Genomic DNA, 72,089 nt, shown 5'->3' with positions numbered 1-72,089 from the left:
TAGGCATCCATGCAGGAGTACTCTGCTACAAAAACTTTCCACATGGAGAAACCTGAGCAAACAAACCAGATTCCTCCTGTCTGGTAGAAAGAAACTTTGATGTTTGGAGCATCTCACAAGCCCCAGGGTGGGAAATCCTCCATGGCTTCTTGACACCACCCGTCCATTTGTCGGTCATCATAGACACAAACTCCAGCCTGAGCAAATATCTGACATCTGCCCATATTCAGGAGCTGATATTGGAATCAGCTGCTGCACACTGGAACTGCCTTTCGATTGGCACTGAATATAACCCTAGCTTCGGATTACAAATCCATCCTCAACTTACTGGTCTGCAAGCCCTCTTGATAGGGAATTCTGGAGCCACAACACAGCATTTTGCCTCCCCCCCATAGAAAGAAGGGTCTGGTGAGTCTGCCCAGAAACTGCATATGAGGATCAATCCAATCTGCCCAGAAACTGCACATAAGGATCAATCCACTCGGCCCAAGAGGAAACCCTGATTTATAGATTTCCCTGGCCACTAGTGCTGTGGCTGACAGAGCCTGAGCCCCGACCTCGTGTCAGTCACCCAGAGGGCAGAGCCCATACCTAGCATGTGAGACCGGCGATGGCCCATGTCTATCAACTCTACGCATCCATGGTATTCAGGCATCTAGCCCCTAGACCTTTGCTGGAATCCTTAGCAATGGGGGAACCTAAAGCACAGTAGAGAACTCCTCCTTCCCCATGTCAGGAATCCTGGCTTTGGAATGGGAGTCCAACCCTTAGAATGGGATCCGGCTGCATGGGCAATGAGACCACACCCACTCCTGAGGTCTGCCGGGGCACAAGCAGGCATTGTGACCCTCAACTTGAGCATGTTTTCAAACAAATGCTCTCAGTTGCACCTCCAGGTCTGCCTTGCAGGCCTTGTATACTCCTTGTATACTCCTATACCCTTGGTGGTATTTTCCATGTGCCCAGACCCAAAGCCTGTCTCTGTAATCCGTGTCCTGGGGAATCTGTAAGATGGAAAACTACACTCTTTCTTTCCCTGAGAAAGCCACCAAACTATTGGGACCCGCCAGGGTCCTTGAGAGGAAAAATCTACCATGGACCCATGAGACCACACCTGCATTCCAAGGCCTTCCTGGAAATTCAATCCAGATCCAATAGCCTGTGCTACCACCTTTGAGTCACCTGATTTACAGTTCCTGACTTGCTGCCCTCCAGGTCTATGCATTGCGCCTGAGATCACCACGCCACTAACCCTAACCCAAGTTTGTATTTGCAGACTTCTCTCCCAAATCCAAGACTCACATGCCCTCCAGGATGGGGTCTCTGGAGCCACAACACAGGACTGTGCCTGCCATCCCCATGGAAACTGTGCCTGTCACAATTGCCAAAACCATTCAGATAAGGAAAAAAACTGCAAGGACCATGAGCCCACCACAATATTAGATGCTGCACTGGAAGCAAATGTGCAGTTTGAAATACCCTGATCACCTCAGTCCAGGCAGACATCAGAGTCAGTGGTCCAGAGTAAGAAGATTGAACCTGACATGCCCCTAGGACTTCATTGGAACCCTACATTAGGTTTTCAGGTTTCTGTCCTCAGATACCTGTTGTGAAATACCAACTTATGATACAGCATATGGTCCCTGAGCCACACAACAGAACATCTCCTGTCCCCAGACGGAATCCGGGCTCTTGGACCTGTTTCAAATCCTCAGGCTAGATGAATCCTGCATGGCCCCTTAGCTACCAGCACATTCTTAGATATCCCTGGTAACAAACCAGCATTGTGACCTATCTTCATGAGATTCCATGTCCAATCCTGTCCTTGGTACTTCACCTCAGAGCCACCAGAATGAACCTGCCATGTTCCTCAGCAGCACTGGTCAAAGGAGGTGTGCTTTCCAGGCATCCATGCAGGAGAGCTATGCTACCCGTTCTTTCCACATGTGGGACCCTGGAGCAAACAAACCAGACTGCCCCTGTCCGGTAGAAGGAAACCTTGCTGTTTGGAGTATCTCACAAACCCCAGCCTGGGAAATCCTCCATGGCCTCTTGACGCCGACCCTCATTTGTGGGTCATGATAGACACAAACTCCAGCATGAGCAAATATCTGACATCCACCCTTTTCAGGTGCTGGATATTCGATTCAACTGCTGCACACCTGAATTGCCTTTCTCTTGATACATAATGTGACCATAGCTTGGGTTTACAATTCCATCCTCAGCCTCCTGGTCCGCAAGCCCTCTTGATAGGGAATTCTGGAGCCACAACGTGGCATTCTGCTTTCCCCATAGAAACAAGAACGGCCTGGTGAGACTGCCCAGAAACCCTATATGAACATCAATCTGCTCGGGACTCGAGGGAACCCCAATTTATAGGCTGCCCTGGGCACTACTGCTGTTTCTGATAGATCCTGAGCCAAGACCTAGTGTCAGCCACCCAGAGACCAGGGCCCATATCCACGATTTGAGACTGGCCATGGCCCATGTCCGTCATCTCTACCCATCCTTGGTATTCAGGCATCTGTTCCCAGACCTTTGCTGGAATCCCTGCTAATGGGGGAACCTGAAGCACTATAGAGAACTCCTCTTTTCCCATGGCAGGATTCTGGCTGTTGGGATGGGTGTCCAACCCTCAAAGCGGGAGCCAGCTGCATGGCCAAGTAGACCACGCCCACACCTGAGGGCCACCCTGGGCACAAGCAGGTATTGTGACCCTCAGCCTGAGCATGATTTCAAACAATCCCTCTCAGTTGCATCTCCAGGATCCCGCATGCAGGCCTGGTAAGCCACTAGGCCCAAATCCTAAAACCTGGTGGGATTTTCCAGGGGAACAGTCCCAGAGCCCGTCTCTTGAATCCCTATTTTGGGGCACTCCTATAATGGAAAAGAGAACTCTTCCCTTCTCTGAGAAAGCCACCAACTTTTGGGAGCCGCCAGCATCCATAGAAAGGAAAAATCTCTCATGGACCCATGAGGCCACACCTGCATTCCGAGACCATCTTGGACACACAATCCAGAGAGAAAAGCCTGTGCTATTGCCTTTGAGTCACTTGATTTACAGTTCCTAATGAGCTGCCCTCCATGTCTATGCATTGGACCTGCGATCTCCTTGCCACTAACCCTAACCTGAATTTGTCTTTGCAGACTTCCCTCCCAAAACCATGGCTCACATGCCCTCCAGGTTGTGGTATCTGGAGCCACACCAGGGGAGTTTACCTGTCTTCCCCAAGGAAACTGTGCCTCTCACTATTGCAAAAACCCTCTAGATTAGGAGAAACCTGCGAGGCCCCTGAGCCCACCACAATATTGGAGGTCGCTCTGGACACAAATGCACAGTCTGTCACACCCTATCACCTATATCCAGGCTGACAGCCAAGTCAATGTTCCTGAGACAGAAGATTGAACCTGAAATGCCCCGGGGATTCATTGAAACACTAGATTATGTTTTCAGGTATCTGTACTCAGAGGGCTGTCCTGAATATCAAATTATGATACAACATGATCCCTGAACCACACAACAGAACATCTCCTGTCTCCAGAAGGAAGCTGTGCTCTTGGACCTGTGTCAAACAATCTGGGTAGATGAATCCTACAAGGCCCCCTGGCAACCAGCACATTCTATGATCTCCTGACAACAAACCAGCATTGTGACCCATCTTCATGAGACTCCATGACAATTCAAGGCCTTGGTACTTCGTCCCAGAGCCACCAGAATGAAACTGCCATGTTCTTCAGCCACCATGGTCAATGTAGGCGTACTTTGCAGGCATCCAGCGGGAATGCTCTGATACCAACTTTCCACATGGGGAACCCTGGAGAAAACAAACCAGACTCCCCTGTACAGTAAACAGAAACTTTGCTGTATGGAGTATCTCACAAGCCTGAGCATGGGTAATCCTCCATGGTCTCTTGAGGCCACCTATCCATTTCTTGGTCAGCAAAGACACAAACTCCAGCGTGAGCAATCAACTGACATCCACGTTTACTCTAGTGCTGGATATTTCAATCTGCTGCTACACACTGCAATTGCCTTTTGCTTGACAGTGAATTTAAAAGTATCTTGGGTTTACAATTCCATCCTCACCCTAGTGTTCAGTAAGTCCTCTTGATAGGGAGTTCTGAAGCCAGAATGCAGCATTCTGCCTTCCCCATAATAAGAAAAAGGGCCTGGTGAGACTGCCCAGAAACGCTTCATGAGGATAAATCTACTAGACACTCGAGGGAACCCCGATTTATAGGTTGCCCTGGCCACTACTACTGTGTCTGACAGAACCTCGTCTCCGAACTCATGTCAGGACCCAGAGGGCGGGCCCCATCTCCAGAATGTGAGACCGGCCATGGCCCAGGGCTGTCATCTCCACCCATTCTTGGTTCAGACATCTGTCCCCAGACCTTTGCTGGAATTCCTGCCAATGGGGGAACCTGAAGCACAATAGAGAAATCCTCCTTCCCCATGGCAGGAATCCTGGCTGTTGGGAAGGGTGTCCAATCCTGAGAGTGTTAGCCAGCTGAATGGCCAAGGAGACCCTGCCCACTCATGAGGTCCACCATGGACACAAGCAGGCATTGTGACCCCCAACCTGAGCATGCTTTCAAACAAACACTCTCAGTTGCATCTCCAGGATCCCACATTGCAGGACTGGTATGTCCCTAAACCCAAATCCTAACTCCTGGTGGGATTTTTCAGGCACCCAGAACCACAGCCTGTCTCTGGAATCCCTGTTTTGGGCATCCCTAAGATGGAAAATAGCACTCTTCCCTTCGCTGAGAAAGCCACCATAGTATAGGGAGCCACCAGACCTTCCAATTTTAGTATATGTGCTGCCGAAGCGAGCACCGCCAGAATCCTTGAGTGGAAAAATCTCCCATGGATCCATGAAACCACACCTGAATTCCAAGGCCATCCTGGACACATAAACCAGATACAACTGCCTGTGCTACCACCTTCGAGGCACCTAATTTGCAGTTCCTGACGAGCTGCCCTCCAGGTCTATGCATTGGGCCTGTGATCACCTCGCCGCTAACCTTAACCCGAGTTTGTGTTTGCAGACTTCTCTCCCAAAACCATGGCTCATATGTCCTCCAGGATGGGGTCTCTGGAGCCACACCACAGGACTGTGCCTGCCATCCCCAAGGAAAATGTGTCCATCACAGTTGCCCAAACCCTTGAGATAAGGAGAAACCTGCAAGGCCCCTGAGTCCACCCCAGTATTGGAGGCCACTCTGGACACAAATGTGCAGTCTGAAATACGCTGATCACGTGAATCCTGTCAGACATCCAAGTCAATGATCCTGAGTCAGAAAATTAAACCTGACATGCCCCTATGACCTCATTGTAACCCTAGATTCGGTTTTCAGACATCTGTAATCAGAGACCTGTTCTGGAGTACCAACTTATGATACAACATATGGTCCCTGAGCCCCACAACAGAACATCTCCTTTCCCCAGATGGAAGCCGTGCTCTTGGACCTGTGTCAAACCCTCTGGGTAGATGAATCCTGCTCGGCCCATAGCCACCAGCAGATTCTAAGATCTCACTGGTAAAAACCAGCATTGTGAGCCATCTTCACGAGATTCCATGTCAACTCAAGGCCTTGGTACTTCGCCCCAGAGCCTCCAGAAAGAACCTTCCATGTTCTTCAGCTGCAATGTTCAATGGAGGTGTGCTTTCCAGGCATCCATGTGGGAGTGCTCTGCTACCCAAACGTTCCACATGGGTGAATCTCGAGCAAACAAACCAGTCTGACCCTGTCCAGTAGAAGGAAACCTTGTTGTTTGGAGCATCTCACAAGCCCAAGTGTGGGAAATCCTCTATGGCCTCTTGTCACCTCCCCTCCATTTGTCGGTTATCATAGACACAAACTCCAGCATGAGCAAACATCTGACGTCTGCCCTTACACCTGTGCTGGATATTCAACTCAGCTGCTGCACAGTGGAAATCCCATTCGCTTGTCTCTGAATTTATCCATAGCTTGTGTTTACAGTTCCATCCTCACCCTACTGGTCCACAAGCCCTTATGACAGGGAATTCTGCAGCCACAATGCAGCATTCTGCCTTCCCATAGAAAGAAGAAGGGGCCTGGTTAGTCTGCCCAGAAACTCTACGAGGATCAATCTATTCGGCCCTCGAGGCAACCCCGAATTTTAGACAGCCCTGGTCCCTAGTGCTGTGTCTGACAAAGCCTGAGCCCCGACCTCGTGTCAGCCACCCAGAGGGCGGGGCCCATATCCAGCATGTGAGACAGGCCAAGGACCAGGGCCATCATCTCTACCCATCCTTGGTATTCAGGCATCTGTCCCCAGACCTTTCCTGGAATCCCTACCAATGCAGGAGGCTGAATCACAATACAGAAATCCTCCTTCTCCATGCCAGGATTCCTGGAAGTAGGGAAGGGTATCCAACACTCAGAGTATTAGCCTACTGCATGGTCATTGATACCACACCCACTCCTGAGGGCCGCCCTGGGCAAAAGCTGGCATAGTGTCCCTCAGCCTGAGCATGCTTTCAAACAAATGCTTTCAGTTGTACCTCCAGGATTTGCATTGGAGGCCTGGTAAGCCCCTAGGCCCAAATCATAACCCTTGGTGTGTATTTCCAGGTGCCCAGAGCCAGAGCACGTCTATGCAATCCCTGTTATGGGACACCCTTAATATGGAATACAGAACTCTTCCCTCTCTGAGAAAGCCACTGAACTATATGGAGCCGCCAGTATACTTGAGAGGAAAAATCACCCATGGACACCTGAGACCACACCTGCATTCCTAGTCCTTTGTGGATACACAATCCAGATACAAAAACCTGTACTACCACCTTTGAGGCACGCGATATTCAGTTCCCGACGAGCTGCCCTCCACGTCTATGCATTGGGCCTATGATCACCTCGCCACTAAACCTAACCCGTGTTATGTTTGTAGACTTCCCTCCCAAAACATGGCTCACATGCCCTCCAGGATGCGGTCTCTGGAGCCACACCACAGGACTGAGCCCACCATTGCCAAGGACTCTGCCCAACAAATTTGCCCAATCCTTCCATATTAGGAGAAACCTGCAAGGCCCCTGAGCCCACCCCAATACTGGTTGCCACTCTGTACACAAATTCACAGTCTGGAACACCCTGATCGCCTACATGTAGGCAGACATTGAAGTCAATGGTCCTGAGTCAAAGGATTGAATCTGACATTCCCCTAGGATTTCACTGGAACCCTAGATTAAATTTTCAGGCATCTATCCTCAGAGGCCTGTTCTGGAATACCAAATTATGATACAACATGTGGTCCATGAGCCCCAAAACAGAACATCTCTGTTCCCAGAAGGAAACCGTGCTCTTCGACCGGTGTCAAACCCTCAGGGTAGATGAATCCGACATGGTCCCTTAGCCATAGGCACATTGTAAGATCTCCCTGGTAACAAACCTGCATTGTGACCCATCTTCATGAGACTCCATGTCAACTCCAGATCTTGGTACTTTGCCCCAGAGCCACCAGAACGAACCGGCCATGTTCCTAAGCTGCAATAGTCAATGGAGGTGTGCTTTTCAGGCATCCATGCGGGAGTGCTCTGCTACCCAAACTTTCCACATGGCGACCCTGGAGCAAAAAAAAACAGACTCCCCCTGTCCAGTAGAAGGACACCTTGCAGTTTGGAGCATCTCACATGCCCCAGCGTGTGAAATCCTCCATGGCCTCTTGACACCACCTCTGCATTTGTCAGTCACCATAGACACAAACTCCAGTGTGAGGAAAAATCCGACATCAGCCCTTACTCAGGTTCTGGATATCTCAAATAAGACGCTGCACATAGGTACTGCCTTCTGCTTGGCACTGAGTTGAACTGTAGCTTGTGTTTACAATTCTGTCCTCACCCAACTGGTCCCCAAGCCCTCTTGATAAGAAAATCTGGGCCACAATGGAGCATTCTGCCTTGCCCTTCGAATGAAGAAGTGCCTGGTGAGTCTTCCCAGAAACCCCACATGAGGATTAATCTGCTCGGCCCTTGAGTCAACCCAGATTTATAGGCTGCCATGTTCACTAGTACTGTGTCTAAGAGAGCCTGAGCCCTGACTGAGTTTCAGCCACCAGAGAGCGGGAGACAATTCTAGCATATGGGATGGTCATGGTCCACATACGTCATCACTACCCATCCTTGTTATTCAGACTCCTGTCCCCAGACCTTGGCTGGAATCCCTGCCAATGGGGGAACCTAAGCACAGAGAACTACTCCTTCCCCATGACAATAAACCTGGCTGTTGTGATCCGTGACCAACCCTCAACGTGGATCCAGTAACAAGGCCAATGAGACCACTCCCATTCTTGGGGGCCACCCAAGGCACAAACAGGCATTGTGACCCTCAGCCCGAGCATGCTTTCAAAAAATCCATCTCAGTTGCACCGCCATGATCCCACATTGCAGGCCTCATACGCCTCTCGGCACAAATTCTAAAACTTGGTGGGATTTTCCAGGTGCCCAGACCCAGAGCCCGTCTCTGACATCCCTGTTTTGGGGCACCCTCACATGGAAAACAGCATTCTTCCCTTCCCCGAAAAAGCCACAAAACTATGGAGAGCCACCAGGATCCAGAGAGAAGAAAAGTCCCTCTTGGACTCAGGAGAACACACCTGCAATCCGAGGCCATCCTGGACACACAATCCAGAGAGGAAAGCGTGTGCTATCACCTTCTAATCACCCTAATTACAGTTCCAGACAAGTTGCTCTCTAGGTCTATGCGTTGGACCTGCAATCACCTCGCCACTAACCCCAGTCCGAATTTGTGTTTGCAGACATCTCTACCAAAATCATGGCACATAGGCCCTCCAGGATGGGGGTCTCTGGATCCACACCACAGGACTGTCCCTGCCATCACCAAGGAAATTGTGGCCATCACAGTTGCCCAAAAATTCTAGATTAGGAGAAACCTGCAAGACCCCTGAGCTTACCCAAATATTGGCGGCCGCTCTGAACGCAAATGCACAGTCTGAAACAACCTGATTACCTACATCCAGGAAGGCAGCCAAATCAATGGTCCTGAGTCAGAATAGTGAACCTAACATGCCCTAAGGACGACATTGGAACCCTAGATTCGGTTTTCAGACATCTGTCCTCAGAGGCGTTTCTGGAATGCAAACATGATACAACATGTGGTCCCTGGGCCACACAACAGAAATTTTCCTGTCCCCAGAAGGAAACCGTGCCCTTCCATCTGTGCCAAAGCAGAGGATAATAGAGTCCTTCATAGCACATTTGCCACCAGCACCACCCCAGGGGTAGTAGAATCCAGCACAACACCCTAGGCACCAGCACATTCTAAGATCTCCTTGGTAACAAACCAGCATTGTGGCACATCTGAAAGAGATTCCATGTCAACTCAAAGACTTGCTACTTCGCTCCAGAGACACCAGAACAAACCTGTCATTTTCCTCAGCTGCAATGCTCAATGGAGTTGAGCTTTGCAGGCATCCATGCGGTAGAGCTCTGTTACCACAACTTTCCACATGGGGGACCCTTGAGCAAATAAACCAGACTCCACCTGTCCAGTAAAATGAAACCTTGCTGTTTGGAGCAGCTCATAAGCCTCAACGTGAAAACCCCTGCATGTCCTCTTGATGCCACGCCTCTGTTTGTCAGTCATCATAGTCACAAACTCCAGTATGAGCAAATACCTGACATCCACCCTTACTCAGGTGCTGGATATCTCGGACAAGCTGCTGCACATAGGAACTGCCTTCCGCTTGGCACTGAATTGAACCGTAGCTTGTGTTTACAATTCCACCCTCACCCGACTGGTCCCCAAGCCCTCCTGGTAGGGAAATCTGGAGCCACAATGCAGCATTCTGCCTTCCCTATCAAATGAAGAAGTGCCTGGTGAGTCTGCCCAGAAACCACACATGAGGATCAATCTGCTCGGCCCTCGAGTCAACCCCGATTTATAGGCTGCCATGGCCACTAGTGCTGTGTTTGACAGAGCCTGAGCCCCGATCTAATGTCAGTCACCAGCGAGTGGGCCCCACCTCTAGCATTTGGGATTGCCATGGGCCAAGTACGTCATCTCTACCCATCCTTGGTTTTCAGGCACCTGTTCCCAGACCTTTGGGGAATCCGTGCCAATGGGGGAACCTGAAGCACAATAGAGAACTCCTCCTTCCTCACGGCAGGAAACTTGGCTGTTGGGATGGGTGCCCAACCCTCAAAGGAGGAGTCAGTTACAAGACCAATGAGACCACACCCACTCCTGAGGGCTGCCTTGGATGCAAAAAGGCTTTGAGAACCTCCACCTGATCATGTTTTTGAACAATTCCTCTCAGTTGCACCACCATGATCCCGCATTGCAGGCCTGGTATGCCTCTAGGCACAAATCCTAAAACTTGGTGGGATTTTCCAGGTGCCCAGACCCTGAGCCGTCTCTGGAATCCCTGTTTTGGGGCACCCCTCAGATGGAAAACAGCACTCTTCCCTTCCCCGAAAAAGCCACCAAACTATGGGGAGCCACCAGGATCCATAGAGAGGAAAAGTCTCCCATGGAACCATGAGAACAAACCTGCATTCCTAGGACATCCTGGACACACAAAGCAGAGAGAAAAGGCTGTGTTACCGTCTTCCAGTCACCCTAATTACAGTTCTAATGACCTGCCTTCCAGGTTTGTGTATTGGGCCTGCGATCTACTCGCCACTCACCCTAATCCGGATTTGTGATTGCAGACTTCTCTACCTAAACTATGGCACACATGCCCTCCAATATGGGGTCTCTGGATCCACACCACAGAACTGTCCCTGTCATCCCCAAGGAAACTGTGCCTGTCACAGTTGCCCAAAACTTCTAGATTAGGAGAAACCTGCAAGGCCCCTGAGCCTACCCCAAAACTGACAGCTGCTCTGAACACAAATGCACAGTCTGAAACAACCTTATCCCCTACATCCTGGCAGACAGCCAAATCAATGGTCCTGAGTCATAATAGTGAGCCTAACATGCCCCTAGGTCATCATTGGAAACCTAGATTCAGTTTTCAGACATCTATCCTCAGAGGCCTGTCCTGGAATGTGAGCTAATGATACAATATGTGGTCTCTCCGCCTCACAACAGAGCGTTTCCTCTCCCCCGAAGGAAACCGTGCCCTTCCATCTGTGCCAAAGCCCAGGGTAGTAGAATCTTGCACAGAACCTTAGCCACCAGCACAATCTAAGATCTCCCTGGTAACAAACCAGCATTGTGGCCCATCTTCAAGAGGTTCCATATCAACTCAAGGAGTTGGTACTTTGTTCCAGAGAAAGCTGAACGAACCTGCCATGCTCTTCAGCTGCAATGGTCAATGGAGTTGAGCTTTCAAGGCATCCATGCGGTAGACCTCTACTACCCAAACTTTCCACATGGGGGACCCTGGAGCAAATAAACCAGACTCCTCCTGTCCAGTAGAACAAAACCATCCTGTTTGGAGAAGCTCATAAGCCCCAACGTGAAAACCCCTCCATGGCCTCTTGACACCACGCCTCCATTTGTCAGTACTCATAGAAGCAAACTCCAGGGTGAGAAAATATCTGACATCTGCCCATACTCAAGTGCTGGATATTTGAGTAAGCCACTGCACATAGGAACTGCCTTCCCCTTGGCAATGAATTGAACTGTAGCTTGTGTTTACAATTCCATCCTCACCAGACTGGTCCTAAGGCCCTCTGGATAGGGAGTTCTGAAGCCACAACGCAGTATTCTGCCTTCCCTATAGATAGAAGTGCCTGGTGAGTCTGGCCAGAAACCGCACATGAGGATCAATCTGCTTGGCCCTCGAGGAAGCCCCAATTTATAGGTTGCCGTGGCCACTAGTGCTGTGTCTGACAGATCCTGAGCCCCGACCTAGTGTCAGTCATCAAAAAGTGGGCCCCGCATCTAGCATTTGGGATTCCCAAGGCCAAAGTACATCATCTCTACCCATCCTTGGTATTCAGGCACCTGTTCCCAAACCTTTGCTGGAATCCGTGCCAATGGTAGAACCTGAAGCACAATAGAGAACTCCTTCTTCTTCATGGCAGGAAACTTGGCTGTTGGGATGGGTGTCCAACCCTCAAAGGGGAAGCCAGTTACAGGACCAAGGAGACCACGCCCACTCCTGAGGGCCGCCCTGGGTGCAAACAGGCATTGTGAACCTCAACCTGAGCATGCTTTCAAACAACCCATCTCAGTTGCACCACCATGCTCCCACATAGCTGGCCTCGTATGCCCCTAGGCCCAAATCCAAACACTTGGTGGGATGTCCCAGACGTCAAGAACCAGAGCCCATCTCTGGAATCCCTGTTTTGGGGCACCCTTAAGAGGGAAACAGGACTCTTCCCTCCCTAAGAAAGCAACCAAACTATGGAGAGCCTCCAGGATCCATAGAAAAGTTTCCCATGGACCCATGAGACCACATCTGCATTCCGAGGCCATCCTGGACACACAATTCAGAGATAAAAGCCTGTGCTACTGCTTCTAGGCACCCTAATTAAAGTTCCTGACTAGCTTCCCTCCAGGTCTATGCATTGGGCCTGCGATCACATCGCCACAAATTCGCTAACCTGAATTTGTGTTTACAGACTCCTCTCCCAAAACCATGGCTCACATGCCCACAAGAATGGGATCTATGGAGCAACACCACAGAACTCTGGCTGCCATCCCCAAGAGCACTGTGCATATCAGATTTTCCCAAGCCATCCAATTTAGGAGAAACCTGTAAGGCCCATGTGCCCACCCCAATATTGCCGGCCACTCTGGACGCAAATGCACAGTCTGAAACACCCTGATCACCTACATCCAGGGAGAAAGCCAGGTCAATAATTGAGAGATATAAGATTGAACCTGAAAAGCCCCTAGGCCTTCGATGGAATGCAATTAGGTTTTCAGGCATCTGTCCTCAGGGGCCTGTTCTGGAATACCACTTTATGACACATCATGTGGTCCCTGAGCCACACGACAGAATATCTCCTGTCCCCAGAAGGATAACGTGCTCTTTTCTGTCCCAAACCCTCAGGGTAGGAGAATTCTGCATGGCTCCTTAGCAAGAAGCACATTCTAAGATCGCCGTTGTAACAAACCAGCATTTTGGCCCATCTGCAAGAGATTCCATGTCAACTCAAGGCCTTGGTACTTCGCCCCAGAGCCACCAGAATGAACCTGCCATGTTCCTCAACTGCAATGGTCAATGGAGGTGTGCTTTCCAGCCATCTATGCCAGAGAGTTCTGCTTCGCAAACTTTCCACATTGGGGAACCTAGAGCAAACAAACCAGACTTCACCTGTCCAGTAGAAGGAAAATTTATGTTTGGAGCAACTCACAGGCCTCAGCATGTGAACTCCTCCATGGCTTCTTGATGCCACCATTCCATTGGTCGGTCATCAGAGACACAAACTCCAGTGTGAGCAAACATGTGACATTCATCCTTATCCTGGTGCTGGATATATCGAATAAGCCGCTGCACATAGGAACTGCCTTCCGCTTGGCACTGAATTGAACCGTAGTTTGGGTTTACAATTCCATCCTCACCCGACTGGTCCCCAAACCCTCTTCATAGGCAAATCTGGAGCCACAATGCAGTATTCTGCCTTCCCTATCGAATGAAGAAGTGCCTGGTGAGTCTGCCCAGGAACCACACGTGAGGATCAATCTGCTCGGCCCTCGAGTCAACCCCGATTTATATGCTGCCATGGCCACTAGTGCTGTGTTTGACAGAGCCTGAGACCCGACTGAATTTCAACCACCAGAGGACGGACCCCATATCCAGCATATGGGATGGTCATGGCCCACGTACGTCATTTCTACCTGTCCTTGGTATTCAGGCACCTTTGTCCCGACCTTGGCTGGAAACACTGCCAATGGGGTAAACTGAAGCACAATAGAGAACTCCTCTTTCCCCATGGCAATAAGCTTGGCTGTTGGGATGGGTGTCCAACCCTCAAAGGGGGAGCCAGTTACAAGACCAATAAGACCACGGCCACTCCTGAGGGCCATCCTGGGCACAAACAAGCATTGTGACCCTCAACCTGAGCATGCTTCCAAACAAACTCTCTCAGTTGAACCATCATGATCCTGCATTGCAGGCCTGGTACTCCTCTAGGCACAAATCCTAAAACTTGGTGGGATTTTCCAGGTGCCCAGAACCAGAGCCCTTCTCTGGAATCCCTGTTTTGGGGCACCCCAAAGATGGAAAACAGCACTCTTCCTTTCCCTGAAAAAGCCACCAAACTATGGGGAGCCACCAGGATCCATAGTGAGGATAAGTCTCCCATGGACCCATGACAACACACCTGCATTCCAAGGCCATCCTGGACACTCAATCCATAGAGAAGAGCCTGTGCTACTGCCTTCCAGTCACCCTAATTACAGTGATGCCCTCCACGTCTATGCATAGGGCTTGAGATAACCTCGCCACTCAACCTAATCCAAATTTGTGTTTGCTGACTTCCCTACCAAAACCATCGCACAAATGCCCTCCACGATGGGGTCTCTGGATCCACACCACAGGACTATCACTGCCATCCCCATTAAAACTGTGCCTGTCACAGTTTCCCCAAAATTCTAGATTAGGAGAAACCTGCAAGTCCCCTGAGCCTACCCAAATATTGGTGGCTGCTCTCAATGCAAATGCACAGTCTGAAATATCCTGATCCCCTACATCCAGGCAGACAGCCAAATCAATGGCCCTGAGTAAGAATAGTGAAACTAACATGCCCCTAGGACGTCATTGGAACCCTAGATTCGGTTTTTAGGCATCTGTCCTCAGAGGCCTGTTCTGGAATGCGAGCTTATGACACAACATGGTGGTCCCTGGGTCAAACAACAGAACATTCTGTCCCCAGAAGGAATCCGTGCCCTTCCATCTCTGCCAAAGCCCAGGGAACTAGAAACTTGGACAGCACCTTAGCCACCAGCATATTCTAAGATCTTCCTGGTAACAAACCAGCATTGTGGCCCATCTGCAAGAGATTCCATGTCAACTCAAAGACTTGGTACTTCGCTCCAGAGACAGTAGAACGAACCTGCCATGTTCAGCTGCAGTGTTCAATGGAGCTTTGCAGGCATCCATGGGGTAGAGCTCTGCTCTCCAAACTTTCCACATGGGGGGCCCTGGAGCAAATAACCCAGACTGCACTTCTCCAGTAGAATGAAACCTTGCTGTTTGGAGCAGCTCATAAACCTCAACATGAAAATCCCTCCATTGCATCTTCATGCCACCCCTCCATCTGTCATTCATCATAGACACAAACTCCAGTGTGAGCAAATATCTGACATCCACCCTTACTCAGGTGCTGGATATCTCGAATAAACTGCTGCACATAGGAACTGCCTTCTGCTTGGTACTGAATTGAACCGTAGCTTGTGTTTACAATTCCATCCTCACCCAACTGGTCCCCAAGCCCTCTTGATAGGGAATTCTGGAGCCACAGCACACCATTCTGCCTTTCCTATCAAAATAAGTGCCTGGTGAGTTTGGCCAGAAACCTCACATGAGGATCAATCTGCTCGGCCCTCAAGGGAGCCCTGGTTTATAGGTTTCCCTGTCCACTACTGCTGTGTCTGATAGAGCCTGAGCCCCGACCTAGTGTCAGTCACCAAAAAGTGGGCCTCACATCTAGTATTTGTGATTCCCATGGCCCACGTACATCATCCCTACCCATCTTTGGTATTCAGGCATCTGTCTCCAGACCTTTGCTGGAATCCCTGCCAATGGGGGAACATGAAGCACAATAGAGAACCCCCCCTTCCTCATGACAGCAAACCTTGCTGTTGGTTTGGGTGTTCAACCTTCAAAGGGGGAGCCAGTTACAACATCAATGAGACCACGCACACTCCTGAGGGCCACCCTGGGCACAAACAAGCATTGTGACCCTCAGCCTGAGCATGTTTTCAAACAATCCCTCTCAGTTGCACCACCATGATCCCGCATTGCATGCCTGGTATGCCTCTAGGCACAAAACCTAAAACTTGGTGGGATTTTTCAGATGCCCTCTCCCAGAGCCCATCTCTGGAATCCCTGTTTTGGGGCACCCCAAAGATGGAAAACAGCACTCTTCTCTTCCCCAAAAAAGCCACCAAACTATGGGGAGCCACCAGGATCCATAGAGAGGAAAAGTCTCCCATGGACCCATGAGAACACTCCTGCATTCAGAGGCCATCTTGGACACAAAATCCAGAGAGAAAGGCCTGTGCTACCACGTTCTAGTCACCCTACTTACAGTTCCAGATGAGCTGCCCTCCAGGTCTATGCATTGGGCCTGCGATCATCTTGCCACTCACCCTAATCCGAATTTGAGTTTGCAGACTTCTCTACCAAAACCATGGCACACCTGCTTTCCAGGATGGGGTCTCTGGATCCACACCACAGGATTGTCCCTGCCATCACCAAGGAAACACTTGCACATCACAGTTGCCCAAACCTTCTAGATTAGGAGAAACCTGCATGGCTCCTGAGCCTACCCCAATATTGGCGGCTTCTCTGAACACAAATGCACAGTCTAAACACCCTGATCACCTACATCCAGGCAAACAGCCAAATCAATGGTCCTGAGTCAGAATAGTGAACCTAACATGCCCCTAGGATGTCATTGGAACACTTGATTTGGTTTTCAGACATCTGTCCTCAGAGCCTTGTTCTGGAATGTGAACTTATGATACAACATGCGGTCTCTGGGCCACACAACAGTACATCTCCTGCCCCTAGAAGGAAACCGTGCCCTTCCATCTGTGCCAAAGCCCAGCATAGTAGAATCCTGCACAGCACCTTAGCCACCAGCACCATCTAAGAACTCCATGGTAACAAACGAGCATTGTCGCCCATCTGCTGGAGATTCCATGTCAACTCAAGGCCTTGGTACTTCTCCCCAGAGCCTCCAGAACGAACCTGCCATGTTCCTCAGCTGCAAAGGTCAATGGAGTTGTGCTTTTCAGGCATCCATGCTGGAGAGCTCTGCTTCACAAACTTTCCACATGGGAAATGTAGAGCAAACAAACCAGACTTCACCTGCCCAGTAGAAGGAAACCTTACTGTTTGGAGCAGCTCACAGGCCTCAGCGTATGAACTCCTCAATGGCCTCTTGACTCCACCCCTCCATTGGTCGGTCATCATACAAACAAACTCAAGTGTGGGCAAATATCTGATATCCACCCTTATTCCCATGCTGGATGTCTAGAATAAACCGCTGCACATTGGAATTCCTTCCGCTTGACACTGAATTGAACCATAGAATGTGTTTACAATTCCATCCTCACCCGACTGGTCCCCAAGCCCTCTTGATAGGGAAATCTGGAGTCACAACACAGCATTCTGACTTCCCCATCGAATGAAGAAGTGCCTGGTGAGTCTGCCCTGAAATTGCACGTGAGGATCAATCTGCTCAGCTCTCGAGTCAACCTCGATATATAGGCTGCCATGACACTAGTGCTGTGTCTGACAGAGCCTGAGCCCCGACCGAGTTTCAGCCACCAGAGAGCGGGCCCCACATCTAGCATTTGGGATGTCATGGCCCAAGTACGTCATGTCTACCCATCCTTGGTATTCAGACACCTGTCCTTAGACCTTGGCAGGAATCCCTGCCAATGGGGGAACCTGAAGCACAATAGAGAACTCCTCTTTCCCCATGGAAATAAACCTGGCAGTTGGGATGGGTGTCCAATTCTCAAAGGGGGAGTCAGTTACAAGACCAATGAGACCACGCCCACTCCTGAGGGCCGCCCTGTGTGTAAACAGGCATTGTGACACTCAGCCTTAGCATGCTTTCAAACAATCCCTCTCAGTTGCACAACCATGATCGCACATTGCAGGCCTGGTAGACTCCAGGCCCAAATCCTAACACTTGGTGGGATGTCCCAGACACGCAGAACCAGAGCCCTTCTCTGGAATCCCTGTTTTGGGGCACCCCTCAGATGGAAAACAGCACTCTTCCCTTCCCTGAAAAAGCCACCAATCTATGGAGAGCCGCCAGGATCCATAGAGAGGAAAAGTCTTCCATGGAACCTTGAGAACACACCTGCATGCCGAGGCCATCCTGGACACACAATCCAGAAGGAAAAGCCTGTTCTACTGCCTTCCAGTCACCCTAATTAAAGTTCCTGGTGAGCTGCCCTCCAGGTCTACACATTGGGCCAGCGATCTTATCGCCACCAAGTCAATAACCTGAATTGGTGTTTGCAGACTTCTCTCCCAAAACCATGGCTCACATGCCCACAAGAATGGGATCTCTGGAGCAACACCACATAACTCTGGCTACCATCCCCAAGGACACTTTGCATATCATAGTTGTCCAAACCTTCCAGATTAGGAAAATCCTGCAAGGACCCTGAGCCCACCCCAATATTGTCGGCCACTCTGGACACAAATGCGCAGTCTGAAACACCATGATCACCCACATCCAGGGGGAGAGCAAAGTCAATGATGGTGAGTTAGAAGATTGAACCTGAAGTGCCCCGAGGCCCTCAATGGAACCCCATTCAGTTTTCAGGATTCTGTCCTCAGGAGTCTGTTCAGGAATACCAACTTATGACACATCATGTGGTCCCTGAGCCACAAGACAGAACGTCCCCTCTCCCCAGAAGGATATTGTGCCCTTCGACCTGTGCCAAACCCTCAGAGTAGGAGAATCCTGCATGGCACCTTAGGAACCAGCACGTTCTAAGACTGCCTTGGTAACAAACGAGCATTGTGGCCCATCTGCTGGAGATTTCATGTCAACTCAAGGCCTTGGTACTTCTCCGCATAGACACCAGAACGAACCTGCCATGTTCCTCAGCTTCAATGGTCAATGGAAGTGTGATTTCCAGGCACCCATGCCGGAGAGCTCTGCTTCACAAACTTTCCATATGGGGAAAACTAGAGCAAACAAACCAGACTTCACCTTCCCAGAAGAAGGAAATCTTACTGTTTGGAACATCTCACAGGCCTCAGCCTGTCAACTCCTCCATGGCCTCTTGATGCCACCCTTCCATTTGACAGTCATCATAGACACAAACTCTAGTGTGAGCAAATATTTGACATCCACCCTTATTCCGGTGCTGGATGTGTCGAATAAACTGCTGCACATTGGAACTGCCTTCCGCTTGGCACTGAATTGAACCGTAGAATGCGTTTACAATTCCATCTTCACCCAACTGGTCCCCAAGCCCTCTTGATAGGGAAATTTGGAGCCACAACACAGCATTCTGACTTCCCCATCAAATAAAGAAGTGCCTGGTGAGTCTACCCAGAAACCCCACATGAGGATCAATCTGCTCAGCTCTCGAGTCAACCCCGATATACAGGCTGCCATGACACTAGTGTTGTGTCTGACAGAGCCTGAGCCCTGACCGAGTTTCAGCCACCAGAGAGCAGGCCCCACATCTAGCATTTGGGATGTCATGGCCCAAGTACATCATGTCTACCCATCCTTGTATTCAGGCAACTCTCCCCAGACCTTGGCAGGAATCCCTGCCAATGGGGAAACCTGAAGCACAATAAAGAACTCCTCTTTCCCCATGGCAGTAAAACTGGCTGTTGGGATGGGTGTCTAACCCTCAAAGGGGGAGCCAGTTATAAGACCAATGAGACCACGCCCACTCCTGAGGGCCGCCCTGGGCACAAACAGGCATTGTGACACTCAGCCTGAGCATGTTTTCAAACAACCCCTCTCAGTTGCATCACCATGATCCCACATTGCAGGACTCGCACGCCCCTAGGCCCAAATCCTAACCCTTGGTGGGATGCCCCAGACACCCAGAATCAGAGCCCTTCTCTGGAATCCCTATTTTGGGGCACCACTAAGAAGGAAAACGACACTCTTCCATTCCCAGAAAAAGCCACCAAACTATAGAGATCCACAAGGATCCATAGAAAGGAAAAGTCTCCATGGACCCATGAGAACACACCTGCATTCCGAGGCCATCCTGGACTCACAATCCAGAGAGAATAGCCTGTGCTACAGCCTTCCAGTCACCCTAATTACAGTTCCAGACGAGCTGCCCTACATGTCTATGCATTGGGCCTGTGATCACCTTGCCACTCACCCTAATTCGAATTTGTGTTTCCAGACTTATCTACCTAAACCGTGGCACACATGCCCTCCAGGATGGGGTCTGGGATCCACACCACAGGACTGTACCTGCCATCCCCAAAGGAACTGTGCCCATCATAGTTGCCCAAACCTTCTAGATTAGGAGAAACCTGCAAGGCCCCTGAACCTACCCCAATATTGGCAGCATCTCTGAATGCAATTGCGCAGTCTGAAACACCCTCATCACCTACATCCAGGCAGACAGCCAAATCAATGGTCCAGAGTCAGAATAGTGAACCTAACATGCCCCTTGGATGTCATTGGAACCTTAGATTCAGTTTTAAGACATCTGCCCTCAGAGGCCTGTTCTGGAATGATGGCCTTGGAATGCAGGTGTGGTCTCTTGGGTCCATGGGAAATCTTTCCTCTCTAAGGATCCTGGCGGATGCCAAGAGTTTGGTTACTTATTCGGGGAACAGAAGAGTGCTGTTTTCCATCTTAGCGGTGCCCAACAACAGGGATACCAGAGATGGGCTCTGGGTGTGGGCACCAGAAATTCACACGAAGGGTTAGGATTTGGGCCTAGGGGCCTACAATGAAGGTCTGCAATGATGGATCCTGGTGGTGCAACTGAGAGGGCTTGTTTGAAAGCATGCTCCATCTGAGGGTCACAATGCCTGTTTGTTCCCAGGACACTCTTCAGGAGTGGGAATGGTCTCATTGCCCATGCAGCTGGCTCCCTCTCTAAAGGTTGGACACCCATCCCAACAGCTAGGTTTCCTTCCATGGGGAAGGAGCAGTTCTCTCTTAGGCTTCAGGTTCCCCTGTTGTCAGGGATTCCAGCAAATGTCTGGAGACAGATGCCCTAATACCAAGGATGGGTAGTGAGGACAGACTGGGCCATGGACAGTCTCACATGCTGGATATGGGTCCTGCTCTCTGGGTGGCTGACACGAGGTTGGGGCTCAGGCTCTGTCAGACACAGTATTAGTGGCCAGAGCAGCCTATAAATTGGGGATCCATGACGGCCAAGCAGATGATACTCATGTGGGTATTTTGGGCAGTCTTACGAGGTACTTCTTCATTCTATGGGGAAGGCAGAATGCTGCGTTGTGGTTCCAGAATCCCTATCAAGAGGACTTCGGTACCAGTAGGGTGAGGATGGAATTGTAAACACAAGCTAGGGTTAAATTCAGTTCAAAGCAGAAGGCAGTTCAAATGTGCAATGACTCATTGGATACATCCAGCACCTGAGTAAGGACTAATGAAAGATGTTTGCTCACACTCGAGGTTGTGCCTATGATGACCGACATATGGAGAGGTGGCGTCAAGAGACCATGGAGGATTTACCATGCTGAGGCTTGTGAGATGCTCCAAATAGCAAGGTTTCCTTCTACTGGACAGGTGGAGTCTGGTTTGTTTGCTCTGGGGTCCCTCATGTGGAAATTTTTGGTACCAGAGTCCTTCCACATGGATGCCTGGATTGCACAAGTGCAATGACCACTGCAGCTGACAAACATGACAGGTTCGTATTGGTGGCTCTTGGGACAAATGCCAAGGCCTTGACTTGACATGGAATCTCTTACAAATGGGTCCCAATACTGGTTTTTTAACCGGTAGGTCTTAGAATGTGATGGTGGCTAAGGGGCCATGAGGGATTCTCCTACCCTAAGGGTTTGGCACAGATTGAATGCACGGTTTCCTTCTGGGGACAAGAGATGTTCTGTTGTGTGGCTCAGGGTCCACATGTTGTATTCTAGCTTGGTATTCCAGAAGACGCCTCTGAGGTCAGATACCGGAAATGTAATCTAGGGTTCCGATGATGACCTAGGTGCACGTCAGGTTCAATTTTCTGACTCAGGACCATTGCCTGGATGTAGGTGATCAGGATGTTTCAGGCTGTGCATTTGCATCCAGAGCCACTTCCAATATTGGGGTGGGCTCAGGGGCCTTGGAGGTTTCTCCTAATCAGGAGGGTTTGGGGAAATGTGATGGGTATAGTTTCCTTGGGGATTGCAGGGACAGGCTGTGGTGTGACTCCAGAGACCCCATCCTGGAGGGCATGTGAGCCATGGTTTTGGGAGAGAAGTCTGCAAACAAAAATTAGGGTTAGTGTTAGTTGCAAGGTGGTCGCAGGCCCAATCCATAGACGTTTTGGGCAGCTAGTCAGGAACTGTAATTATGGTGATTGGAAGTCAATAGCACAGGCTTTTCTATCTGGATTGTGTGTCCAGGATGAACTGCAAATGCAGGTGTGGTTTCATGGGACCATGGGAGACTTTTCCTCTCTAAGGATCCTGGAGGCTCCCCATAGTTTGGTTACATTTTCGGGGAACTGAAGAGTGCTGTTTTCCATCTTAGGAGTATCCCAAAACAGTGTTTTGAGAGATGGAATCTGGGTTGGGCGCATGTAAAATCCCACCAAGGGTTAGGATTTGGGCCTGGGGCGTGCCAGGTCTTCAAAGCTAGATCATGGTGGTTCAACTAAGAGAGCTGGCTTGAAAGTATGCTCAGTCTGAGGGTCTACATGCCTATTTGTGCCCAGGGCAGCCACCACGAGTGGGCGTGTTCTCACTGGCCATGCAGCTGGCTCCTACTCTGAGGGTTGGAAAACCATCCCCAAAGCCACGTTTCCTGCCTTGGGCAAATAGGAGTTCTCTATTGTGCTCAAGTTTCCCCCATTGGCAGGGATTCCAGCACAGGTCTGGGTACAGATGCCTGAATACCAAGTATGGGTGGAGAGGACAGACGTTGGCCATGGCCAGTCTTACATGCTGGACATGGGTCCGACTCTCTTTGTGGCTGAAACGAGGTCGGGCCTCAGGCTCTGTCAGACACAACACTAGTGGCCAGTGAAACTATAATCGGGGTTCCCTCGAGGGCCGAGCAGACAGATCCTCATGTGTGATTTCCTGGCAGTCTCTCAGGCACTTCTTCTTTCTATGGGGAAGGCAGAATGCTGTCTTTTGGCTCCAGAATTCCCTGTTGAGAGGGCAGGGTGAAGAGTAGGGTGACAATGGAATTGTAAACTGAAGACATGGTTTAATTCAATGCCAGGGCTAAGACAGTTCTAATGTGCAGCGTCGTATTCGAGATATCCAGCACATGAGAAAGGGCTGATATCACATGTTTGTTCACACTGGAGTTTTTCTCTATGATGAGCAACAAATGGAAAGGTGGCATAAAGAGGCCCTGGAAATTTTCCCACACTGAGGCTTGTGAGATGCTCCAAACAGCAAGGTTTCCCTCTACTAGACAGGTGGAGTCAGATTTGATTGCTCCGGGTTCCCCCATTTGGAAAGATTGGGTAGCAGAGCTCTCCCACATGGATGCATGGAAAGCATACCTCCATGGACCATGCAGCTGAGAAGCATGGCAGCTTCATTCTGGTGGCTCTGTGACAAAGTAGCAAGGCCTTGAGTTGACATGGAATCTCTAACAAAGGGATCACCATGCTGGTTTGTTACAAAGGAGATCTTAGAATGTGTTGGTGGCTAAGGTGCGATGCAGGATTCTCCTACCCTGAGGGTTTGACACACGTCCAAGATCACGGTTTCCTTGTAGGTGCAGGAGTTTTTCTGTTGTGTGGCTCAGACCCATATGTTGTATTATAAGATGTTATTCCAGGACAGGCCTCTGAGGACAGATGCCTGAAAACCTAATTGGAGTTCTAATGTGGTACTAGGGGCGTGTCAGGTTCAATCTTCAGACTCAGAACCATTGACTTGGATGTCTGTCTGGATGTAGGGAATCAGGGTGTTTCAGACTGCACATTCGCATCCAAAGCAGCCTCCAATATTGGGGTGGGCTCAGGGGCTTTGCAGGTTTCTCCTAATCTGGAGGGTTTGGGCAACACTGATGGCCAAAGTTTCTTTGGGGATGGAGACACAGTCCTGTGGTGTGGCTCCAGATACCAGATCTTGGAAGGCATGTGAGCCAAGGTTTTGAGAGAGAAGTCTGCCAAAACAAACTTGGGTTAGGGTTAGTGGCGATGTGATCGCAAGCCCAGTGCATAGAACTGGACCACCGATTGTCAGGAATTGTAATTAGGGTGACTCAAGACAGTAGCACAGGCTTTTATATCTGGATTGTGTGTCCACAATGGCCTCAGAATACAGGTGTTGTCTCATGAATCCGTGAGAGATTTTTCCTCTCAAAGGATCCTGGGAGTTCCCAATAGTTTGGTGGCTTTATCGGGGAAGGGAAGAGTGCTTATTTCCATCTTAGGGGTGACCCGAAACAGGGATTCTAGAGACGGGCTCTGTGTCTGGGCACCTGGATAATTCAACCAAGGGTTAGGATTTGGGCCTAGTGGCGCCCCAGGCCTGAAATGCGGTATCCTGGTGGTGTAACTGAGAGGGCTTGTTTGAAAGAATGCTCAGGCTGAGTGTCAGAATGCCGGTTTGTGCCCAGGGCGGATCTCAGGAGTGGGCATGGTCTCATTGGCCATTCAGCTGTCTCCCACTTTGAGGGTTGGACACCCATACCAACAGCCAGGTTTCTTACCATGGAGAAGGAGGAGTTCGCCATTGTGCTTCATGTTCACCCATTGGCAGGGATTCCAGCAAAGTTCTGGTGACAGATGCCTGAGTACAAATGATGGGTAGAGATGATGACCTTGGGCCATGGACGGTCTTACATGCTGGATTCGGGCCGCACTCTCTGGAAGACTGACATTAGGTCAGGGCTCAGACTCTGTACACAGCTTTAGTGCCCAGGGCAGTCTATAAATCAGGGTTTCCTCAAGGCAGGAGTAGATTGATCCTCATGTAGAGTTCCTGAGCAGACTCACCAGGCACTTCTTTTTATGGGGAAGTCAGAATGCTGTGTTGTGGCTCCAGAATTCCCTATCAAGTGGGCTTGAGGACCAGTAGGGTGAGGATGGAATTGTAAACACAAGCAACGGTTCAATTCAGTTCCAGGCGGAAGACAGTTCCAATGGGCTGCTTCTTATGCGAGATATCCAGCATGTCAGATGTTTGCTCACACTGGAGTTTGTGTCTATGGTGAACGACAAATGGAGGATTGGCATCCCGAGGCCATGGAGGATTTCCCACGCTGAAGCTTGTGAGATGCTCCAAACAGCAAGGTTTATTTCTACTGGAGAGTTGGAGTTTGGCGTGTTAACTCCAGTGTCCCCCATATGGAAATTTTGGGCAACAGAGCTCTCCCGCATGGATGCCCGGGAAGCATATCTCAATGGACCCCGCAGCTGACGAACATGGCAGTTTCGTTCTGGTGCCTCTGAGGTGAAGCACCAAGGCCTTGAGTTGACATGGAATGACTTGCACAGAGGTTACAATGCTGGTTTGTTACCAGGAATATCTTAGACTTTCCTGGCGGTAATGTGCCATTCAGGAGTCTCCTACCTTGAGGGTTTGACACAGGTCCAAGAACACGTTTTCCTTCTGGGGACAGGAATTTTTCTGCTGTGTAGCTTAGGGACCACATGTTGTATCATAAGTTGTTATTCCAAAACAGGCCTCTGAGGACAGATGCATGAAAACCTAATTGGGGTTCCAATGAGGTCCTAAGGGCATGTGTGTTTCAATCTTCAGACTCTGGACCATTGACATGATTGTCTGCCTAGATGTAGGGACTAAGGGTGTTTCTGACTGTGCATTTGCATCTAGAGCAGCTTCCAATATTTGGGTGGGCTCAGGGGCCTTGCAGGTTTTTCTAATCTGGAGGGTTTGGGCAAGTGGGTTGGGCAAAGTTTCCTTGGGTATGGCAGGAAAAGTCCTGTGGTGGCTCCAGAGACACCATCCTGGAGGGAATGTGATCCATGGTTTGATAGAGAAGTCTGCAAACAAACATGGGTTAGGATTAGTGGCGAAGTGATCATAGGCCCAGTGTGTAGACCTGGAGGGCAGTTCATCAGGAACTGTAATTAGGGTTATGCGAGGCAGGAGCACAAGCTTTTATATCTGGACTTTTGTTCTGGATGGCCTCGTTGTCTCATGGGTACATGGGAGATTTTTCCTCTCTTAGGATCCTAGCGGCTCCCAATAGTTTTGTGTTTTTTGGGGGAAGGGAATGGTGCTGTTTACCATCTTAGGGATGACCCAAAACAGGGATTCCAGAGACAGGAGCTGGGTCTGGGCCCCTGGAATATCACAACAAGGGTTAGTATTTGGGACTAGGGCATACCAGGCCTTCAATGCGGAATCCTGGTGGTGTAACTGAGAGGACTTGTTTGAAAGCATGCTCATGCTGAGGGTCACAATGCCTCTTTGTGCCCGGGGCACCTCCCATGAGTGACCGTGGCCTCATGGGCCACTCAGCTGGCTCCCAATCTGAGGGTTGATCACCCATCCCAACAGCCAGGTTTCCTGCCATCAAGAAGCAGGAGTACTCCTGGGCTTCAGTTTCCCCCATAGGGAGGGATTTGAGCTATGGTCTGGGGAGAGATGCCTGAATATCAACGTTGAGTAGCTGTGATGGCTTTGGGCCATCAGGCTTTGGGCCAACAGGTCCCACCTGCAGAATATGGGGCCCGCTGTCTGCGTGGCTGAATGGAGGTCGTGGCTCAGGCTGTGTCAGACAGAGCCTGAGTGCCCATGGTGTCCTATGATATTAGTGTTCCGTTAAGGGTCATGCAGGTGGATCCTCATGTGGGTTTTCTTGGCAGACTCACCAGGCACTTCTTTCTGTGGGACAGGCAGAATGCTGCATCGTGGCTCCAGAACTCCCTATCAAGAGGCCTTGGGGACAAGGAGGGTGAGGATGGACTGGTAAACACAAACTACAGTTCAATCCAGTGCCAATCAGAAGGCTGATTGGAGCTATCCAGCACCTGAATAATGGCAGATGTCAGATGTTTGCTCACACTTTAGTTTGTGTCTATGATGACTGACAAATGGAGGAGTGGCACAAGAGGCCATGGAGGATTTCCCATGCTGTAACTTGTGAGATGCTTCAAACAGCAAGGTTTTCTTTTACTAGACAGGGGGATTTTGGGTTGTTTGCTCCAGGGTCCCCCATGTGGAAAGTTTGGTAGCAGAGCTCTCTCGCATTGATGCCTAGAAAGCACATCTCCATTGTCCATGGCAGCTGAGGAAAAGGCAGGTTCGATCTGGTGGCTTTGGGGCTAAGTTCCAAGCAGCCTGAGTTGACATGGAGTTTTATGCTGTTGGATCACAATGCTGGTTGGGATCCATAGAGAAGTTAGAATGTTGGTGTGGTCAGAGGGCCATGCAGGATTCTCCTACACTGTGACTTGGACACAGCTACCAAAAGCAAGGTATACTTCTGGGGACAGGAGGGGTTCTCTAGTGTGGCTCAGGGACCACAAGTTGGAATATAAGTTGGTATTGGGTAACAGGCCCCTGGGAATAGGAACCTGAAAATCTAAGCTCTGGTATCAATGAAGTCCTAGAAGCATGTCAGGTTCAATCTGCTGACTCAGGGCCTTTGACTTGGATGTCTGCCTGGAGGCAGGGTCTCATTGTGTGTCAGAATGCCCATTTGGGTCCAGAGCATTCTTGAAAATGGAGGTGTGCTCAGGGGCTTTGTACTTTGCTCCTAATCTTCAGGGTTTTGGCAACAGTGAGGATAGAGTTTCCTTCGGCAAGGTAGGCACAGTTGTCCGGTGTGGCTCCAGAGGCCCCGTCCTGAGGGCATGTGGGCCAGGGCTTTGGGGACAGATATCTGAAAAAGCAAACTAGGGTTAGGGCGAGAGCCGAGGTGATCACAGGCCCGATCTGCAGGCCCTGAGGTTAATTCATAGTGTACTGAAATTAAGGTGTCATAGAGGCGTCATAGAGGCGGTAACACAGGCTTTTCTATCTGGATTGTGTGTCCAAGACGGTCGCAAAATGTAGGTGGCTCGTTGTGGTTCATGGTGCCATGGGAGATTCCTCATCTCTGGGAATTCTGCCCAGCTCCCAAGAGTTTGATGTCTCTGGGGGAAGGGAAGACTGTTGTTTTCAGTCTCAGTGGACACCCACAAGACACATTCCAGAGAGAGATTCTTGTTCTGGGAACCTGGAAAACACGAATGAAGGTGAGGATTTGGACCTAAGAACCTGGCAGGCCCGCTCATCGGGCTCCAGGTCCAGCTACCGAGAGAGTTTGTTTGAAAGTAGGCTAACGCTGAGAGTCACAATGCCTCTTTGTGCCCAAGGCAGCTCCCATGAGTGGCTGCGCTCTCATAGACCATGTAGCTGGATTCCATTCTGAGGGTTGGACACCCATCTCAACAGCCAGTTTTCCTGCCATTGGGAATGAGGTGTACTCTTGTGCTTAAGCTTCCCCTATAGGCAGGGAATTTGAGCTATGGTCTCGGGAGAGATACCTGAATACCTAGGTTGAGTAGAGATGACGGCTTCGGGACATGGCATTTCCCACCTGCAGAATACAGGGACGGCTGTCTGCATGGTTGTCTGGAGGTTGTGGTTCAGGATGTGTCAGACTGAGCCTGAGTTCTCATTGCAGCCTATGATAATACTGTGCTGTCGAGGGCCATGCAGGTGGATTCTCATGTGTGCTTTCTGGGCAGAATCAGCAGGTAGGACTTCTTTCAGTGTGGTAGGCAGAATGCTTCATTATGGCTCCAGAATTTCCTATCAAGTGGGTTTGTGGAACAGGAGGTTCAGGATAGAATTGTAAACACAAACTATGGTTAAATTCAGTGCCAAGCCACAGGCAGCTCCTGTGTGAAGTGGCTGATTTGAGATATCCAGCACCTGACTAATGGAGGATATCAGATGCTTGCTCACACTGGAGTTTGTGTCTATGATGACTCAAAAATGGTGGGGTGGCATCCCGAGGTTATGGAGGTTTTCCCACTCTGGGGCTTGTGAGATGCTCCAAACAGCAAGGTTTCCTTCTATTGCACAGGGGGAGTCTGGTTTCTTTGCTCCAGGGTCCCCCATATGGAAAGTATGGGTAGCAGAGCAATCTTGCATTGATGCCAGGAAATCACAACTCCACTGACCTTTACAGCTGAGAAACATGGCAGGTTCGATCTTGTGCCTCTGGGGTGAAGTTCCAAGAGGCCTGAGTTGACATGGAGTTTCATTCTGGTGGATCACAGTGCTGGTTTACACCCAGGGAGACTTTAGAATGTTGGGATGGTCAGGGGCCCATGCAGGATTCTCCTACACTGAGTCTTGGACACAGCTACCAAAAGAAACTTATCCTTCTGGGGACAGGAGAGGTTCTGTTGCATTGCTCAGGGACCACATGTTGAAATATAAGTTGGTATTGGAGAACAGGTCTCTGGCGACAGGCACTTGAAAACCTAAGCTCGGGTATAGAAGAAGTCCCAGAGGCATGTCAGGTTAAATCTTCTGACTCTGGGCCTTTGACTTGGATGTCTACCTGGAGGCAGGTCCTCATTGTGTGTCAGAATGTGCATTTGGGTCCAGAAATTTCCTTTGAATTGAGGTGGGCTCAGGGGCTTTGTACTTTGCTCCTAATCTTCAGGGTTTTGGCAACAGTTAATGGCAGAGTTTCCTTCGGGAATGTACTCACACTTGTCCATGGCTCCAGAGACCCCATCCTGGAGGGCATATGGGCCTGGGCTTTGGGGACAGAAATCTGCAAACGCGAACTAGGGTTAGTGTGAGGGTTGAGGTGATCACAGGCCTGATCTGCAGGCCCTGTGGGAAGCTCATAGTGTACTGAAATTAGGAAGTCATGGAGGTGGTAGCACAGGCTTTACACTGGATAGTGTGTCCAGGCCGATCGCAAAATGTATAGGAGTCTTCATGGGGCCATGGGAGATTCTTTGTCTCTGGGGATTCTAGCCAGCTCCCAAGAGTTTGGTGTCTCTGTCGGAAGTGAAGATTGTTGTTTTCCGTCTCAGGTGACTGCCAAAAGAGGGATTCCAGAGACAGTTTCTGGGTCTGGGCGCATGGAAAACATGAACGAGTGTGAAGCTTTGGCCCTAGGTACCTGGCAGACCTGCTCTGCAGACTTCTGGCTCAGTTACCAAGGGTGTTTGTTTGATAGCAGGCTCACACTGAGGGTCACAATGCCTGTTTGTGCCCGGGGCGGCTTCCATGAGTGACCATGGTCCCATGGGCCATGCAGCTGGTTTTCACTCTGAGGGTTGGATACTCATCTCAACAGCCAGGATTCATGCCATCGGGAAGGAAGAGTACTCCTGTGCTACAATTTCCCCCATAGGCAGGGATTTGAGCTACGGTCTGGGGAGAGATGCCTGAATAACTAAGTTGAGTAAATGTGATGGCTTCGGGCCACAGCAGGTCCCACCTGCAGTATATGAGGTCCACTGTATGCGTGGCTGACTGAAGGTCGGAGCTCAGGCTGTGTCAGACAGAGCCTGAGTACCCATGGTGGCCTAAGATATTAGTGTCCCATTGAGGGCCATGCTGGTGATCCTAATGTGGGGTTTCTAGGAAGACTCACAAGGCACTTCTTCTTTCTGTGGGGCAGGCAGAATGCTGCATTGTGACTCAAGAATTCCCTATCAAGAGGAGGTGGGAAAAAGGAGGGTGAAGATGAAATTGTAAACACAAGCTAAGGTTAAATGCAGTGACAACCAGAAGGCAGTTCTAGTGTGCAGCAGCTTATACGAGATATCCCGCACCTGAGTAAAGGTGGATATCAGATGTTTGCTCACACTGGAGTTTGTGTCCATGATGACAGCCAAATGGAAGGGTGTCGTCACGAGGCCATGGAGGATTTCCCACGTTGTAACTTGTGAGATGCTCCAAACAGCAATGTTTCCTTCTACTGGACAGGTGGTGTCTGGTTTGTTTGCTACAGGGTCCACATTATGGAAAGTTTGTGTAACAGAACTCTCCCTCATGGATACCTGAAAGCACAACTCCATTGACATTGCAGCTGAGGAACATGGAAGGTTTGATCTGGTGCCTCTGAGGCGAATTTCCAAGAGGCCTGAGTTGACCTGGAGTTATATGCTGTTTGGTCACAATGCTGGTTGTTATCCATGGAGATGTTAGAATGTTGGGGTTGTCACGGGGCCATGCAGGATTCTCCTGCACTGAGTCTTGGACACAGCTACCAAGAGCAAGGTATCCTTCTGGGGGCAGGACGGGTTATCTGGTATGGCTGAGGGACCACATGTTGAAATATAAGTTGGTATTGGAGAACAGGCCTCTGGGTATAGGAGCCTGAAAACCTAAGCTAGGGTACTGATGAAGTCCTAGAGGCATATCAGGTTCAATCTTCTGACTCAGGGTCTTTTACTTGAATGTTTGTGTGGAGGCAGTTCCTCGTTGTGTATCAGAATATGAACTTGGATCCAGAGTGTTCTTTGAAATTGAGCTGGGCTCAGGTGCTTTGTACTTTGCTCCTAAGATTCATGGTTTTGGCAAACGTGAAGGGCAGAGTTTTCTTCGGGAGAGTAAGCACACTCGTCCTGTGTGGCACCAGAGGCCCCAACCTGGAGGGCATGTGGGACAGGGCTTTGGGGACAGAAATCTGCAAACGCAAACTATGGTAAGGGTGAGGGCCGGTGTGATCACAGGCCAAATCTGCAGTCTGTGAGTGCACCTCATAGTGGACTGAAATTAAGGTGTCATGGAGGCCATAGCACTGGCTTTTCTGTCTGGACTGTGTGTCTAAGACAGTCACAAAATGTAGGGGATTCTTCATGGGGCCATGGGAGATTCTTTGACTCTGGGGATTCTGCCCAGCTCCCTAGAGTTTGGTGTGACTGGGGAAAGGGAATACTGCTGTTTCCCATCTCACGGGTCCCCCAAAAGAAGGATTCCAGAGACAGGTTCTGGGACTGGGCGTCTGGAAAACATTGAGGGTTAGGATCTGGCCCTAGGGACTTGGCAGGCCTGCCCTGTGTGTTTCTGGTCCAGCTACGAAGGCGGTTTGTTTGAAAGAAAGCTCACGCTGAGGGTCGCAATGACTCTTTGTGCCCAGGGCGTCTCCCATGAGTGACCATGGTCTCAAGGCTCATGCAGCTGGTTCCCACTCTGAGGGTTGAACACCCATTTCACAGACCAGATTTCCTGCCATCGGGAAGGAGGAGAACACTTGTACCTCAAGTACCCCATAGGAAGAAATTTGAGCTAAGTTCTGGGGACAGATGTCTGAATAACCAGGTTGAGCAGAGATGACAGTTTCTGGCCAAGGCATTTCCCACCTGCAGTATATGGGGCCCTATGTCTAGGTGGCTGACTGGAGGTCGTGGGTAAGGCTATATCAGACAGAACTTTAGTGCCCATGGTGGTCTATGATATTAGGGCATTGTCGAGGGCCATGCAGGTGGATCCTCATGTGGGTGATCTGGACAAACTCACCAGACACTTTTATTCCTTTGGGGCAGGCAAAATGCTACATTGTGCCCCTAGAATTCCCTATTAAGAGGGCTTGGGGACCAGGAGGGTGAGGATGGAATTGTAAACACAAGCTATGGTTAAATTCAGTGCCAAGCAGAAGGCAGTTCCAGTGTGCAGCATCTGATTTGAGAGATCCAGCACCTGAGTAAGGGCGGTTGCCCAATGGTTGCTCACACTGGAGTTTGTGTCTATGATGACTGACAAATGGTGGTGTGGCTCCAAAGACGAGATCCCGGAGGGCATGTGAGCCATCGTTTGGGAGAGACGTCTGCAAAGGAAAACTTGGGTTAGAGTTAGTGTCGAGGCGATCACAGGCTCAATGCGTAGACCTGGAGAGCAGCTCGTCAGGAACTGTAAAGAGGGTGACATGAATGCAGTAGCACAGGCTATTATATCTGGATTGTGTGTCCCGGATAGCCTTGGAATACAGATGTTGTCTCATGAATACATGGGAGATTTTTCCTTTCTAAGGATTCTAGCTGCTCCCAATAGTTTGGTGGCCTTTTAGAAGAAGGGAATAGGGCTCTTTTTCATATATGGGTGCCTCAAAACAGGGATTCCAGAGATGGTCTCTGGGTCTGGGTGTCTGGAATATCCCACCAAGTGTTAGTATTTGGGACTAGGGGAGTACCAGTCCTGCAATGCAGTACCCTGGTGGTGCAACTGAGAGGGCTTGTTTAAATGCATGCTCTGGCTTAGGGGCACAATGCCTGTTTGTGCCCAGGGTGGCTCCCATGAGTGATCGTGGTCTTATGGGCCATGCAGCTGGTTCCCACTCTGAGGGTTGGACACCCATCTCAACAGCCAGTTTTCCTGCCCTTGGGAATGAGGAGTACTCTTGTGCTTCATGTTCCCCCATAGGCAGGGATTTGAGCTACGGTCAGGGTAAGATATCTGAATACCCATGTTGGGTAGAGATGATGGATTTGGGCTATGGCAGGTCCCACCTGCAGGATATGGGGCCCACTGTCTGCATGGCTGTCTGGAGGTCATGGCTCAGGCTGTGTCAGACAGAGCCTCAGTGCCCATTGCGGCCTATGATATTAAGGTGCTGTCAAGGGCCAGGCAGGTGGATCCTCATGTGGGGTTTCAGGCAGACTCAACAGGCACATCTTCTTTCTTTGTGGTAATGCAGAATGCTGCATTGTGGCTCCAAAGTTCCCTATCAAGAGGGTTTGGGGCGAGTTGGGTGAAGATGGAATTGTAAACACATTCTACGGTTCAATTCAGTGCCAAGCGGAAGGCAGTTCCAGTGTGCAGCGGCTGATGAGAGGTATCCAGGACCTGAGTAAGGGCGGATGTCAGATGCTTGCTCACACTGGAGTTTGTGTCTATGATGACTGCCAAATGGAGGGGTAGCGTCATGAGGCCATGGAGGATTTCCCACCCTGGGACTTGTGAGGTGGTCCGAATAGCAAAGTTTCATTCTACTGGACAGGGGGAGTCTGGTTTGTTTGCTCCAGTGTCCCCCATATGGAAATTTTGGGTGCAGAGCTCTCCCACATGGATGCCTGAAAAGCACAACTCCATTGACCACTGCAGCCAAGGAACATGGCAGGTTCGATCTGGTGGCTCTGAGACGAAGTTCCAAGCAGCCTGAGTTGACATGGAGATTCATGCTGTTGGGTCACAATGCTGATTTGTATCCAGGGAGTTGTTAGAATGTTGGGGTGGTCAGAGGCCATGCAGGATTCTCCTACACTGAGACTTGGACACAGCTACCAAGAGCAATTTATACTTCTGGGGACAGCAGGGGTTCTGTTATGTGGCTCAAGGACCACATGTTGGAATATAAGTTGGTATTAGAGAAAAGGCCTCTGGGGACTGGCGTCTAAACATCTAAACTAGGGTATCGATGAAGTCCTATAGTCATGGCAGGTTCAAACTTCTGACTCAGGGCCTTTGACTTGGATGTCTGCCTGAAAACAGGGTCTCATGTGTGACAGAATGCATATTTGGGTCCAGAGCCTTCTTTGAGATTGAAGTGGGCTCTGGGAATTTTTACTTTGCTCCTAATCTTCAGGGTTTGGGCAACCGTGAAGGGCAGAGTTTCATTTGGGAGCATAGGGACACTCATCTGGTGTGGCACCAGAGGTCCCATCCTGGAGGGCATGTGGGCCAGCGCTTTGGGGAGAGAAATCTTCTTAAGCAAACTAGGTTTAGAGTGAGGACCAAGGTGATCACAGGCCCGATGTGCAGGCCCTGAGAGCAGCTCACAGTGTACTGAAATTAAGGTTTCATGGAGGTGGTAGCTCAGGCTTTTCTGTCGGGTGTGTGTCCAGGATGGTCGCAAAATGTAGGGGTGGTGTCATGAGGCCATGGGAAATTCTTTGTCTCTGGGGATTCTGCTCAGCTCCCAAGTGTTTGGTGTCTCTGGGGGAAGGGAATACTGTTGTTTTCCATGTCAGAGGACACCTAAAGAGGGATTCCAGAGACAGGTTCCGGGTCTGGGTGCCTGGAAACATGAACGAAGGTTAGGAAATGGTCCTAGGGACCTGGCAGTTCCACTCTGTGTGCTCCTGATCCAGCTACCGAGGGGTTTTGTTTGAAAGCAAGCTCACGCTGAGGATCACAATGCCTGTTTGTATCCAGGGAGTCTTCCATGTGTCACCGTGGTCTCATGGGCCATGCAGCTGTTTCCCACTCAGAGGGTTGGGAAGGAGGAGTACTCTTGTGTGTCAGGTTCCCCCATAGGCATGGGTTTGAGCTATCATTTGGGACAGAGGCCTGAATATACAGGTTGAGTAGAGATGTTGGTTTTGGGCCAGAGGAAGTCACACCTGCAGGAAATGGGGCCTACTCTCAGGGTGGCTGACTGGAAGTCGTGACTCAGGCTATATCAGACAGAGCCTTGGTGCCCATGGAAACCTATGATATTATGTGTCATCGAGGGCCATACAGGTAAATCTTAATGTGGGTTTTCTGGGCAGAATCACCAGGCACTTCTTCTTTTGATGGAGCAGGCGGAATGATGCATTATGTCTCCAGAATTCCCTATTAAGAGGGCTTTTGGACCAGGAGGATGAGGATGGAATTGTAAACACAAGCTACTGTTAAATTCAGTTCCAATTGGAAGGCACTTCCATTGTGCAGCAGCTGATTCAAGTTAGCCAGCACCTGAATAAGGGCGGATGTCAGATGTCTGCTCACACTGGAATTTGTGTCTATGATGACGGACAAATGGTGGGGAGGCGTCTCGAGGCCATGGGGGATTTCCCACTCTGTGTCTTGTGAGATGGTCCAAAGAGCAAGATTTCCTTCTACTGGACAGTGGGAGTCTGTTTTGTTTGCTCCAGTGTCCCCCATATGGAAAGTTTGGGTAGCAGAGCTCTCCCTCATAGAAGCCTGGAAAGCACACCTCCATTGAACATTGCAGCTCAGGAACATGGTAGGTTCTATCTGGTGGCTCTGGGACAAAGTTTTAAAGAGGCTGAGTTGAAATGGAGTTTCACGCTATTGGAACATAATACTGGTTTGTATCCAAGGAGACATTAGAATGTTGGGGTGGTCAAGGCCCCATGCAGGATTCGCCTACATTGAGTCTTGGACACAGCTACCAAGAGCAACATATCCTTCTGGGGACAGCAGGGGTTCTGTTGTGTAGCTCAAGGACCACATGTTGGAATATGAGATGGTAATGGAGAACAGGCCTCTGGGGACAGGCGCTTAAAAATCTAAACTAGGGTATCGATGAAGTCTTATAGTCATGGCATGTTCAAACTTCTGATTCAGGGTCTTTGACTTGGATGTCTACCTGGAGACAGGTGCTCATAATGTGTCAGAATGTACACCTGGGTCCAAAGCATACTGGGAAATTGAGGTGAGCTCAGGGTGTTTGTACTTTGCTCTTAATCTTCAGGGTTTGGGCAACAGTGAAGGGCAGAGTTTCCTTTGGTACGGTAGGCACAGTATTCTATTGTGGCTTCAGAGGCCCCATCCTGGAGGGCATGATGGCCAGGGTTTTGGAGACAGAATCTGCAAATGCGAACTAGGGTTAGGGTGAGGGCCAAGGCCCGATCTGCATGCCCTGAGTGCAGCTCATAATGTATTGAAATTAAGGTGTCATGGAGGCGGTAGCTCATGCTATATTGTCTGGATTCTGTTTCCAGGATGGTCACAAAAGGTAGGTAGGGGTGGCTTCATGGGGCCATGGGAGATTCTTGGTCTCTGGGTATTCTGCCCAGCTCCCAAGTGTTTGGTGCCTCTGGAGGAAAGGAAGACTGCTGTTTTCAATCTCAGGTTAACCACAAAAGAAAGAATCTGGATACAGTTTCTCGGTCTGGGCACCTGGAAAATACCAACGAGGGAGACGATTTGGCAGTAGCAAGCTGGCTGGCTTGCTCTGCGGACTCCTGGTCCAACTACCGAGGGCATTTGTTTGAACGCAGGCTCATGCTGAGGGTCATAATGCCTGTTTGTACCCAGGGCTACTCCCATGTGTGACCGTGATCTCAAGGACTATGCAGCTGGTTCCCACTCTGAGGGTTCTGCCACCAGGAAGCAGGATAACTCCTGTGCTTTAAATACCCCCATAGTCAGGGATTTGAGCTACAGTCTGGAGACAGATGCCTGAATAACCAGGTAGAGCAGAGATATTGATTTCAGGCCAAGGCAGGTCCCATCTGGAGGATATGGGACCCACTGTCTGCGTGGCTGACTGGAGGTCGTGGTTCAGGCTGTGTCAGACAGAGCCTTAGTGCCCATGGTGGCCTATGATATTAGGGTGTCGCTGAGGGCAATGCAGGTGGATACTCATGTATGCATTCTGGGCAGACTCACCAGGCACTTGTTCTTTCTATGGGGCAGGCAGAATGCTTCATTTTGGCTCCAGAATTCCCTATCTAGAGGGCTAGGGGACCAGGAAGGTGAGGATGGAATTGTAAACACAAGATATGCTTAAATTCAGTGCCAAGCTGAAGGCTGTTCCAGTGTACAGTGGCTGATTTGACACATCAAGCACCTGAGTAAGGGGGGATGTCGGATGTTTGCTCACAGTGGAGTTTGTGTCTATGATGACAGACAATGGTGGAGTGGCGTCAAGAGGTCATGGATGATTTCCCACGCTGCAGCTTATGCGATGCTCCAAACAGCAAGGTTTCCTTCTACTGGACAGTGGGAGTCTGGTTTGTTTGCTCCAGTGTCCCCCATATGGAAAGTTTGTGTAGCAGTGCTCTCCCACATAGATGCCTGGAAAGCACACCTCCATTGACCATTGCATGTCAGGAACATGGCAAGTTCGATCTGGTGGCTCTGGGACGAAGTTTTAAGGGGGCTGAGTTGACATGGAGTTTCATGCTGTTGGATCACAATGCTGGTTTGTAACCAGGGAGATGTTAAAATGTTGGGACAGTCAGGGGCCCATGCAGGATTCTTCTACACTGAGACTTGGACACAGCTACCAAGAGCAATGTATCCTTCTGGGGACAGCAGGGGTTCTGTTGTGTGGCTCAAGGACCACATGTTGGAATATAAGTTGGTATTGGATAACAAGCCTCTGGGGACAGGTGCCTAAACATCTATACTACCTTATCAATGAAGTCTATCGTCATGGAAGGTTCAAACTTCTGACTCAGGGCCTTTGACTTGGATGTCTGCCTGGAGGCGTGTCTCATTGTGTGTCAGAATGCATATTTGGATCCAGAGCCTTCTTCGAAAATGAGGTGGCCTCAGAGTCTTTTTACTTTGCTCCTAATATTCAGGGTTTGGGCAACAGTGAAGGGCAGTTTCCTTCAGGAGTGTATGCACACTCGTGCAGTGTGGGACCAGAAATCCCATTCTGGAGGGTGTGTGAGCCAGGACTTTGGGAACAGAAATTACAAATGCAAACTAGTGTTAGGGTGAGTGCGGAGGTGTTCACAAGATCGATCAGCAGGCCCTGAGGGCAGCTCATAGTGTACTGAAATTAAGGTGTCATGGAGGCGGTAGTGCAGGCTTTTCTGTCAGGATTGTGTGTTCAGGACGGTCACAAAAGGTAGGAATGGCTTCATGAGGCCATGGGATATTCTTCGTCTCTGGGGATTCTGCCCAGCTCCCCGTGTTTGTTGTCTCTTGGAGAAGGGAAGACTGATGTTTTCTGTCTCAGGGGACCACCAAAAGAGGGATTCGAGAGACAGGTTTTGGGTCTTGGCACCTGGAAATCACAAACGAGGGTGAGAATTTGGCCCTAGGGCACTGGCAGGCCTACTCTGTTGACTACTGGTCTAGCTACCGAGGGTGTTTGTTTGAAAGGAGGCTCACGCTGAGAGTCATAATGCCTGTTTGTGCCCAGGGCGTCTTCCATGAGTGGCCCTGGTCTCATGGGCCATGCAGCTGTTTCCCACTTTGAGGGTAAGACACTCATCTCAACAGCCAGGTTTCCTGCCATCAGAAAGGAGGAATAATCCTGTGTTTCATGTTCATGTCTCATGTTGAATAGAAATGAAGGCTTCTGGCCATGGCAGGTACCACCTGCAGGATATGGGGCCCACTGTCTGTGTGGCTGCCTGGAGGTCATGTCTCCAGCTGTGTCAGACGGAGCCTGAGAGCACATGGAAGCCTAAGATATTAGGGTGCCATTGAGGGACATGCAGGTGGGTGCTAATGTGGGGTTTCTGGTCAGACTCACCAGGCACTTCTTCCTATGAAGAAGGCAGAATGCTGCGTTGTGGCTACAGAATTCCGTATCAGGAGAGCTTGGGGACCAGGAGAGTGAGGATGGAATTAAAAACACAAGCTACGGTTCAATTCAGGGACAAGCGGAAGGCACTTCCAGCGTGCAGTGGCTGATTCGAGACACCCAGCTCCTGAGTAAGGGCGGATGTCAGATATTTGCTCACACTGGTGTTTGTGTCTAGGATGATGGACAAACGGTGGGTTTGCATCAAAAGGCCATGGAGGATTTCCCACTCTGTGTCTTGTGAGATGCTCCAAACAGTAGGTTTCCTTCTACTGGACAGGGGGAGTCTGATTTGTTTGCTCCAGGGTACCCATATGGAAAGGTTGGTAGCAGAGCTCTCCCTCATGGATGCCTGGAAAACACGACTCCATTGAACATTGCAGCTCAGGAACATGGCAGGTATGATCTGGTGGCTCTGGGGCGAAGTTCCAAGAGGGCTGAGTTGACATGGAGTTTGATGCTGTTCGATCACAATGTTGGTTTTTACCCAGGATGTACACTGTAATGTTGGAATGGTCAGGGGCAATGCAGGATTCACCTACATTGAGTCTTAGACACAGCTACCAAGAGCAAGGTATCCTTCTGGGACAGGAGAGGTCTGTTGGGTCACTCAGGGACAACATGTTGGAATATAAGATGGTATGGGAGAAAAGTCCTCTCGGGACATGCACCTGAAAACCTAAGCTAGGGCATCGATGAAGTCCTAGGAGCATGTCAGGTTCCATCTTCTGACTCAGGGCCTTTGACATGGATGTTTGCCTGGAGGCAGGTTCTCACTGTGTGTCACAATGTACACTTGGGTCTAGACAGTTCTTGGAAATTGAGGTGGGCTCAGGGGCTTTGTACTTTGCTCCTAAGCTTCAGGGTTTGGGCAACAGTGAAGGGCAGAGTTTCCTTCGGGAGAGTAGGCACAGTCGTCCGGCGTGGCTCCAGAGGCCCCATCCTGGAGGGCATGTGCGACAGGGTTTTGGAGACAGAAATCTGCAAACGCGAACTAGTGTTAGGGTGAGGCCTGAGGTCATCACAGCCCCAATCTGCAGGCTCTGAGGGAAGGTCATTGTGTAGTGAAATTAAGTTCTCATGGAGGTAGTTGGGAAGACATTTCTTTCTAGATTGTGTGTCCAGAACGGTCGTAAAATGTAGGGGTGTCTTCATGGGGCCATAGAACATTCTTCATCTCTAGGGATTCTGCCCATCTCCCAAGAATTTGCTGTATCTGGGGGAAGGGAAGACTGCTGTTTTCCGTCTCAATGAGCCCCCACAAGAGGGATTCCAGGGACAGTTTCTGAGTCTAGGTGACTGAAAAACACGAACAAGGGTGAGGATTTTACCCTAGGGGTCTGGATGTCCCACTCTGTGGCCTCCTGGTCCAGCTACCATGGAGGTTCGTTTGGAAGCAGGTTCATGCTGATGGTCACAATGCTTGTTTGTGCCCAGGGCGGCTCCCATGTGTGGCCGTGGTCTCATGTCCATGCAGCTGGTTCCCACTCTGAGGGTTGGATACCAATCCCAACTGCCAGACTTCCTGCCATCACGAAGGAGGAGTGCCCTTGTGCTTCAGGTACCTCATAGGCAGGCATTTGAGCTACGGACTGGGCACAGAAGTTTGACTATCCAGGTTGAGTAGAGATGACGGCTTTGGGTGACAACAAGTCACACCTGCAGGAAAATGGGGCCCACTGTCTGGGTGACTGACTGAAGGTCGTGGCTCAGGCTCTGTCAGAGAGAGTTTTAGTTCCCATGGTGGCCCAAGATATTAGGGTGTTGTCAAGGGCCCTGCAGGTGGATCCTCATGTGGGGTTTCTGGGCAAACTCACCAGGCAATTCTTCTTTCTTGGGGCAGGCAGAATGCTGCATTGTTGCTCCAGAATTCCCTATCAAGAGGGCTTGTGGACCAGGACGGTGAAGATGGAATGGTAAACACACGCAACTGTTAAAGTCATTACCGAACGGAAGGCACTTCCAATGTGCAGAGGCTGATTGGATATATCCAACACCTGAGTAAGTGCGAATGTCAGTTGTCTGCTCACACGAGAGTTTGTGTCTATGAGGACCAACAAATGGAGGCTGGTGTCAAGAGGTAATGGACAATTTCCCACGCTGGGGCTTGTGAGATGCTCCAAAGAGTAAGGTTTCCTTCATCCGGAAAGGGGGCTTCTGGTTTGTTTGCTCCAGGGTCCCCCATGAGAAAAGTTTGTGTAGCAAAGCACTCCCATATGGATGCCTGGAAAGCACTCCTCCATTGACCATTGCAGCAGAGGAACATGGCAGGTTCTTTCTGGTGGCTCTAAGGTGAAGTCCCAAGGCCTTGAGTTGACATGGAGTCTCATGAAGATGGGTCAAAATGCTGGTTTGTTACCAGGGAGATCTTAGAATGTGCTGGTGGCTAAGGAGCTGTGCAGGATTCATCTACCCTGAGGGTTTGACACAGGTCCACGAGCACGGTTTCATTCTGGGGACAGGAAATGTTCTGTTGTGTGGATCAGGGACCACATGTTGAATCATAAGTTGGTATTCCAGAACAGGCCTCTGAAGACAGGTGCCTGAAAATCTAATCTAGGGTTCCAATGAAGTACTAGGGTCATGTCAGGTTCAAACATCTGACTCAGGTTAATTGACTTTGTTGTCTGCCTGGATGTAGGTGACCAGGGTGTTTTAGACTGTACATTTGAGTCCAGAGCGGCATCCAAAATTGGGGTGGGCTCAGGGGCCTTGCAGATTTCTCCCATCTGGTGGTTTTGGGAAACTTTGACATCACAGTTTCCATGGGGATGGCAGCCACAGTCCTGTGGTGTGGATCCAGAGACCCTATCCTGGAGGGCATGTAAGTCATGGTTTTGGGAGAGAAGTCTGCAAACACAAACTCGGGTTAGGGTTAGTGGTGAGGTTATCGCAGGCCCAATGTATAGAACTGGAGGGCAGCTCGTCAGGAACCATAAATCGGGTGACTTGAAGGTGGTATCACAGGCTTTTGTAACTGCATTGTGTACCCAGGATGGCCTCGGAATGCAGGTGTGGACTCAGGGGTCCATGGGAGATTTTTCCGCTCTAAAGATCCTGGTGCCTCCCATTTTTTGGTGGCTTTCTCGGGGAAGGGAAGAGTGTTGATTTCCATCTTATGCATGCCCCAAAACAGGGATTCAAGAGACGGGCTCTGGGTCAGGGTGCTTGTAAATTCCCACCAAGGCTTAGGATTTGGGCCAAGGGCATACCAGGCCTGCAATGTAAAATCATGATGGTGCAACTAAGAGGGCTTGTTTGAAAACATGCTCAGGCTGAGGGTCACAATGCCTGTTTGTACCCAGTGTGGCCCTCAGGTTTGGGCGTGGCTTCATTAGCCATGCAACTGGCTCCTACTTTGAGGGTTGGACACCCATCCCAACAGTCAGGTCTCCTGCCATGGGAAAGAGGAGTTCTCCATTGTGCTTCAGGTTCCCCCATTGTCAGGGATTCCAGCCAAAGTCTGGGGACAGGTGCCTGAACACCAAGGATGGGTAGAAATGACAGACTTTGTCCATAACCAGTCTCACATGCTGGATATGGGGCCCGTTCTCTGGGTTGCTGACACTAGGTAAGGGCTCAGGCTCCGTCAGAAACAACACTAGTGGCCAGGAAACCTATAAGTCGGGGTTCCCTCAAAGGCCGAGCAGATTGAATCTCATGTGGGGTTTCTGGGCAGACCTACCATGCACTTCTTTCTATGTGGAAGGAAGAATGTTGTGTGGTAGCTCCAGAATTCCCTATAAAGAGGGCTTGGGGACCAGTAGGTTGAGGATGGTACTGAAAACATAAGCTACCGATCAATTCAGTGCCAAGAAGAAGGCAGTACCTTTATGAAGCGGCTTATATGGGATATCTAGCACCTAAGGGTGGATGTCAGATGTTTGTTCACACTGGAGTTTGTATCTATGGTGACCAAAAAATGGAGGGTGGTGTCAAGAGTCCATGAAGGATTTCCCACACTGAGGCTTGTGAGATGCTCCAAATAGTAAGGTTTCCTTCGACTGGACAGGTGGAGTCTAGTTTGTTTGCTCCAGGGCCCCCATGTGGAAAGTTTGGGTAGCAGAGCTCTCCTGCATGGATGCCTAGAAAGCACAATTCCATTGATCATTGCAGCTGAGGAACATGCAGGTCTGTCTGGTGGCTCTTGGGCGAAGTATCAAGGACTTGAATTGACATGGAATCTTTTGCAGAGGGGTCACAATGGTGGTTTCTTATTAGGGAGATCTTAGAATGTGCTGTTGGTTAAGGTGCCATGCAGGATTCTCCTACTCTGAGGCTTTGGCAGAGGTCAAGGGGCACGGTTTCCTTCTGGGGACAGGATATCTTCTGTTGTGGGGCTCAGGGACCACATGTTGTATCATAAGTTGGTATTCCAGAAAGTTCACTGAGGACAGATGCCTGAATACCTAATATAGGTTTCCAATGAGATCCTAGGGGCATGCCAGTTTCAAACTTCTGACTCAGGAACATTGACTTGTGTGTCTTCCTGGATGTAGGTGATCAGGGTGTTTCAGACTGGGCATTGCGCGCAGAGGGGCCGTCAGTATTGAGGTGGGCTCTGGGGCCTTGCAGGTTTCTACAAATTTGAAATGTTTGGGTAACTGAGACGAGCACAGTTTCCTTGGGGATGGCAGGCACAGTCCTGTGCTCTGGCTCCAGAGACACCATCCTGGAGGGCAAGTGAGCCATGGTTTTGGGAAAGAAGTCTGCAAGCATAAATTTGGTTTAGGGTTAGTGGTGAGGTGATCGCAGGCCCAATGCATACACCTGGATGGTAGATCGTGAGCAACTGTAATTAGGGTGACTCGAAGGCGGTAGCACAGGCTGTTCTATCTGGATTGTGTTTGCAGGATGGCCTCGGAATGCAGGTGTAGTCTCATGGGTCCATGGTAATTTTTCTCCTCTTAGGATCCTGGCGGTTCCCCAAGTTTGGTGGCTTTTTCAGGGACAGAAAGTGTGCTGTTTTCCGTCATTGGGTTGCCCCAAAACAGGGATTCCAGAGAAGGGCTCTCAGACTGGGTGCCTGGAAAATCACTCCAAGGGTTATGATTTGGGTCTAGGGGCGTATCCAGGCCTGCAATTCGGGATGCTGGCCGTGCCACTGAGAGGGCCTGTTTGAAAGCATGCTCAGGCTGAGGGTCACAATGCCTGTTTGTGCCCAGGGAGGCCCTCAGGAGTTGCCTGATATCATTGTCCATGAAGCTGGCTACCATTGTGTGGTTTTGACAAACATCCCAACTGCCAGGTTTCCTGTCATGGGGAAGCAGGAGGTCTCTATTGTGCTTTATGTTCCCCTATTGGCAGGTATTCCAGCAAAAGTGTAGGGAAAGTTGCCTAAATCCAATGATGGATAATTACGGACTTGGGTCATGTCAGGTCTCACATGCTGGATATGGGGCCCGCTCTGGGTGGCTGACATTAGGTCGTGGCTTAGGCTCTGTCAGACACAGCACTAGTGGCCAGGACAGCCTATAAATCAGAATTCCTTCGAGTGCCAAGGAGATAGATTCTCATGTGGGGTTTCTGGGCAGACTGTCCAGGCAATTCTTCTTTCTATGGGGAAGGCAGAATGCTACGTTGTGGCTCTAGATTCCTCATCAAGAGGGCTTGAGGACCAGTAGGTTGAGGATGGAATTGTCAACCCGAGCTATGGATCAATTCAGTGCAAAGCAGAAGGGAGTGCCAATGTGCAGAGGCTAATTCAAGATATCCAGCACCAGAGTAAGGGCGGATGTCATGTTTGTTCACACTGGAGTTTGTGTCTATGACGACTGACAAATGGAGTGGTGGCATCAAGAGGCCATGGAGGATGTCCCAAGCTGGGGCTTGTGAGATGTTCCAAACAGTAAGGTTTCCTTCTATGGGACAGAGGGAGTCTGGTTTGCAAGCTCCAGGGTCCCGCATGTGGAAAGATCGGGAGCAGAACTCTTCCACATGAATGCCTGGAAAGCACACCCCCAGTGACCATTGCAGCTCAGGAACATGGTAGTTTCCTTCTGGTGGCTCTGGCTTGAAGTACGAAGGCCTTGAGTTGACACTGAATCCCTTGAAGATGGGTCACAATGCTGGTTTGTTACCATGGAGATCTTAGAATGTGCTGGTGGCTATGGTGCCGTGCAGGATTCTCCCACACGGAGGGTTTGACGCAGGTTGAAGGGCATGATTTCCTTCTGGGGACAGAAGATGTTCTGTTCTGTGGCTCAGGAACCACATGTTATATCATAAGTTGGTATTCCAGAACAGGCCTCTGAGGACAAATGCCTGAACACCTAATCTAGGTTTCCAGTGAGGACCTAGGGGCATGTCAGTTTCAATCTTCTGACTCAGGACCATGGACTTAAGTGTCTGCCGGATGTAGGTGATCAGGGTATTTCATAATACACATTTACTTCCAGAGTGGCCTCCAATATTGTGGTGGGCTCAGGGGCCTTACAGGTATCTCCTAATCTGGAGGGCTTGGGAAACTGTGACGGGCAAATTTTCCTTGGGGATGACAGGCACTGTCCTGTGGTTTGGCTCCAAAGACTCCATCCTGGAAGGCATTTGAGCCATGGTTTTGGGAGAGGAATCTGCAAACAGAAACTCGGATTAGGGTTAGTGGCGAGTGGTTCAGAGGCCCAATGCACAGACCTGGATGGCAGCTCATCAGGAAGTGTACTTAGGGTGACTTGAAAGAGGTAGCATAGGATTTTCTATCTGCATTGTGTGTCCACGATAGCCTCAGATTGCAGGTGTGGTCTCATGAGTCAATGGAATATTTTTCCTGTCTAAGGATCCTGGCAGCTCCCAATACTTTGGTGGCTTTTTCGGGGAAGAGAAGAGTGCTGTTTTCCATCTAAGTGGTGCCCCAAAAGAGAAATTCCAGAGATGGGAACTGGGTGTGGGCACCTGGAAAATCTCACCAAGGGTTAGGATTTGGGCCTAGGGGTCTACCAGCCGGGCAAAGCAGGATCCTGATGGTGAAACTGAGAGTGCTGGTCTGAAAGCATGCTCAGGCTGAGGGTCACAATGCCTCTTTGTCCAAAGGCAGCCCTCAGGAATGGGTGAGGTCTCATTGGCAATGAAGCTGGCTCCCACACTGATGGTTGGACACCAATCCCAACAGCCAGGTTTCATGCCATGGGGAAGTAGGAGTTTTCTATTGTGCTTCAAGTTCCCCCATTGGAAGGGACTCCAACAAAAGACTGGGGACAGATGTCTGAATACCAAGGATGGGTAGATATGACAGACTTGAGCCGGTCAGCATGATGGATATGGGACCCACCCTCTGGGTGGATGACACGAGGTCGGGGCTCAGGCTCTGTCAGACACAGCACTAGTGACCAGGGCAGCCTATAAATCAGGGTTCCCTCTAGGGCTGAGAAGATTGATCCTCATGTGGGGTTTCTTGGAAGACTCACCAGGCACTTCTTCTTTTTATGGGGAAGGCAGAATGCTGCGTTGTGGCTCCAGAATTCCCTCTCAACAAGGCTTGGAGACGAGTAGGGTGAGGATGGAATTGTAAAACCAAGCTACGGTTCAATTCAGTGCCAAGCGGAAGGCAGTTCCAATGTGCAGCGTCTTATTTGAGAAACCAGCACCTGAGTAAGGGCTGTTGTCAGATGTTTGCCCACACTGGAGTTTGTATCTATAATGATCGACAAATAGAGGAGTGGTGTCAAGATGCCACGGAGGAATTCCCACGCTGAGTCTTGTGAGATGCTCCAAACAGCAAGGCTCCCTTGTACTGGGCATGTGGAGTCTGGTTTCTTTGTTCTAGGTACCCCAATGTGGAAAGTTTGGGTAGTAGAGCACTACCGCATGGATACCTGGAAAGCACACCTCCATTCCCCATTGCAGCTGAGGAACATGGCAGGTTTGTTCTGGTGGCTCTGGTGTGAAGTACCAAGGGCCATGAGTTAACATGAAATCTTTTTCAGATGGGTAAGGAACGCTTAGAATGTCCTGGTGCTAAGGGGCCAAGCAGGATTCTACTACCTGGAGAGTTTGACAGAGTTCGAAGAACATGGTTTCTTTCTGGGGACAGGAGATGTTCTTATTATATAATGTTATATCATAAATTGGTATTCCAGAACAAGCGTCTAAGGACAATACTTGTAAACCTAATCTAGGATTCCAGTGAGGTCCTAGGGGCAAGTCAGGTTCAATCTCTGACTTAGGACCATTGACTTTGGCGTCTGCTGGATGTAGGTGATCAGGGTGTTTCAGACTGTGCATTTGCATACAGACCAGCGACCAATATGGCAGTGGGCGCAGGCGCCTTTGAGGTGTTTCTCCTAATCTAGACGGTTTGGGAAACTGGGACGGGCAAATTTTCCTTGGGGATGGCAGGCACAGTCCTGTGGTGTGGCTCCAAAACCCCATCCTTGAGGACATATGAGCCATGGTTTTGGAATAGTAGACTGCAAACTCAAACTCGGGATAGGCTTAGTGGCAAGGTGATCACAGGCCCAATGCATAGACCTGGAGGAGAGCTTATCAGGAACTATAATTAGGGCGACTGGAAGGCAGTAGTATAGGCTTTCCTATCTGGATTGTGTGTTTGGATGGCCTCAGAATGCATATGTGGTCTCATGGGTCCAAGGGAGATATTTCTTCCTTAAGTTGTCCTGGCGGCTCCCAATAGTTTGGTGGCTTTCTCGGGGAAGGGGAGAGTGCTCCTTTTCATCTTAGGGGTGCCCCAAATCAGGGATTCCGGAGAAGGGTCTGGGAGCCAAGAGATTCCCACCAAGGGTTAAGCTTTGAGCCTAGCGCCATACTAGTCTTGAAATGCTGGATCCTGGTGGTGCAATAGAGAGGGCTTATTTGAAAGGATTTTTTTTTGAAGATTTTCTTTATTTATTTGTCAGAGAGAGAGGGAGAGAGAGCGAGCACAGGCAGACAGAGAGGCAGGCAGAGGCAGAGGGAGAAGCAGGCTCCCTGCCGAGCAAGGAGCCCGATGCGGGACTCGATCCCAGGACGCTGGGATCATGACCTGAGCCGAAGGCAGCTGCTTAACCAACTGAGCCACCCAGGCGTCCCATGCTCAGGTTGAGGGTCACAATGTCTGCTTGTCCCCAGGGTGACCCATAGGAGTGGGCATGGTCTCATTGCCCATGCAGCTGGCTCCCTCTCTGAGGGTTGGACACCCATCCCAAAAGCTAGGTTTCATGCCATGGGGAAGGAGCAGTTCGCTATTGGGCTTCAGGTTCCCCCATTAGCAGGAATTCCAGCAAATGTCTGGGACAGATGCCCGAATACCAAGGATGGGTAGAGAGGACGGATTGAGCCATGGCCAGTCTCACATGCTCGATATAGGAACCACTCTCTGGGTGGCTGACACGAAGTCATGGCTCAGGCTCTATCAGACACAACATTACTGGCCAGGGCAACTGAAAAATAGGGGATCCTCGAAAGCTGAGCAGATGATCCTCATGTGGGGTTTCTGGACGGTCACACCAGTCAATTCTTCTTTCTATGTGGAAGGCAGAATGCTGCGTTGTGGCTCCAGAATTCCCTATCAAGAGGGCTTGGGGACCAGTCAGGTGAGGATGGAATTGTAAATACTAGCTACGGTTAAATTCAGTGCCAAGCGGTAGGCAGTTCCAAAGGGCCGTGGCTTATTCAAGCACGTGAGTAAGGGGGGATGTCAGATATTTGCTCACACTGGAGTTTGTGTCTATGATGTCCAACAAATGGAGGGGTGGTGTCAAGATGCTACAGAGAATTCCCCATGCTGAGGCTTGTGAGATGCTCCAAGCAGCAAGGTTTCCTTCTACTAGACAGGCGGAGTATGCTTTGGTTGCTCCACAGTCCTCCATGTGGAAAGTTTGGGTAGCAGAGCTCTCCTGCATGGATGCCTGGAAAGCATACGTTCATTAATAATTGCACCTTAGGATCATGGCATATTCCTTCTGTAGCCTCTGGGGCGAAGTACCAAGGCCTGGAGTTGACATGGAATCTCTTGCAGATGTTTCACTATGCTGGTTTGTTACCAGAGAGATCTTAGAATGTGCAGATGGCTAAGGGGCTATGCAAGATTCTCCCACCTTGAGGATTTTTTACAGGTCAAAGGGCACAATTTGCTTCTAGGGTCAGGAGATGTTCTCTTATGTGGCTCAGGGACCACATGTTGTACCATAAGTTGGTATTCCAGAACAGATGACAAATGCCTGAAAACCTAATCTAGGGTTCCAATGAGGTCCTAAGGGCAAGTCAGGTTCAACCTTCTGATTCAGGCCCATTGACTTGGGTGTCTGCCTCGATGGAGGTGATCAGGGTGTTTCAGACTGCGCATTTGAAACCAGACTGGCCTCCAATACTGGGATGGACTCAGGAGCCTTGTAGGTTTCCCCTAAACTGGAGGGTTTGGGCAAATGTGACGGCCTTAGTTTCCTTGGGGAATGCAGGCACAGTCCTCTGATGTGGCTACAGAGTCCCCATCCTGGTGGACATGTGAGCCATGATTTTGGGCGAGAAGTCTGCATACACATACTCAGGTTAGGGTTACTGGAGGGGTGATCACAGGCCCAATGCATAGACCCTGAGGGCAGCTCATCAGGAACTGTAGTTCGGGTGCCTTGAACGCGGAAGCACAGGCATTTATATCTGGATTTTGTGTCCAAGATAGCCTCGGAATTCAGGTGTGGTATCATGGGTCCATGGGAGACTTTTCCTCTCTATGGAACCTGCTGACTTCCTATAATTTGGTGGCTTTTTCGTGTAAGGGAAGAGTGATTGTTTCCAACTTATGTGTGCCCCAAAATAGGGATTCAAGAGATGGGCTTTGGGTCTGGGCTCCTAAAAAATTCCACCAAGTGTTAGAATTTGTGTCTAGGGGCATACCAGCCCTTCAAAGCCCGATCCTGGTGGTGCAACTGAGAGGGATGGCTTGAAAGCATGCTCAAGCTGAGGGTCACAATGCCTGTTTGTCCCCAGGGCAGGCCTCAGGAGTGGTGTTGGTCTCATTGGCCATGCACCTGGTTCAAATTCTGGGGGTTGGAAACCCATCCCAAAAGCCATATTTCCTGCCTTGGGGAAATAGGAGTTTTCTATTGTGCTTTAGGTTTCCCCATTGGCAGGGTTTCCAGCAAATGTCTGGGGACAGATGACTGAAGACTAAGGATGGGTAGAGATGACGAACGTGGGCCATCTCTGGTCTCATGTGCTGAATAGGGCCCGGCTCTTTGGGTGGCTGAAAAGAGGTCGGGGCTCAGACTCTGTCAGACACAGCAGTAGTGGCCAGTTACCTATAAATCGGGGTTCCCTTGAGGGCCGAGAAGACAGATCCTCATGTGGGATTTTCTGGCAGTCTCACCAGGCACATCTTCTTTCTATGGGGAAGACAGAATGCTGCGTTGTGCCCCCAGAATTCCTCATCAGGAGGGCATGAGGATGAGTTCGGTGGGGTGTAATTGTAAATCCAAGCCACGGTTATATTCAGTGCCAGGTGGAAGACCGTTCCAATGTGCAGAGTCTTATTCGAGATATCCAGCATTCTGACTGTCCCATATAAAGAAGAAGTGTCTGGTGAGACGGCCCAGAAACCCCACATGAGGATCAATCTGATCAGCCCTCGAGGGAACCCCGATTTATAGGCTGCCCTGGCCACTAGTGCTGTGTCTGACAGAGCCTGATCTCTGACCTCGTGTCATCCAAGAGGCTGGGTCCCATATCCATCATGCTGATTTGCCATGGCTCAAGTCTTTCATATCTCCCCTTCCTTGGTATTCAGGGATCTGTCCCCAGTCTTCTGTTGGAATCCTTGCCAATGGGGGAATTTGAAGCACAATAGAGAACTCCTCCTTCCCCAAGGCAGGAAAACCTGGCTATTCGGATGGGTGTCCAACACTCAAAGTGAAAGCCAGCTGCATGGCCAAGGAGACCACGTCTACTCCTGAGAGCCGCCCTTGAACAAAGAAGCATTGTGACCCACATCTTTTTTTTTAAAGGTTTTATTTATTTATTTGACAGAGAGAAATCACAAGTAGATGGAGAGGCAGGCAGAGAGAGAGAGGGAAGCAGGTTCCCTGCTGAGCAGAGAGCCTGATGTGGGACTCGATCCCAGGACCCTGAGATCATGACCTGAGCCGAAGGCAGCAGCTTAACCCACTGAGCCACCCAGGCGCCCCGTTACCCACATCTTGAGTATGCTTTAAACAAGACATCTCAATTGCCTCACGAGGATCCTGCATTGCAGGCCTGGTTCGCCCGTACGCCCAAATTCCTTGGTGGGATTTTCCAGCCACCCAGACCCAGAACCTTTCTCTGGCATCCCTGTATTGGGGCACCCCTAAGATGGTAAACAGTACTCTTCCCTCCCCCGAGAAAGCCACCAAAGTATGGACAGTCACCATATCCGTAGAAAGAAAATGTCTCCCATGGACCAAAGAGACCATACCTGCATTCCGAAGCCATCCTGGACACACAATCCAGATAGAAAAGCCTGTGCTATGGCCTACCAATCACCCTAATTACAGTTCTTGATGAGCTGCCCTCCAAGTCTATGCACTGGTCCTGTGATCACCATGCCACTAACCCTAATCCAAATTGGTGTTTACAGAATTCTCTCCCAAAACAATGGCTCACGTGCCCTCCAGGGTCGGGTCTCTGGATCCATACCAAAGAACTGTGCCTGCCATCCCCAAGGAAACTGTGCCCGTCACAGTTTTCCAAACCTTCCAGATTAGGAGAAACCTGCGAGGCCCCTGAGCCCACCACAATATTGGAGGCCGCTCTGGACTCAAATGTGCAGTCTGAATCACCCTGTTTACCTACATCCAGGCAGACAGCCACGTCAACAGTCTTGAGTCAGAAGATTGAAACTGTCATGCCCCTAGGACCTCATTGGTACCCTAGACTAGGTTTTCAGGCATCTGTCTTCAGAGGCCTGTTCTGGAACACCAAATTACAATAGAACATGTGGTCCCTCAGCCACACAACAGAACATCTCCTGTCCCCAGAAGGAAACCATGCTCTTCGACCTTTGCCAAACTTCAGGACAAGAGAATCCTGCATGGCACCTTAGACACTACCACATTCTAAGATCTCCCTGGCAACAAACCAGCATTGTGACCCATCTTCAAGAGATTCTATGTCAACTCACGGCCTTGGTACTTCATCCTCAGGCAGCAAAACATACCTGCCATGTTCCTCAGCTTCAATGCTCAATGGAGATGTGTTTTCCAGGCATACTTGTGGGAGTGCTCTGCTACCTAAACTCTCCACATGGGGGACCCTGCAGCAAACAAACCAGGCTCCACCTGTCCAGTAGAAGGAAACCATGCAAATTGGAGCATCACACAAGCCTCAGTGTGGGAAATCCTCTAAGGCCCCTTGACACCACCCGTCCATTTGTCGGTCATCAAAGTCCCAAACTCCAGTGTCAGCAAATATCTGACATCCGCCCTTTACTCAGGTGCTGGATATCTCGAATAAGCCGCTGCACATGGGAACTGCCTTCTGCTTGGCACTGAATTGAACCGTAGCATGTGTTTACAATTCCATCCTAACCCTACTAGTCCTGAAGCCCACTTGATAGGGAGTTATGAAGCCACAAAGCCACATTCTGCCTTTCCCATAGAAAGAAGAAATGCCTGGTAAATCTGCCCAGAAACACCACATGAGAATCAATCTTCTCTGCCCACGAGGGAACCCCGATTTATAGGCTGCCCTGGCCACTAGTACTGTGTCTGACAGAGCCTGACTCCCGACCTGGTGTCAACAATCCAGAGAGTGGGCCCCATTCCGTCATTTGAGACCCGCCATGGGACAAGTCTGTCATCTCTACCCATCCTTGGTATTCAGGCACATTTACCCCAGACTTTTGATGGAATCCCTGCCAAGGGGGCAACCTGAAGCACATAGAGAACTTCTCCTTCCCCATGGCAAGAAACCTGGGTATTGGTATGGGTGTCCAAACCTCAAAGTGGGAGACAGCTGCATACCTAGTGAGATCAATCCCACTCCTGACAGCCGCTCTGGGCACAAACAGGCATTGTGGCCCTCAGCCTGAGTGTGCTTTGAACCAAGACCTCTCAGTGGCACCACCAGGATCCCAGATTTTAGACCTGCTACACACCTAGGCCCAAATCCTAACCCTTGGTGGGATTTTCCAGGCCAACAGATAGAGAACCCGTCTCAGGAATCCCTGTTTTTGGGCACCCCTAAGATGCAAAACCACACTCTTCCCTTCCCCGAAAAAGCCACCAAATTATGGGAAGCCACCTGTATCCTTAGAGAGGAAAAATCTCCCTTGGACCCATGAGACCACAACTGCATTCCGAGGCCATCCTGAACAAACAATCCAGATAGGAAAGCCTGGGCAACTGCTTTCCCGTCACCTAATCACGGTTCCTGATGAGCTGCCCTCAGGGTCTCCATATTGGGCCCCCGAGCACCTCGCCACTAACCCTAACTGAATTTGTGTTTGCAGACTTCTCTCCCAAAACCATGGATCACATGCCATCCAGGATGGGGTCTCTGGAGGAACACCAAAGGACTTTGCCTGACATCCCCAAGGAAACTATACCCATCACAGTTGCTTAAACCTTCTGATGAGGAGAAACCTGCAAGGCCCCAGAGCCCACCCTAAGATTGGTGTCTGCTCCAGATACAAATTCACAATCTGAAACACCATGATCACCTACATCAGGCAGACAACCTGGTCAATGTTTCTGAGTCAGTAGATTGACCCTGACATGCTTCTAGGACCTCAATGGAACCATAGATTAGGTTTTCAGGCGCCAGTCCTGAGGGACCTGTTCTGGAATACCAACTTATGATACAATATGTGGTCCCTGAGCCACACAGAAGAACATCTCCTTTCCCCAGAAGGAAACCATTCTCTTTGACCTGTGCCAAACCATCAGTGTAGGAGACTCCTGAATACTACCTTAGCCACCAGCACATTCTAAGATCTCGCTGGTAACAATCCAGAATTGTGACCCATCTTCCTGAGACTCCATGTCAACTCAAGGAACTTGGTACTTCACCCTAGAGCCACCAGAACGAATCTTCCATGCTCCTCATCTGCAACAGTCAATGAAGGTGTGCTTTCCACGTATCTGTGCGGGAGAGCTCTGGTCCTCAAACTTTCCACATGGGGATCCCTGGAGCAAAAATATCCAAGCTCCACCTGCCCAGTGGAAGAAATCCTTGCTTTTTGGAGCATCTCACAAGCCTTAGTGTGGGAATTCCTCCATGGCCTCTTGACGACACCCCTCCATTTGTATGTCATCATAGACACAATCTCCAGTGTGAGCAATCATCTGACATCATCCTTACTCAAGTGATGGATATCCCTAATCAGCCACTGCACATTGGACCTGATTTCCGCTTGGTACTGAATTGAACTGTAGCTTGTGTTTACAGATCCAACTTCACCCTGGTAGACCCCAAGCCCTCTTGATGAGGAATTCTCTAGCCACAAGGCAGCATTCTGCCTTACACATAGAATATTGAAGTCCGTGGTGTGTCTGCCCAGAAACCCCACATGAGGATCAATCTGCTCGGCCCTCGAGGGAACCCCGATTTATAGGTTGCCCTGGCCACTAGTGCTGTGTCTGACAGAGCCTGAGTCCCGACCTAGTGTCAGCAACCCAGAGAGTGAGCCCCATATCCATCATATGAGACCTGCGTGGGAAAAGTCCGTCATCTCTACCCATCCTTCGTATTCGGGCATCTTTCCCCAGACTTTTGGTGGAATCCCTGCCAATGGGGGAACATGAAGCACATAGAGAACTCCTCCTATCCCATGGCAGGAAACCTGGGTATTGGGATGGGTGTCCAACCCTCAACATGAGAGACAGCTACATGGCCAATGAGACCATGCCCCCACTTGGGGGAAGCCCTGGGTACAAACAGGCAACATGACGCTCAGTCTGAGCAGGTTTTCAAAGAAGCCCTCTCATTTGCACCACCAGGATCCCTCATTGCAGGTCTGATATGCCCCAGGCCTAAATCCTAACCCTTGGTGGGACTTTCGAGGCAAGCACACCCAGAGCCCTCCTCTGGAATCCCTATTTTGTGGCACCCCTAAATTGGAAAACAGCACTCTTCCCTTCCCGAAAAAGCCACCAAACTATGGGGACCTGCCAGGATCCTTAGAGAGGAAATGTCTCCCATGAATCCATGAGACCACACCTGCAATCCGAGGCCATCCTGGACACACAATCCAGATAGAAAAGCCTGTGATACATTCTTCCAGGCCCCCTAATTACAGTTCCTGATGAGTTGTTCTCCTGGTCTATTCATTGGGCCTGTGATCACCTCGCCACACACCCTAAAGCGAAGTTGTCTTTGCAGACTTCACTCCCAAAACCATAGGTCACGTGCTTTCCAGGATAGGGTCTGTGGATCCACACCACAGGACTGTGCCTGCCATCCCCATGGAAACTGTCCCCTTCAGAGTTGACCAAACTTTCCATATTAGGAGATAGCTGCAAGTCCCCTGGTATGGTATGGATGTACAACTCTCAAAGTGGGAGCCAGTTGCATGGCCAATGAGAGCACTCCCACTCCTGAGGTCCCCCCCTTGGCACAAAAAGGTAATTTGACCCCCAGCCTGAGCATGCTTTCAAACAAGCCCTCTCCGTTGCACCACAGCATCCCGAATTACAGGCCTGGTATGCCCGTAGGCCCAAATCCTAACCCTTGGTGGGATTTTCCAGGCTCCCAGACCCAGAACCCGTCTCTAGAATCCATGTTGTGGGGCACCCAGAATATTGAAAACAGCTCTCTTCCCTTCCCCAGAACAGCCACCAAACTATGGGGAACCACCAGGATCCTTAAAGAAGAAGAATCCCCAAGGACACATGAGACCACACCTACCTTCCGAGGCCACCAAAGACACAGAATCCTGATAGAAAAGCCTGTGCTACCGCCTTCCAGTCACACAAATTACACTTCCTGATGAGCTCCTCTCTAGGTCTACACCTTGCGCCGGCAAACACCATGCCACTACCCTAACCCAAATTTGTGTTTTCAGACTTCTCTCCCAAAACCATGGCTCATATGCCCTCAAAGATGGGGTCTCTGGATCCCACAGGACTGTGCCTGCCATCCCCAAGGAAACTGTGCCCATCACAGTTGCCCAAATCTTCAAGATTCGGAGAAACCTGCAAAACCTCTGAGCCCACCCCAACATTGGCTCCGCTCTGTACGCAAATACAGTCTGAAACTCCCTGATCATCTACATCCTGGCATACAGCCAATAGAATGGACCTAAGACAGAAGATTAAACATGACATGCCCTTGGACCTCATTGGAAACCTTGATTAGGTTTTCAGGCATCTGGCCTCAGGGTTCTGTTCTGGAATACCAACTTATGATACAACATGTGGTCCCTGAGCCACACAACAGAATATCTCCTCTCCCCAGAAGAAAACCGTGCTCCTTGCCCAGTGTCAAACCCTCAGGGTAGGAGAATCCTGCCTGGAACCTTACCCACCAGCACATTCTGAGATCTCCCTTGTAACAAAGCAGCACTGTGGCCCATCTGCAAGAGACTCCATGTCAACTCAAGACCTTGGTCCTTCGCCCCAGCGCCACCAGAACGAACCTGCCATGTTCCTCAGCTGCAGTGGTCAGTGGAGGTGTGCTTTCCAGGCATAAATGCCGAAGATTTCTGCTATCCATACTTTCCACATGGGGGACCCTTGAGCAAACAAACCAGACTCCACCTGTCCAGTAGAAGGACACCTTACTGTTTGGAGCATCTTACAAGCCTCATCAGGGGAAATCCTCCATGGCCTCTTGACGCCACCCCTCCATTGATGGGTCATCAAAATAGAAACTCTCGTGTGAGCAAACATCTGACAACGGCCTGACTCATGTGCTGGATATCTTGGAAAAGACGCTTCACATTGGAACTGCATTTTGCTTGGCATTGAATTGAACCATAGCTTGTGTTTACAATTCCATCCTCACCCTACTGCTCCCCAAGGCCTCTTGTTATTGAATTCTGGAGCCGTAACACAGCATTCTACCTCGCCCATAGAAAGAAGTGCTTGCTGAGTCTGTCTAGAATCCCAACATGAGGATCACTCTGCTCACCCCTGGAGGGAACCCTGATTTATAGGCTTCTCTTGCCACTTGCATTGTGTCTGACAGAGCCTGAACCCCGAACCAGTGTCAGCCACCCAGAGAGTGGGCCCCTAATCCAGCATGTGAGATCGGCCATGGCCCAAGTCTGTCTTTTCTATCCAACCTTCGTATTCTGGCACCATTCCCCAGACATTGCTGGAATCCTTCCAATGGGGAACCTGAAGCACAATTGAGAACTACTCCTTCCCCAAGGAAGGAAACTTGACTGTTGGGATGGGTGTCCAACCCTCAGAATGGGAGCCAGGTGAATGGCCAAAGTGACCACGCCCATTCCTTCAGTCCGCCTTGGGCACAAAAAGGCATTGTGACCTTCTGCCTGAGCATGCTTTCAAACAAACCCTCTCATTTGCACCACCACAATCCCTCATTGCAGGCCTGGTACTCCCCTAGGCCAAAATCCTAAACCTTGGTGGGGTTTTCCAGGCGCCAAGACCCAGAGTCCATCTCTGGAATCCCTGTTTTGGGGCACCCCTAAGATGGAAAACAGCACCTTTCCCTTCCCCGAAAAAGCCACCAAACTATGGGGAGTTGCCAGGATCCTTAGAAAAGAAAAATCTCCCATTGACGCAAGAGACCACACCTGCATTCCCAGGCCATCCAGGACACACAATCCAGATAAAAAAGCCTGTGCTACCGCCTCCCAGTCACCTTTACATTTCCTGACGAGCTGTCATCCAGGTCTACGCATTGGCCCTGAAATCACCTCGCCTTAACCCTAACCCGAATTTCTGTTTGCAGACTTCTCTCCCAAAAATATGTGTCACATATCCTCCAGGATGGGGTCTCTGGGTCCAAACCATAGGACTGTGCCTGCCATCCCCAAGGAAACTGTGCCCGTCACAGTTGCCCAAACTTTCCAGGTTAGGAGAAACGTGCAAGGTCCCTGAGCCCACCCTAATATAGGGGACTGCTCTGGATGCAAATGTGCATCTGAAAAACTGTGATCACCTACATCTAGGCAGACAGCCAAGTCAACAGTGCTGAGTCAGAAGACTGAAACTTTCATGCCCATAGGACTTTATTGGAACCCTAGATTAGGCTTTCAGTCATCTGTCCTCCGGGGCCTGTTCTGGAATAAAAACTTATGATACAACAGGTGGTCCCTGAGCCTCACAAAAGAACATCTCCCATCCCCTGAAGGAAACCGCGCTCTTCGACCTGTGCCAAAACCTCAGTGTAAGAGAATCCTGAATGGCACCTTAGCTACCAGCACATTCTAAGACATCCTTGGTAACAAACCTGAATTTTGGCCCATCTGCAAGAGATTCCAAGTCAACTCAAAGCCTTGGTTTTTTACCCCAGAGCGACCAGAATGAACCTGCCATCTTCCTCAGCTGCAATTGAGAATGGAGGTGTGCTTTGCAGGAATCCATGCCGAAGAGTTCTGCTACCCAAACTTTCCACATGGGGTACCATGGAGCAAACAATCCAGACTCCATCTGTCCAGTAGAAGGAAACCTTGATATTTGGAGCATCTCAAAAGACTCAGTGGGGGAAATCCTCCATGGGCTTTTGATGCCACCCCTCCATTTGTTGGTCATCATAGACACAAACTCTAGTGTGAGCAAACATCTGACATCCACCCTTACACAGGTGCTGGATATCTCAAAAAATGTTTCACATTGTAACTGCGTTCCACTGGCACTGAACTCTACAGTAGCTTGTGTTTACAATTCCATCCTCACCCTACTGGTCCCCAAGGCCTCTTGATATTGATTTCTGGAGATGCAGTGCAGCATTCTGCCTCCTCCATAGAGAGAAGAAGTGCCTTCTGAGTCTGTCCAGAATCCCCACATGAGGATCAATCTTCTGGGCTCTCGAGGGAACCTTGATTTATGGACTGCCCTGGCCACTAGTGTTGTGTCTGACAGAGACTGAGCCCCGACCTTGTGTCAGTCACCCAGAGAGTGGGCCCCATATCTAGCATGTGGGCCTCGCCATGGCCCAAGTCCATCATCTCTACCCATCCTGGTTTTCTGGCACATTTCCCCACAATTTGCTAGAATCCTTCCAATAGGGGAACCTGAAGCATAATTGAGTACTACTCCTTCCCCATGGAAGGAAACCTGCCTGTTGGGATGGATGTCTAGCCCTCAGAGTGGAAGCCTGGTGCATGGCTAATGTGACCACACCAACTCCTGACATGACAACGCAGGCTGCTTGGAACTTATCCCCAGAGCAACCAGATCGAACCTGCCACGTTACTCAGCTGAAATGGACCATGGAGGTGTGCCTTCCAGGCATCCATACGGGAGAGCTCTGCTAATCAAACTTTCCATATGGGGCACGGTGGAGCAAAAAACCCAGATTTACCCTCTATAGTAGATGGAAACCTTGTTGTTTAGAACATCTCACAAGTCACAATGTGGGAAATCCTCCGTGACCTCTTGCAACATCTCTCCATTTGTTGGTCATCATAGACACAAACTACAGTGTGAGTAAACATCTGACACCCACCCTTACTCAGGTGCTGGATAGCTAGAATCAGCCACTGCACACTGGAACAGCCTTCCACTTGGCACTGAATTTAACCATAGTTTGTGTTTACCATTCCATCCTCAACTTCCTGATCCCCAAGCCCTCTTGATAGGGAATTTTGGAGCTACGACGCAGCATTCTGTCTGCCACACAGAAAGAAGAAGTGCCTGGTGAATCTACACAGAAAACCCACATGAGCATCCACCTGCATGCCCCTCGATGGCACCCTAATATCATAGACCGCCATGGGCACTCAGGCTCTGTCTGACACAGCCTGAGCCACGATCTCCAGTCAGCCATGCAGACAGTGGGCCCTATATCCTGCAGGTGGGACCTGTTGTGGCCTGAAGCCATCACATCTACTCAACCTGGATATTCAGGCATCTCTCCCCAGACCATAGCTCAAACCCCTGCCTATGGGGGAACCTGAAGCCCAGGAGTACTCCTCCTAACCAATGGCAGGAATCCTGGCTGTGTAGATGGGTATCCAACCCTCAGAGTGGAGCCAGCTGCATGGCCTATGAGACCACGGTCACTCATGGGAGCCACCCTGGACACAAACAGGCATTATGACCCTAAGCCTGAGCATGCTTTAAAGCAAGCCCTCTCACTTGCACCACCTGGACCCCGCGTTGCAGCCCTGGAACGCCCCTTGTCCCAAATCCTAACACTTGGTGGAATATTCCATGCACGCAGACCCAGAGCCCATCTCTGTAATCCCTTTGCTGGGGTAGCCCTAAGATGGAAAACAGCACTCTTCCCTTCCCCGAAAATGCCACCAAAATATTGGTTGCTGCTAGGATCCATAAAGAGAGGAAAAATCTCCCCTGTACCCGCAAGATAACATCTGCATTCTGAGGCCATCCATTACACACAATCCAGATATAAAAGCCTGTGCTAATGCCTTCGAGTCACCCTATTTATAGTTTCTGACGAGCTGCCCTCTAGGTCTACTCATTGGGCCTGTGATTGACTCGCCACAAACCCTAACCCAAGTTTGTCTTTGCAGACTTGACTCCCAAACCATGGCTCACAGGCCCCCAGGATCTGGACTTTGGAGCCACACCACAGGACTATGCCTGCCATCCCCAAGGAAACTTTGCCCATCACAGTTGACCAAACCCTCCAGATTAGGAGAAACCTCCAAGGCCACTGAGCTACCACAAAATTGGAGGCCACATTGGACGCAAATGCACAGTCTGAAACACCCTGATCACCTACATTCAGGCAGACACCCAAGCCAAAGTCCTGGGTCGGAATATTGAAACTGGCACGCCCCTAGGGTCTCTTTGGAAACCTCCATCAGTTTTTCAGGCATCTGTCCTCAGAGGCCTGCTCTGGAATACCAACTTATGATAAAACATGTGGTCCCTGAGCCACACAACAGAACAATTGCTTTCCCCAGAAAGAAACCGTGCTCTTGGACCTGTGTCAAACACTCATGGTGGGAGAATCCTGCAAGGCGCCTTTGCCACCAGCACAATCTAAGATCTCCCTGGTAACAAACCAGCATTGTGACCCATGTGCAAGACATTCCATGTCAACTCAAGGTCTTGGTACTTCGCCCCAGAGCCACCAGAATGAACCTTCCATGTTCCTCAGGGGCAATGGTCAATGGAGATGTACTTTCCTCGAATCCATGTTGAAGAGTTCTGTTACCCAAACTTTCCACATGGGGGATCTTGAAGAAAACAGACCAGACTCCACCTGTCCAGTAGAATGAAAACTTGTTGTTTGGAAAATCTCACAAGCCTCAGCATGGGAAATCCTCCTTACCCTCTGGATACTACCCCTCCATTTGTCGGTCAAAATAGACACAAATTCCAGTGTGAACAAACATCTGACATCCGCCCCTACTCAAGTGCTGGATATCTCGAATAAGAAGCAGCACATTGGAACTGCCTTTGGCCTGGCATTGAATTTAACCGTAGCTGCTGTTTACAATTGCATCCTCACCTTCTGTTCCCCAAGAAATCTTGACAGGGAATTCTGAAGTCACAACGCAGCATTCTGCCTTCCCCAAAGAAAGAAGAATTGCCTGGTTACTCTGCCAGGATCAATCTGCTCCTTCCTCGAGGGAACACCAATTTATAGGCTGCCTGGCCACTAGTGCTGTGTCTGACAGAGCTTGAGCCCCAAACTCATGTCAGCCTTCTAAAGATCAGGGCCCATATCCAGTATGTGAAACCAGCCATGGCCCAAGTCCATCATCTCTACACATGACTGGTATTCAGGAATCTGTCTCCAGACCTTTGCAGGGATCCCTGGAATGGGGGAACCAGAAGCACAATAGAGAACTCTTCCTTCCACATGGCAGGAAACCTGGCTGTTGGAATGGGTGTTCATCCCTCAGAGTGGGAGTCTGCTGCATGGTCAATAAGACCACACCCACTCCCGAGGGCCATCCTGGGCACAAAAAGGATTTGTGACCCTCAGCTTGAGCATGCTTTCAAACAAGCCCTCTCAGTTTCACCACCAGGATCCCGCAATGCAGGCCTGGTATGCCCCTAAGCACAAATACTAAACCCTGGTGGAATTGTCCAGGCGCCCAGACCCACAACCCATTTCGGGAATCCCTGTTTTAGTACTCCCCTAAGATGGAAAACAGCGCTCTTACCTTCCCCAAAAAACCCACCAAACTATAAGGATCCAGCAGGTTCCTTAGAGAGGAAAAATCTCCCATGGACCCATGAGACCACACCTGCATTCAGAGGCCATCCTGGACACACAATCCTGATATAAAAGCCTGTATTACCTTTTTCCAGTTAACCTAATTACCGTTCCTGACGAGCTGCCCTCCAGGTCTAAGCATTGGACCTGTGATCACCTTGCCACTAACCCTAACCCGAGTTTGTGTTTGCAGACTTCTCTCCCAAAACCATGGATCACATGCCCTCCAGGATGGGGTCTCTGGAGCCACACCACAGGACTGGGACTGCCATCCCCAAGGAACCTTTGCCAGTCACAGTTGCACAAACCCTCCAGATTAGGAGAAATCTGTAAGGACCCTGAGCCAACTCCAATATTGGAGGCCATTCTGGGAGCAAATGCACAATCTGAACAACCCTGATCACATAAATGCAGGCAAACACCCAAGTCAATGGGCCTGAGTCAGAAGATTGTACCAGACATGTCCTTAGGACCTCATTTGAAACCTAGAATAGGTTTTAGAGCATCTGTCTTCAGACGCCTGTTCTGGAATACCACCTGATAATAAAACGTCTGGTCCCTGAGGCACACAACAGAACTTGTCCTTTTCCCTGAATGAAACTGTGCATTTGACCTGTGCTAAACCCTCATGTTTGGAGAAACCTTCATGACACCTTAGCCAACAGCACATTCTAAGATCTTGCTGGTAACAAACCAGCATTGTGGCCCATATGAAGATATTACATGTCAAATCAAGGCCTTGGTACTTTGCCCCAGAGCCAGCAGAAAGAACTTGGCATGTTCCTCACCTGCGATGGTTAATTGAGGTGTGCTTTTCAGGCATCCATGCCAGAGAGCTCTGCTACCAACCTTTCCACATAGGGGACCCTAGAGCAAACAAAACACACTCCAGCATTCCAGCAGAAGGAAGCCTTGCTGTTTGGAGCATCTCACAAGCCTCAGCGTGGGAACCCTCCATAGCCTCTTGATGCCACCTCCCTCCATTTGTCGGTCATCATACACACAAACTCCAGTGTAAGCAAACATCTGAGATCCGCCCTTACTCAGGTGCTGGATAACTCGAATAAGCAGCTGCACATTGGAACTGCCTTCAGCTTGGCACTGAATTGAACCATAGGTTGTGTTTACAATTTCATCCTCACCCTACTGCTCCCCAAGCCCCATTGATAGGGAATTCTGGAGTCACAACACAACATTATGCCCTGTCCAAAGAAAGATGGAGTGCCTGGTGAGACTGCCCAGAAATCCCACAAAGGATCAATCAGCTCGGCCCTCGAGGGAACCCCAAATTATAGGCTGCCCTGGCCATAAGTGCTGTGTATGACAGAGCCTAAGTCCCGACCTAGTGTCAGCCACCCAGAAAGCGGGCCCCATATCTAGCATGTGGGACCGGATATGGCCCAAGTCCGTTATCTCTACCCATCCTTGGTATTCAGTCACCTGTCCCCAGAACTTTGCTGGAATCTGTGCCTTTGGGGGGACCAGAAGCATAATAGAGAACTCCTTCTTCCCCATGGGAAAAAAAAAAACAAACAAACAAACCTGGCTGCTGGGATGGGTATCCAACCCTCAAAGTGTGAGCCAGCTGAATGACCAATGAGAACACGCCCACTCCTGTGGGCCGCCCTAGGCACAAAAGGGCATGGTGACCCTCAGCCTGAGCATGCGTTCAAACAATCCCTGTCAGTTGCCCCACCAGGATCACACATTGCAGCCTGGTATGCCTCTAGGCAAAAATCCTAACCCTTGGTGGTATTTCCAGGTGCCCAGATCCGAGACTCTCTCTGGAATCACTACTATGGGGCACCCCTAAGTCAGAAAATAACACTCTTCCCTTCCCCGAAAAAGCCACCAAAATATGGAGATCCGAAAGGATATTTATAGAATAAAAGTCTCCCATAGACCCAGAAACAACACCTGCATTCTGAGGCCACCCTGGACACACAATCCAGATACAACATTCTGTGCTATCATCCTGTGCTATCTTCCAGTCACCCTAATTACAGTTCCTGATGAGCTGCACTCCAGGTCTACGCATTGGGCTTGTGATCACCCCAACCCGAATTTGTGTTTGCACACTTCTCTCCCAAAATCATGGATCACATGCCCTCCAGGATGGGGTCTCTGGAGCCACACAGGAAAGTGCCTGCTAACCCCAAGTAAACTGTGCCCATCTCAGTTGCCCAAACCTTCCAGATTAGGAGAAACTTGCAAAGCCCCTTAGCCCACCCCAATACTGGCAGCAGCTCTGGAGGTAAATGCACATTTTGAAACACATTGATCACCTCGATCCAGTAAGACAGCCAAGTCAATGCTCCTGATCAGAAAATTGAACCTGATATGCCCCGAGGACCTCATTGGAACCTTAGATTACGTTTTCAGAAAATTGTCCTCAGGGGCTTGTTCTAGAATACCAACTTCTGATATAACCTGTGGTCCCTGAGCCACACAACAGAACATCTCATGTCCCCAGAAGGAAACTGTACTCTTCGACCTGTGCCAAACCCTTATGGTAGGAGAATCCTTCATGGCACTTTAGCCACCAGCACATTCTAAGATCTCCCTGGTAACAAACCAGCATTGTAATTGATCTGCAAGAGATTCCATGTCAACTCAAAGCCTTGGTATTTCGTCCGAGAGCCAGCAGAAAGAGCCAGCCATGTTCCTCAGCTGCAATGTTCAATGGAGGTGTGCTTTCCAGGCATCCATGAACGAGATCTTTGCTACTAAACTTTCCACATGGGTACCCTGGAGCAAACAAACCAGACTCCTCCTGTCCAGGAGAAGGAAACTTTCCAGTTTGGAGCATCTCACAAGCATCAGCATGGGGAATCCTCCATGGCCTCTTGATGCCACCCCTCCATTTGTCAGTCATCATAGACACAAACTCCAGTGTGAGCAAACATCTGACATCCACCCTTACTCAGGTACTGGATAACTAGAATAAGCTGCTGCTCATTGGAAGTCCCTTACACTTGGCACTGATTTGATCCGTAGCTTGTGTTTATAATTCCATCCTCATCCTACTGGTCCCCAAGCCCTCTTGATAGAGAATCCTGGAGCCACAACGTAGCATTCTGCCTTCCCCAGAGAAAGAAGAAGTTCCTGGTGAGTCTGCCCAGAAACGTCACATGAGGATCCATCTGCTCTTCCCTTGATGGAACCCCAATTTATAGGCTATACTGGCCACTAGTGTTGTGTCTGACAGAGCCTGAGTCTCATCCTAGTGTCAGCTTCCCAGGAAGCGGGTCCCATATCCTGCATCTGTGACCGGCCATGGCCCAATTCTGTCATCTCTATCCATCCTTGCTATTCAGGCATCTGTCCCCAGAATTTTGCTGGAATGCCTGCCAATGGGGGAACCTGAAGCACAATAGAGAAATCCTCCTTCCCCAGGGCAGGAAACCTCGCTGTTCAGATGGGTGTTCAAGTCTGAGAGTGGGAACCAACTGCATGGCCAATGAGACCATGCCCATTCATGAGGGCCGCCCTGGGCACAAACAGGCATGGTGTCCCTCAGCCTGAGCATGCTTTCAAACAAGCGCTCTCAGGTGCACCACCAGCATCGCACATTGCAGCCCTATATGCCCTTAGGCCCAAATCCTAACACTTGGTTGGATTTCCAGGCACCCGGATCCGTAGTTCGTCTCTGGAATCCCTGTTTTGGGGCACCCCTCAGATGGAAAACAGAACTCTTCCCTTCCCCAAAAAAGCCACCAAACTATTGGGATACCCCAGGATCCTCAGAGAGGAAAAATCTCCCATGGAGCCATGAGACCACACCTTCATTTTGAGGCCATCCTGGACACACAATCTAGATATAAAATCCTGTGCAACTATGGTCGAGTCACCCTAATTACAGTTCCCGATGAGCTCCCCTCCAGGTTTACGCTTTGGGTCTAGGATCACCCCGCCACTAACCCTAACCCGAGTTTGTGTTTGCAGACATCTCTCCATAACCATGGCTCACATCCCCTCTAGGACTGGGTCTCTGGGGCTACAGCACAGGATTGTTCTTGCTATTCCCAAGGACATTTTGCCTGTCTCAGTTGCACAAACCCTCCACATGAGGCAGAACCTGCAAGGCCTGCAAGGCTCCTGAGCTCACACCAATACTGGAAGCCATTCTGGATGATAATGCATAGTCTGAGACACACTGATTACCTACATACAGGCCAACACCAAGTTAATGGTCCTGAGTCAAAAGATTAAAACTGACATGCCCCTAGGACCTCATTGGAACCTTATATTAGGTTCACAAGCATCTGTTCTCAGAGGCCTGTTCTGGAATAACATCTCATGATACAACATGTATCCCTGAGCCACACAACAGAACTTCTCCTGTCCCCAGAAGGAAACCGTGGTCTTCGACCTGTGTCAAAACCTCAGGGTACGAGAATCCTGAATGACCCCTTAGCCACCAGCACATTGTAAGATTTCCCTGGTAACAAACCAGCATTGTGACCCATCTGCAAGATGTTCCATGCTACCGCCTTCGAGTCACCCTAATTACAGTTCCTGATGAGCTGCCCACCAGTTCTACGCATTGGGACTGCTATCACCTCTCTTCTATCCCTAACCCGAGTTTGTGTTTGCAGACTTCTCTCCATAATCATGGCTCATATGCCCTCCATGGTCAGGTCTCTGGAATCACACCACAACACTGGGCGTGCCATCCCCTAGGGCAGGCGAGAATTCTACCACTGAACCACCCATGCATGCCATCCCCTAGGGAACTGTACACGTCACAGTTTCCCAAACCTCCAGATTAGAAGAAAGCTGCAAATGTCCTGAGCACACCCCTATATTGGAGGCTGCTCTGGAGGCTAATGCACAGTCTGAAACACCCTGATCACATACATCTAGGCAGACACCTAAGTCAAGTGTCCTGAGTCTGAAGATTGAACCTGACATGCGCCTAGGAACTCATTGGAACCCTAGATTATGTTTTCAGGCATCTGTCTTCAGATGTCTGTTCTGGAATATGAAATGTTCTGGAATATGTGTTGTGTGGTCCCTGAGCCACACAACACTACATCTCCTGTCCCCAGAAGGGGACACAGCTCTTCGACCTGTGTTAAACCGTCAGGGTAGGAGAATCCTACATGGCACCTTAGCTACCAGCACATTCTAAGAGCTCCCTGATAACAAACCAGCATTGTGACCCATCTGCAAGAGATTCAATGTCACCTCAAGGCCTTGGTACTTCGCCCCAGAGCCACCAGAAGGAACCTGCCATGTTCCTCAGCTGCAATGGTCATTCGGGGTTTTCTTTCCAGGCATCCATGTTTAAGAGCTCTGATATCCATACTTTCCAAGTGGGGGACTCTGGAGCAAACAAACCAGACTCCACCTGTCATTAGATAAAACAACCTTGCTGTTTCGAGCATCTCACAAGCATCAGCATGGGGAATCCTCCATGGCCTCTTGACGCCACCTCTCCATTTGTCGGTCATCATAGACACAACCTCCACTGTGAGCAAACATCATTCATCCACCCTTATTCAGGTGCTGGATATCTCGTTCGTTGGCCACCCTATATAGAAACTCCAGTGTGAGCAGACATCTGACCTCCCACATACTCAGGTGCTGGAGATCTCGAAAAAACCACTGCACATTGGAACGGCCATGTGCTTGGCACTGAGATTAAATATAGCTTGTTTATTCAGATTTCTATCCTCACACTCCTCACCTGTAAGCCTTCCATACTGGGAATTTGGGAGTCACAATACAGCCTTCTGCCTGCCAACCAGAAAGAAGTGCCCTATGGGTCTGCGCAGAAAATCCACATGAGGATCCACCTGCTCATCCCTCTATGGCACCCCAATATCATAGGCCACCCTGTGCACTAATGCTCTGTCTGACACAGCCCAAGCCCCGACCACCTGGCAGCCACACAGATAGCGGGCCCCATATAAACTGAATGTTGAAATGACAGTCCAATACTCAGAGTGGGAGCCAGATGCATGGCCCATGAGACCACGCCCACTCAGGATGGGCAGCTTGGCACAAACAGGCATTGTGACCCTCACCCTAAGACCCCTTTCCAAAAAGCTCCCTCACGAGCTGGACCAGGAGCCCACAGAAGGGGCCTGTCATGCTCCTAGGTCCAAATCCTAAGCCTTGGTGGGGTTATCCAGGTGCCTGAACCCAGAACCAATCTCTGGAATGCCTGTTTGGACAGAACCCCTGAGATGGAAAACTGCGCTCTCCCCTTCCCCCAGAAAGACACCAAACTCTTGGGTGCTGGGCAAAATCGCCAGAGAGGTAGAATCTCCCATGGACCCATGAGGCCACCCCTCCATTCCATGGCCATACTAGACACACAATCCAGAAAGAAAAGCCTGTGCTCCTGCCTCCCAGCCGTCCAAATTTCAAATCCCAAGCAGCTGCCCTCAGGGTCTGCAGATCGGGCCTGACATCACCTCGCCCCTAAATCTTACCCGAGTTTGTGACTGAAGATATTGGTCCCAAAGTCCTGACCAACATGCCTTCCAGAATGGGGCCTCCAGAACCATATCACATCACTGGGCCTGCTCTTCCAAGGAAACTCTGCCCGTCTTAGTTTCCCAAGCCCTCCAGATTAGCAGAAACCAAAAGGCCCCTAAGCCCACCTCAATTCCATAGGCCACTCTGGAAAAATGCACAGTCTGACATAACCTCAGTACATATCTACATGAAGACACACAGGTCAATGGGGAAGAATGAATGCCCTAAGACCATGGTGGGTCCAAGGTGCTGGGTGTGTGGCCAGTGCTTTCAGTGTCTGTCCGAAGGTCTGAACTCAGGCTATGTAAGACAGAGCATTAGTGCTTAGGGTAGCCTATGCAAGTGGGGTGTTGCCGAGGGCCGAGCAGGTTGATCCTCATTTTGGGTTTCTGGGCAACGCAATAGACAATGTATTTCTTCCTGTGGGCAGGCAGAGTGCTTCGGTTCGTCCCCAGTATTTCAAATCAGGAGGGCTTGTGGGCCAGGAGTGTGAGGACGGAAGACTGAAAACAGAAGCTAGGGTGAGGTTTGGGGCCAAGGGCACGGTAGGCCCACTCTGCAGATGCTGAATTCAGACCCCCTACATGTGAAGTCAGGGTGACAATCAGACATTGCCTGAGGCTGGAGCTTGTGTCCATGTTGGCCGCTTTACGTGGCGGGGAATTTATGAGGCTAAGGAGGTTTTCCCACGCTGGATTTGTGAGTTGCTCCAAACCACGAGGTTTCCTCCTGCGGGACAGTCGAGTCCTGTTGGATGGCTCCAGAACGTCCCATATGGAAAGACGGGAAAGCAGCGTTCGAAGAATGGATACTTTTGCAACATACCTCATATTCCCATTGGCTATTTTCAACAAGACATGTTTGAACTGCTGGCTCAGGGGCGAGCTACCCAGGAGGCTGATTTGAAATGGACTCTCCTGAGGATGGGTCATAATATGGGTTTTTGTCCATGGAGAATTTGGAATGTGCTGGCTGCTCAGGTGCCCTGAAGAATTCGCCTACCTGATTACCATTCCAATAAGAATGCTCCCCATGTGGAGACGAGAAAGGTTCTGTTTGGGGGCTCAGAAAAGCCGCAGATGCCGGTCTTCGTAACCAGTCCTCTGAGGAGTGACACCTGGAAACCAAAGCTAGGGATCAGATTATGTCCTAGGGGCCTGTCCGTTTCAATCTTCTGTCTCTGGGGATACTTTCTGAGTGTCTAAATGGGGATAGTTGCTCCACTGGTGTCAGAGTGCCCCTTTAAGTCCAGGGCAGCCTACACTATGGGGATGGTCTCGGGCGCCTTGGAGATTTCTCCTAATCTGTAGGGTTGTGGCCAACTGATTGGGCACAATTTCCTTGGAGAGGACAGGCACAGTCCTTCGGTGTGTCTCCATAGGCCCTAGACTGGAGGTGTGTGGGTCTGTGCTGTGGGCACAGCAATCTGAAAACACAAACTTGGTGTAGGTGTGGTGCTGAGGGGATGGTATGCCAGAAATACAGACTATGAGGGGAACGCTTCGGCTTATGAAAGAAAGGCGAGTGGAAGGCGGTCCCTCAGGCTTTTGTCTCTGGATGCTGTGTCCAGGAAAGCCATTGATTGTAGGGTGGCCTCAGGGGCTATGGACAAGTCTCCCTTACTGGGTATTTGACCCAGCTCCCAAGAGTTTGGGGTCATTATGTGGGGAGGGTGGAGTATGTTGTCTGGCTCAGGTGTCTCTCCAAGGAGGGATTCCAGAGCAGGGTCCAGGTAAGGGTGATTGGAAAACTCGAACTCTGGTGAGGGTTGGGAGCATAGTGGCTTGGCAAGCCCCATATGTGAGCTTTTGGTCCATGCCCTGAGAGGCCTTACTTCGACATGGGGCTCTCCGTAAGGGTCACAATGCGAGTTTGTGCCCAAGGCTGCTGAACTCAAGTTTGGACATAGCCTCAGGGACTATGAAGGTTTCTCCTACCCTGAAAGTGTGACTCCATGCCAATAGGAAGCTATACATCCATGTGGAAGGAAGAGTTCTGATTTGTGCTTCAGGTACCCACCTGTGTGGGGATTTGATATAATGTCTTGGTTAAGATGTTTGAAAACCCAGGTTGGGAAGAGATGACGGCATAAGGCCATGGCGTGTCTGATATGCTGGGGGTGCAGCCAGCTGTCTCCTTGTCTGTTGGGATGTCTGGCCTCATGCTGTGTCAGACAGAGCATGAGTGCCCAGGGCAGCCTATCCAATTGCGGTGCGGTCAAGGCCCGAGCATGTTGATATTCATTTAGGTTTTCTGGAGAGCCCCACAGGGCAACGGTTTTTTTTTTTTTTTTTTTTTTTTTCTGGTGGGCAGGAAGAGGGCTGCGTTGTGGTTCTGGAATTCCAAGATTCCAAGTCTGGAGGGCTTGTTGGCCAGTAGTGTGAGGAAGGAAGTCTGGAACCACAAGCTAGCATGTTTGGGGCCGACGGCACGGCAGGCCCACTCTGCAGAGACTGAATTGAGATCTCCTGCATCTGAAGTCAGGGCAAGGACCTCAGGCTGGAGGTTTGTGCCTCAGGCTTGAGTTTGTGTCCATGATGCCCCCTTCCTGAAGGGGTACGGGCCGTCATGAGGCCAGAGATTTTCCCTACGCTGGGAGTTGTGAGCTGTTCCAAACCTCAAGGTTTCTTTCTGCAGGACAGTTGAGTCCTATTGGATGGTTCCAGGACGCCCCATATGGAAAGACTTGAGAACAGGGGTCTAAGCATGGATGCCTGGAAACGCTACTTCACATTCCCATTGACTGGTCGGGATAAGGCAGGTTCAACCTGCAGGTTCCTGGGCGAGCTACCCAGAGGGCTGAGTTGAAATGGACTCTCCTGAGGGTGGATCATAATGTGGGTTTGTGTCCATGGTGACCTTGTAATGTGCTGGTGGCTCAGGGGCCCTGCAGAATTCGCCTTCCTGAAGAGTTTGAAACCGCTCCAATAAGAAAGCTCCCCATGTGGAGACGAGAGAAGTTTTGTTTGGGGGCTCAGAAAAACCCAAGATGCTGGTCTTCGAAACCACTTCTCTGAGGAGAGACACCTGGAAACCAAAGCTAGGGTTCAGATTAGGGCCTAGGGGCCTGTCCGTTTCAATCTTCTGTCTCTGGGACACTGTCTGAGTGTCTAAATGGAGATAGTTGTTCAGCTGGTGTCAGAGTGCCCGTCTAAGTCCAGGGCAGCCTACACTATTGGGATGGCCTCAGGGACCTTGGAGATTTCTAAACTGTAGGGTTATGGCCAATGGATTGGACACAGTTTCCTTGGAGAGGACAGGCACAGTCCTTCAATGTGGCACCATAGGTCCTAGCCTGGAAGGTGTGTGGGTCTGTGCTGTGGGCACAGAAGTCTGAAAACTCAAACTCAGCTTAGGTGTGGTGCCGAAGGTATGGCAGGCCGGATCTACAGACCCTGAGGGGAGCTCCTCAACTTATGAAAGAAGGGCGAGTGGAAGGCA

Source organism: Neovison vison, chromosome 2 (genome assembly GCF_020171115.1).
Source record: "Neovison vison isolate M4711 chromosome 2, ASM_NN_V1, whole genome shotgun sequence".
Lineage (NCBI taxonomy): Eukaryota > Metazoa > Chordata > Mammalia > Carnivora > Mustelidae > Neogale > Neogale vison.
This window is presented reverse-complemented; position numbering follows the sequence as displayed.